Genomic DNA, 61,505 nt, shown 5'->3' with positions numbered 1-61,505 from the left:
ACTCGTGTAACTCGTGTTTGGGAGGGAAAGAGGTCTTTATCAATTAACTCAGGTAACTCGTGAAGGGGAGTGGTTAAAGTTGTTATTTATGGTGATGATAACGGTGGTGGTGGAGGCAGGTTTGGGTGCCATCTGCCTGGCAGCTTGGAGAGAGCTGGCTGTGTGTTGATCATGCTGCTATAAAACACATGAAGTGCAACAACACACATGTCCTGAGTCTGACCCAGCTGAGCACTAACCATTATGCAGGGTCATGTACTGTGTCCTGTTAATGAACACAACCAGAGCCAGCTTAATTACTTTGAAGTTAGAAGTGAAATGATCTGCAGTAGTGGCCGGGTATTTGTGTGTGTGTGTGTGTGTGTGTGTGTGTGTGTGTGTGTGTGTGTGTGTGTGTGTGTGTGTTGCTGCTAAGTACAGTGTTATGAAGGGGTTAAATACTCATTTAGGAATAAAAGAATCACACCTGTGTGAACTGATTGGTGCAACTCCCCTCTCTCTCCCCCCTCCTCTCTCTCTCTCTCTGTATCTCATTAGCAGGCAACAGAGCAGCACTGTCTCTCTCTCTCTCTGTTTCTGGCACAACAGCGCCCCTACTGGTGCTCATTATACTGGCGCTCATTAACGTCACATACATAGGTGAACCAACACATACTGTAGGTGAACACGGACATTGCTGTTCCTTGGAGTGGTTGCACCACTCAATAATTTGATTACTGTATCATGTTTGGAACCAACATAAAAAATTACTGAGCTGCCTACATGTCTGTCCTTGAAAGAAGGGGGGGGGGGGGGGTGTATCATAGTACAACACTCTTCCATGTAACCTATAGAAACAGTTGGGGAAAGTCCAACCGCTGTTCCACGCTTCCTGGCTCTTGAGTGTTTATGTTTATGTTTATTTATTTGATATGGACATAACAATCACATTGCTCATTGCACAATTGTACAACTTGTAGATGCATCGTTTACAGTGTGTTAGCACGAGTGCTAGTTTTCACCACTTGTCCATAGGAGACTTTTCTGAAAATACAAAGTTAAAAGAACACCCAATCTAAAAATAAGAAGTACATTCAATAAAAAGTACATTCAAGTGAAATTTACAGCAAGGTTACAGTACATTACATAACCTCCAGTACAAAAGTGTCTGTCTATGGTGAATTGCTTCTCCTTTCCTGATCTACTAATTGAATTTAAAATATCACCCCTGTTCCTGTCTGTTGGATGTTAGCCAGTTGGACCAGGCCTCCCCTCACATAGTTGGATGGAACACATAACCAAATGGTGTATTTTACTTCTGGTTCTAGACCACAATGTTATTTTCATCTTAATATCATTTAACTTCATATTTCTTTCCCTATATAATGATAATGAATTTATTTATATAGCATTTCAAGACATGGTCACAAAGTGCTTTACAGAACAGGGTAAAAACAACAACATAATAATAACAACTTCCATTATATGCCTACTGCTTAACTGTTTTGAGTTTTTTAAGATGACAGTGGCTATCAATTAAACTACTGCTTTTAAGTAGGCCTATTGGCCGTTTAAAAAAAAATGAACGAGCTACATTTATACGTAATTTAGATGGTGGAAATGTAAGCTCTAGATAGATCCAGCTCATTTCCATTGTGGTGCTGTGTTTTCTATCCCAGTTAAACTGCCTGCGGGAACATTATAGACGTTAGTGGCTGATGGTGTGATTGTGTTCTGCTTTGCACCAGACTATTACGTACCACAATCATGGGAAATAATAAAGCCACAGCTACACAAGCAAGTAGATGGGATCCCGTACCATATATACAGTATAGCCAGCCTTTCCTGTCTATTATCACTGGTTATGATAACGCAAGCAACTTAAATACAATTTCTCTATGCGATAATACTACTAAATTGTGAATAATAATTTGCCCTTAGAATCAGAATGTAAAGGCTTTCCCTGTGAAGTCATTTCCTGGTCAATGTATAAGATGACAAGTTCATTGGCGGACAGACAGCCGGACACTAGAGTGGCATTCAGTGGACCTTCAGTTGGCAATCTATAAATAGCATCACTTTGGTCTGAATATAGCTTTGCCTGTCTGTTAGGTCATCCAGATCAGACAGCATCCATTGTGTTATCATCCCAAAGACTGGAGCTTGACTGTTTAATGAGATTATAAAAACCGGATAACATCAGTCAGTCATACATTGCAGAGGTACTTTGCTAAGCATAGTAGCTATTAGCTACAGACAGTACAGGAGTGGAAGGAGGCACTAATGCACTCACTTCTACCTTTGGTCAGACAGCAAGACATCAAGCTCTTTATGTGTCCCTATTTCATATAATTATTTCATCATAGGCATTTGCACAGATTTTCCCCACACGACGCAGTCGTATGGAAAATAAATAGAGATACCAAGAGAGAGAAAAAACAAAACAGGATAATTCTTTTCAAATTTATTTATGTATATGAAATGTGTTGCTAGGTCAAGGCCCAATGTACCCCCCCGCACGCACGCACACACACACACACACACACACACACACACACACTATACGCTACAGTATTTGATGCTAAAAATCTGTATAATTGATTACAAAAGCCCTCAAAACTGACACCATCAAGTAGTAAGCAAAAGTAAAAATAAAGTACAAATCAAAACAAATTCAGCATATCAATCCTTTATGCAAATTAAGTCAGTAGTCATGTATGTTTACATGACTACATAAAACAGTATGTTTCAGACACATTACCATACCAACATACACAACACATCATGACTTATTTAAAAGTTACACAGTCCTGATTCAATCAGATACAATCACATTTCAGCTCAGATAAGCATATCATTTGAGACACTGCAGACTCTCTGGACCGGGCTTTGCAGTTACAATGAGATCTTCAGTGGCACTCTCTCCTGATTAGTTTTGCTGGGTGGTTTGGGGTTCTGGTAGGACAGTCTCACAAAAACCACAGTAAGTATAGTTCCTGAAATGAAGAAGAGTCTCTCTCTCTATTAGTAAGAGTCTTACTAATACTTCAGTTTATGCTGCACAGTATTAGAGACTTTTTATTATGACTTTATCTTACCTATCACCGCAAAGGTGCCAAGTAGAATTCCCACAGTAGATTGGATAGTTGGCATGCCTTGTAACTGCTTTGCAGCCATCTTGCAGTTTCCTCTGATGTTGCAGGGGCATACTGTCACTAGTGAGAAGAGATGCATGTGTTATATCATGACCCATTACCCCGAATTCACCCCATTCAGAAATGCTGAATGGGGAGGAGGGTTGGCACCAGAGAGTATGTGTGCGTATCGTGTGTTTACGTGCATGTGAGTGTGTGTGTGTGTGTGTGTGTGTGTGTGTGTGTGTGTGTGTGTGTGTGCGCAATCTACCCGCAACATATGTTTGTCTGCAGCCCTAAAGTCACAACTGCTGCAACAACTGAACATTTGTTCAAAGATTGTTGGACAACAACTTCAGAAACTTTATACATCCACGTATGATAACAGCATCCTAAGGTTAGCAAGGAATATCACCTCTAATACTAAGCATGTGTTGTATGGAGAATATTATAGGTTGCTACCTTCAGGAAGGAGATATGGTGTACCAGCATACAATAAGGTCAGACTAAAGAGGTCCTTTGTCCACCAGTCGACTTTGAGGCTTAATCAGGAGTTGTAGTAGCCACAGGATAATCTAAGCGGTGGATATTGCTCTCGTCTTCATGTCTTTATGTATGTAAATTGTCTTGTTCTTTGTGTTATGTCAAATGTGTGTATGTGTTCTGCATACTTGGCTGCTGTGTCGCAAGACAAATTTCAGTGTGAACTATATCATATCATATAATATCATAATCTACAACAAGCACACTGTGTCCTTGTGCTGTAGATGTGATGTGGGTAGATTGCATTGCACATTCAAAATTGCATTGTACTGCACACTCAAAACACACACACACACACACACACACACACACACACACACACACACACACACACACACACACACACACACACACACACTCAAACGCACTACAACAAGCACACTGTGTGCTTGTGCTGTAGATGTGTTGAGGGTAGATTGCATTGCACTGCATGGCCCCAGATTTTCGTTATTTTAGGCCTGGAAATAGCTACATTAAAGGACCTATAACGTAAAATTCAACATTCTCAATTTTTGGGGGTGTTTTTTGAGCTCCACTGTGTATTTTCTATCCCCACAAATATGCAATTTTGGTCAGGATTTTCATCATATAGGAGCTTTTATGGAAATTGCTCTCAGGAACAGCTCAACTGATTTGGTCGTATTTGTGATGTCATAAATGTCACCCTACTTTGTATAATTCCTCCCTTCAGTCCTTCATTTGTATTTCCACGTTGTTTACAAATTTTACAATGTCCGCCATTGTTGATTTTCCAAGCTGGCATGGAATGGAAACTAGCCTGTGTTTATCTAGCATCAATATTATAATGACTCAAATATATATTAGTTGCATATCAGCACCCCCACCACCTCAGGACATTGTGTTACTGCAGCTAAAACAGCTTCAGAAGCAAAACAGAAATGCCATGGACTGGTTATATCAGAGTGGTGATTGAGGCTCAAACTATTAGATAGACAATATGATATTAAATATTAAAAACTGTTTTATTTAAATTAATGTTATAGCTGCTTTAATAAGATCCATGCAGCAGTGCTTGTGAACTTGCACACATTAGCATTACCATTATACCATAACTTCACATGTGCTTGCTTTAGTGCAGCGATTCCCAACCTATGCCGTTCGGGTATTGTTAAGGTGTCTGCACACTGCTGCGTTTATCAGTTTTTTAACGGTGGGCCACCGAATAATTGTCACAACACACACACAAGATTTTAATGATAATATAACATTAATATGAAAAACATATATGTAAAAATATGATGATGTCTTTCATTAAAACCTTAAAAAACGAGTTTTCATTGGGATACAGATGAATACTGTACATTACAGTAGTTACAATGGAACACAATCGATTGACTGTAAATAAATATGCTCTGAAAATGCACGCAGCTCAACCATCTGACTGCTCAGACACTCAGAAGATGGGAACACTTTCAACATTTTCAAGTGGGCGCCGATCCGGAGAAGGATGGGGAACCACGCGTGCACTTTGCTTTGTGTGTTACCTGGCAGGTTAATGAAGGTGCTCCTGGGAGGGGAGCTGCTGTCAGAGATGGTGAAGGGCACCGTGTAGACCTCAGGGGCCAGGTATGGGATGTTTAAGGACAGGTTGGTGTGCGTGTCTGGAGGACAAAACATTCAGTGGTTAACATGTTTGAAAAACACGTTTGTGTGTGGTGGAGGCAATGTAAATAAGAGGGGGAGCTCTGAGGGAGAAAAGGTTGTAATGTGAACCATGTTCTAAATGCACTGACCCTTTATCTAATCTGCACGAAAAGGTTACAAAATACACACTAGGCGGTGTGACATAAAAGTGGTACCCTCGTCCCGTAAATAGTAGGGGTTTATCAAGCAGGGTGAACTCTTATCTAAAGGGTCTAACCCACAGGCAAGCCCATTACCAGGCCTCCCCTTGATGTTCAGTGTTTTAAGAGGCTTACTGGACATCTCTCTACTTTCTTCTATCACCACTGTTAAGAGTCAGGCGTGATATGCTGCATGTGCACAAAGTCCACTGAAAAGGACCCCCCATGATTTTTCTTCATGGGAGGTGAAGGAAAATATATACATATAGTTTTCAAACGACATATTTTCTCCCATAAGGTGTTGTACAGATGGAGGCCATAAAATAAGCACCATATCTCTGTATGTCTGTTCTCCCCGTAACTCGAGAACCGTTCGCGCCGCCGACTTGGCGACTTCAAATTGACACACGCGTTCCACACCACCACAGGGAGTACAGTGCCCGGTGTCGAGTCGGTCGGACCCACGGTTGTCCAAAACCAGCACAAACACCTCTGCCCGGGCTCTGGACAGGGCCCCTGCCCAGGGCCCCTGTCCAGGCTCCATATATGGAGCTGGCCTGTTCTGACATCACACCACTAGATCTCCATGAATGTCTGTAGTCCAGGTTACTCACGTAACCGCTCGCCCTACCGACTTCAAATTCGACACACACGTTCCACACCACCACAGGGCCCGCACAAATGCCTCTGCCCAGGCTCTGGACAGGACCCCTGCCCAGGCTCCATATATGAAGCTGGCCTGGTCTGTCATCACAATGGTGTTCTGACATCTGCATAGACTCCATATTTGGCCATGCCTGACAAATAACTCCATAGATGGGCATAAAAGGGACACAGTCATAATAACTGGGTGGGGCATGCATTTCCAACTTGCATTGTTCCAAGTAGGCCAGTGCCCAACGGGCTCCGCTCTAGTATTGTAAATGACAATGTGAGCAAGTCACACTGAGAACTTTGGCTGGGTAGTTGTGATGACACACAAAAAAAGGGGGGGGGGGGGTAGCTAAACTATTGGCCGTGTCCTAATTCAGGGGCTATATGTGTCCTTCGATGGCTGCATTTGAAGACCGATTACATCACAGCCTCACAAACAAGGCTGTCCCATTTCCAAGGACGACAGCCTCTGAATTGGGACACTGCATTTTGCCTGCATGGTCTGTAAGAGATTATTTGTTATTATTGTTGGTACAACAATAACTTCCGCTTTTTGAACTCAATAATTGGCAGGAACCCAGCTGCGACATCATAGTAATGAATTAGATGGACAATGTTGTTGTTGTCGGGCAGAGACCTTCCATTTTAACTATTTATGGTTTTCATTTTGTAAATGAATCCCCTACTTTGTCACACAAAAGTAACAGAAATAGCCGATCTACAAGCTCACAATGTATCGCGATATGACGCCTTCTGAGCATGTTGATCTGAAATATTTGCTATTTTTGAAAAATATATAAATAAAATACACTTAAGTGTGTGTGTGTGTGTGTGGGGGGGGGGGTGGATGGAAAGAATTAACGCTTGGGACTAAATAATATGAACTACATTGGAGCCATTGGAATACAGGTCCTTTTATCCATTTCCTGAAAAGTAACCGTTTGGAACAGCGGCTTACATCATCGGTAGGCTACCAACTGGAACAAAGACGTGCGTGGCAGTGTGGATAGAGGGGGAAATTGCAAGTGACAAAATGACAAAATGTCACAGCAGTGACTAAGAATGGAGACTATTAACTTAGCAGCACCTCACTGACAATTTACAGCTGCAGAAGAGCGTCATTATATAACGGTACTTCCGTTCGAGACATCTCTGAAGGAATGATGTGGGACTGAGATAGATAATGGCAGTTTTCAAGTCTTCTACACCTGCTCACACTGTTCATCTGCACACGGAAGCAGATTTGGTCCATTTAAATTCACATTAGCCAACACAATGTCCAGTGGCAAACACTCAATGTGCAAATTATTTCCAAAGTAATTTCATTGTCCCTCTTTCAGAATCCAATTGTGTAACACAGGGGTGTCGCACGAAGGTGTCACTTATTCAACAATGATAGAGATTGCTGATAGTGTGGTACGAGGTGTACTTCCGTTGGATTCTTTTGCCAAAATAGATTTTTGTTGTGTACAGGGTTCCTGCACATTTGGAATTTCAAAATTCCATACTCTAAAATCGGGCCCGCAGTCCTCACTTTTGTCTTCAATGTTTGCGTTTACACAGACCCTCAAAGCTGGACATACAGTATAGGAGGGAGATGATTTGGGAGCGCATGCGGCATATCATCCAGGCTCGGCTCCAGGATGAAATGACTGAGGGGGCATTTGAAAATGGCGAGGGTGCACATCTAATTTTTATATAGTAAAACTATGCTGTATGTACATAAAAGTGAGGGTGCAGAACGGAGGGTGCTGGGCACCCTCTGGCACCACCGTGGCGCCGGGCCTGATGACATCAGATGCCTATACTGTATCACTGTACTGTCTGTGATTAGTGTGATATTTTTTTTTTTTAAAAAGGCATAAATGGACTGCACGTCTTTATTTCCAAGTGACAATGACAAGCATACAGACAGACAGACAGACAGACAGACAGACAGACAGACAGACAGACAGACAGACAGACAGACAGACAGACAGACAGACAGACAGACAGACAGACAGACAGACAGACAGACAGACAGACAGACAGACAGACAGACAGACAGACAGACAGACAGACTGAATGACTGAATGACTGAATGACAGGAAGCAGGAGGAGTGGATGAGCAGTTCTACTTGGTCTAATTTTGTATAATAAGCGTTGACTCAACCTATACTGTATAATATATATATATATATATAATATATGAACCACTGTGATTACAAAGGAACCCTGTTGCTATGGCAATTTATGAAAGGATATAACCATTGTGGGGAACTGACGTCATTGTTCAATCAATCAGTTCTTACAGTCTCAACCAGTGACACACACAGCCACACATGACACATAACACAACACACTCCCCTTTTTCACTCACTCACTCACTCACTCACTCAGTCAGTCAGTCACTCACTCACTCACTCACTCACTCTCACGCACACTTCATACAAACAAAATGGTAGACTACATGCCAGGTTGTTGACATGCAGACCGTGTTCAACCTCACCATTGATAGGAGTCAGCTTCCAGTTGCGTCGGACGGTGGCATCGCTGCGTAGAGAGAAGTTGAGTCGCCCTCCATGCTGTGGCCCGTCGCTGTCTCGTGACGCCAACACCAGCGCCTGGTCCTCCCAGCGAGGTGTGCACAGGTACTTCCAGGAGTAGTCCCCCACTAGCACCGGGCTGTTGTCATTCACGTCTAGGATTTGGACAGTCACCAGGGTGGAAGCAGACAACGAAGAGTTCCCTAGGGTGCATATCAAAATCAGTTTAACCAACGTATATACATCAGCAATTTGAAAATAGTTGTGAGCTTATAGATCTGATATTTTTTTATCTTGAAAATGCCATTCATTAATTTGAGGGTCCTGATTATTATTATCCTGATAATAAAGAAATTAATGTAGAAATAAAAGTGCAGGTTAATTTGCTTCTTATGGTGCTTCCCTGTCATCTATGATGCTTCCTAAGGACCCCCCTCAAAAATGAGTCGGGGTTGAATGAACGCGCGTGCTTTCAGCGCACTGCCAGCACTATTGCTGCTACTCCCATAGACTTATAAGGCTGCTCCCCGAGTCCCCAAAGCTGAATCTGCTATTTTTTTGTCTCCTCCTACCGAGTGGTTAAGAATCTGTACGGACGACCAAAACCACTGAAACGGTGTGAGAACCAACTGAGATTTTATATGGAACCAATAATACACATGAAACTGTCAAATAATTACAAATCTCTTGTGGAGAGCCAATTATGTTTAGAGGCGAGTCATTCAGCTGTGAACCCTGCAGTTGCTTTTAGATAGGTAGATAGTAGAATACTATGACTGTTGACACTGAGGAGACCAAGGACAGGGTTTCAGGCATGCATTGAGTCTGGTTTCATTCCAGATGAGAATATAATCGAATTTTCACCTAGTTCTATCCATCCATCCATCTTCAACCGCTTATCCGTAGTCGGGTCGCGGGGGCAACAGCTCCACCAGAGTGCTCCAGACTTCCCTCTCCAGAGCAACATTATAGTGACTTCCTCCTGGGGGATTCCGAGACGTTCCAAGGCCAGTGAGTCGATGTATTTCCTCCAACTGCGCCTTGGTCTGCCCCGGGGTCTCCTCCCAGTGGGACGTGCGTCAAGGACCTCACTAGGGAGGCTCCCGAGAGGCATCCTAACCAGATGCCCGAACCACCTCAGCTGACTCCTTTACATGCGAAGGAGTTCTACTCCGAGTCTCTCTTGTGTGACTGAACTTCTCACCCTATCTCTAAGGGAGATGCCAGCCACCCGTCGAAGAAAACCCAGTTCTACTTTGCAGCATAATGTAACATTCCTCATTTCAGTGCTCCTGCTGCCCGCTATAACAATCCAGTCTCTTATCACATTCTTCTCAATTGTTTGTCTCTCCATGTGTCACGCTTCTTGGAAGATTCATCTGTGCATGTGCAGTTTATTTGTGTTTGCTGAATTGTATTTGGTGTGTGTGTGTGTGTGTGTGTGTGTGTGTGTGTGTGTGTGTGTGTGTGCGTGCGTGCGTGCGTGCGTGCGTGCGTGCGTGCGTGCGTGCGTGCGTGCGTGCGTGACTCATAGCAGCTGTTGATAAGGATCTGGATTGGAATAGATTTCTTGTCCTGATGTCGTGACTGCACCCGCAGGCTGCAGGTACATGAGGTGACACATTGCATTCACGCCTTTACGATGCTCCTAGTACCATTTAATACCATACTAATACATCATACTGATTATGTATAATACTGTACTCATACTGACATGTATCATACTGATATGTATTAGGCCGCGGATAATTTTTCCTACACATTTCCATACAAGTTCTTTGAAAATAGCCGGTCTCCAAGCCCAGCGGCGCGTTGTGAGCTTGTTAGAAGGGCTAAAAGGGGTAAACTGTTGCGCCCTTCTTTGTCCTTTGTTATGGGTTGACTGCAAAAACATGTTTTAAGCAGATTAATAGAAATTAACTCATTGTATTAATTGCTGTATTACTTTTCTCTTCAGTGTGGGTCATGACTGAAATTATAAGATCAAAATGAGTTTTCTCTGGTGACTGCCTGGCATCTCCCTTAGGGATAGGGTGAGTGGTGACTGGCATCTCCCTTAGGGATAGGGTGAGAAGTTCAGTCACCTGGGAGAGACTCTGAGTATAGCCTCTGATCCTTCACTTGGAAAGGAGCCAGTTATGGTGGTTGGGGCATCTGGTGCGGATGCTTCCGGAGCGTCTCCCTATGGGAGATCCTCCCTGCACGTCCCACAGGGCAGACCAAGGACCAGATGGGGGATTATATCTCCACACTGGCCTTGGAACTCCTCAGGATCCCCAGGAGGAGGTGACATAACTGTCTGGGAAAGGGGGAAGTCTGAATCTCTCTGCTGGAGCTGTTGCCCCTATGACCCAACTCTGGATAAGCTGTTGAAGATGCATGGATGGATGTATAAGCATAATTCAACTATTGCGTGATGGAAATATCCTCAGTTTGTCCCAAGAGGGTCACTCACTACATCCTTTGGGGTGTACATGAGCTTGTATTCACAGGACTTAAGGTTTCTGTGAACCTAGGCATTAAAGTTATGATCCTTTAGTTTTTTTTTACATCGTGTCATTTTTTGTCCTTTTTATCTGTGGCATAAGACAATAGAGGGTATGCGCATGCATACAGTGAATGGCAGATCGAGTGGCAAAGTGAGTGACAAAGTGAATTTAATGTTGTTTAAAGTCATTTAATTCAATCAAATAGGACTTTTCTGTTTGGATGTATGAGCTGTCAAGGCCAGAAAGTAATTTTTTAGCACTCAGTAGGCATTCCCGCATAACTTCCGGATATGATGATGATTGATGTCACACGCATACCCTCAATAGCTTTATTTTCACGTTGCGAATCCTATGTCACAGGGGGGATATCATTGCATGTATATGTTGAATTTCTAGTAGATAGACACACTGCACCACTGCATTACCTTTACCATAGATGTCATTCTCTTTTTTTTTTTTGCGGCTTACGCCTTTTATTGATTTTTTAAGGGACAGATAGTAGGCTGACAGGAAACGGGAGAGAGATGGGGGGATGACATGCGGTAAAGGCCGTGTCGGGTTCGGGAGTCGAACCCGCGGCACACCGCGACTGGATCACCAGTCCGGTGCCCAGACCGTTACGCTACGGCCTGGGCCTCATAGATGTCATTCTCAAACCTTTTTTTTATTTCAATGACCCCCAGTTAGCTATGCATTAATATCACAGCGCCCTCCCCCCCAACTGAGAGTGTTCAAATGGAATCAAATGGACCTATAAGGGTCCATTTGGTTCAATGTGTATACTCTCAGAGTTACAGACCCGTAAGTGCCTTATTCCCTGAGTGATTAGGTGGGGTGGGAGCGGCCAGCTTGGGAGAGCTTTCTGTTTTGTTTTGTAATGTATGCATGCATGATGTATTTGTTGTAAAGTTTTTGTCTACTGTATTGCTCTGTATTTGCTGGATGTTGCTGGACCCCCTCGAAAAACGAGATGATACATCTCAAGCGGAGCATCTCCTTAGGGATCATTTGTTTAGGAAAGATCAAGTGTTTTTGTGTGGTCGCCTTACGTCCATCCAAAGCGACAACCTCCATAGTGTAGGTGCTGTTCTCCTCTCTGTCCAAAGCCTGCACAGTCTTCAGCTCACCAGAGTACTTCCCTATAGAGAAATACCTCTTGGTGTCTCCTCGTAGAGAATACCTGGATGGCCAAAACACATACAGGAAAGAGGAATAGTGAAGCTCTTCTTCTTTTTTTTTTAATCACACTTGTGTGAAGTGAGGGGCGCTCTTATCATCATACATCATCACATTCCGGCTATGGGGTGCACACAGACACACAAAGCTGGGCATAGGAGGCCCCTCAGATATCTAATTGAAATTAGGGACGCACAATTAATCAACAGGTTGAAGACTCAATCAGTGTTTTCCAGGGAAGCTTTCAAAAGGGTCAACTAGTTGAAAATGGTTTGAACTAATATGTGCATTACATCAGTAGGCCAGTAAGAAGAATGTACAGTTTTTCTTGTAGTCTTCATCTGCCCCAGACTGTATAGCAGGTATAAGGCAAACCCAACTGGAACTTGTGTTGCAATATCGGTATTGGTTGATTTAAGTTAATCAGTAATTGTATATCGGCCAAAGTTTCAATATTGTGCGTCCCTAATTGAAATATCATGTTTCTCAGTGCAGCTGTGAAATCTCTCATCTTAAATATTACTTGACATACCTGATTGGGTGAGAATCAGGGTCATAACCCCGAATAGTAGCTATAACCCGTCCCGGTTCCTCGCCCTCCCTGACTGTGACCTCATAGTGACTTTGAGAGAGGATTGGACCTTCATTCACGTCATCAACGTAGATGGAGACGGTCGCGGTGGATGCAGGACCGTAGCGACCACGCACAAGAGCTACTGGGTTATGAGCACCGAGGACAAGGATGTATTCACTTTCACGCTCAAAATCCAACACCTGCAAATGCACACACACACACACACACACACACACACACACACACACACCCTCACACACACACACACACACACACACACACACACCATGGCCATGTTTCAAAAAGGTTGCTCCAGAAATGATCTGTATTAAACACAAAAAAGTCATGATCATAACGGAAATCGGCCTTCCAAAGACAGCTGTGTTTAAATTCTCACTCATGGCCTGGAAAGTTGGAAGTGCATGGATGGATTCCTGGAGGAGAGCCAAAATTAAGACGTTTCTAAAGTATCAGAATCTGGAGACAACATTATGAGTCACAAAGGTTGATATCGTGGGCTGAGACAAATTTAACGGAAGTCATAGGTTAGCCAGGAATTGTGTTACACATACTGTAATGCACACATGCACGCACGCACGCACGCACACACACACACACACACACACACACACACACACACACACACACACACACACACACACACACACACACACACACACACACACACACACGTGTGCACATGTGCACATGGATACACCATCTTATCTGGCAGTGGTTTACCATCATTGCTATCACTCTCCACTTTCTAGTCAAATAAAAACCTGCAGGAGAGGAACTGGGTGTTACTGGCAGTGCTCAGCTGTATCTGAGCCAGACACTGGACTTACTGGTAAATGGTCTTTTGATTCACTGTGTCACCAACAAAACATTTTCCGTGATGAGAACATGCTGCTGTGCTATAAATCCTACTACTACACTATAGTCACTTAAATTGATCGCCTGCAATGGACACAATCATTATTTCTTGATATTAAAAATTCAGTAAATTTGCATTATTGTTGTTCAATGTTAAATTTTAACATATTTAATTAACTAAGCAATACAAATGAAAGTGAAAGTAGTCAGATTACATCACTATCCAGTTGTCCTGAGTAAACTCATCTGTAACCATTTTACTTTTTCTTTTTCAAAACCTCACCAAACCTATTAATTAGCTCCTATTTAGATTTTATTTTATTTAAACAAGCTTGTACACAGTTGTAGTTTGTTGGTTGGGTAATGTAATGTCTACAATATATCATTATACATTATATAACGTTGTATCTACTTTGTTGTCTGGCACGATGTTGCTACACACTAAAAACCTCAGCATTAATTGAACTCGTACAGATGGATACACTCTCTGAGTTCAGTTAACAGTGAGGATTTCATTGAGTGCATCTCTGTTGCTAGGGAGAGGAAAGTCAGACCTGGAGGAGTGGGTGAGTAATGCTGATGACTGGAAGTGATTGTGTCATTGTGCTACGCAATCTTATGTATAGATTTATCTGAGTCAGTAAATGACATCATTGATGTCATTACTAACCCGATACGTAGTTCTGTCAGGTTCTCCTCCAGACTGTGGAACCATTGGCGAACTTCGAAACTGAACATGGTGGAACTCTTTTTATTGTATATTTCTTTAGTTTCTATATATATATTTTTAATCTATTGTATTGTTGTTTTGTACTGTGATATGGATTCCCCTGAGTATGCAATAAACATTGAATTGAATTGATTGTGTGCCTGTGTGTGTACATGCATGTACTGTAATGTGTATGTACTGTATTATATTCTGTCATAAATTACTTATAAAACAATTCATAAAAAATGCGTAGGCATACACTAGAATATGGGCTACTAGATTAACAAACGTAATCATTGATTGACTTGAGTTATTTGAATGGTGGCAATATTGTCACTATTAACAAATATTATGTTTAATTAAGCCAATCATATATTATTTTCGTATAATTATGTCAGTAATTCTGTATTAGATCACACTTTACAAATAATCCCAAGACATTTAATCTGTCACTCCCAAATTACAATGAAATCTTAATACCTGTTGTTTTCCAATCAGACTTTTGTGTTTGTAAAAAAAAGACTTAATAATCTCCATAGTGTGACGGCAGCCATCACGATTTCTCCTGAATCTCTGAAATCATATCCTCCAGTCCCAGCTCTCCTCCCATGTGTCAATATAAGATATAAAGATAAGATAAGATAAGGCCTTTATTGATTGATTTGTCAGGAATACAGTCTTGAGTCTTGGGTCTGGGCTTGCCTGTGGGTGTGACTACTTCTAGTTGTTGCCATAATATGGCACATATTATGTGCTTCTGCCCTGACTAATTGTAATTTCTTGTCATTCCAGTGCCATCACTCCCACTCATCTGCTCACTCTCAATCAGCCAATCAGAGTGGAGCTTAACACCTGCACTCTGTTCGTTTGTCACACTCAGTCTACTTAAACCCTGCTTGTCTCTTTGTTCTCTGCCAGATTATATTCCTGTGTCCCTGTGCTCTCTGCTCCTCTGCCCCAGTCCCAGTCCCACCAGTTTGCTTGCATTTAGCCTTTGTTTTTTGACCACCTGCCTGAATTCTGACCACCTGCCTGAATTCTGACCTTCCTTTTGCCTGCCGGATATTGGATTTGATTGCCAGGGTTTTTTGTTGATTTATGTTCATGGACTTGCTGTTGGACTTCATTTCATGTGAACAGCATTGTTCATTCACTCTTCCTTCTCACAGTATATCTATATACACTGGTAAATATATATATATATATATATATATATATATATATTAGGGCTGTCAATCGATTAAAATATTTAATCTGATTAATCGCATGATTGTCCATAATTAACTGTGATTAATCGCAAATTAATCGCATATTTTTTATCCGTTCTAAATATACCTTAAATCAGTGGTTTTCAAGATTTCAAGGTCCATTATTTATTCTGCATTTGAGCCACGGACCACCATTTGATGACATTTAGCCTTCCAGACCCAAACTAAAGAACTGTATTGATGTTGGCCAATGGTACATTACGAGAGATAACAGGCCATGTTGATCAAAATAACATGTTTTCTAAGTTTTCTAATTGTGTAGAATAAACTTAAGTAATGCAGCTGTTTAACAATTATTCAACTCTTCAGTGTAAAATTACCATGCATCTCTCAACCATTCTGTCAAACTTCACAGTGCGTTAATCGCTCGTTAAAAAGAATAGTGCCGTTAAAAGGATTGTGAGTTAACTAGTTAATAGTGCGTTAACTTTGACAGCCCTCGTATCTCCTCCTATCGCACCGAACGCCAAAACTCGCCAAACACTGCCACTGGCACTGCCACCAAAAATGCCTCCCTTCCACACTCACGCCGCCAATGCATTTGTTTACTACAAACATTATCGCCCGAAGCACCCACACCCCCGGAACACTGTTGCCCTTTCACCACGCTAAATTCGCCAGGTCTATGCAAGTGAGCACAAATTACATGTGAGAAAATTCATTCACAAGCCCACAAATGCCATTCAAATGCCTTCAACACACACTACGACTCGCTTACAATTCGCCAACCTGGCAACTACTACCCCGTCTTTTAAGCCACTCCCCTGTGCTGCTCTGATAGTCTCCCTGACAGTCCTGTCCGCAGGAGAATAAAACAAGGAAGGAGAGGAATCTTCGCCTCACGATTTTGCATATTCCTTCTAAATCACTGTATATAAAATATCGCTTACTCAGCGAATCTCTTAGTTACGTCAACATTGTTCTTCCACAGAACTTGGTTTGTTCCAAACTATTACAATTACACCGTTCGAATTCGCCATTTCGCCTGCCGAGTACTTTTCATTGCGCACACGCACACGCACACACACACACACACACAGGAATAGCCGTGAAGCCTATACACCGCGCCAGCGAGACAGGACGTTATAATCTTGAGTTTCATTAAATAACCGCGAAGCGGCCGAGAAATTCTAGTGTAAATATATATATGTATGTATATATATATATATATATATATATGGAATGGAATCCAGAAGAGCGAAGTGGAGCTGAACAAAGCAGCAGCAGAAAGGAGAGCAGCTAGGCGCAAGGCACCTCAATGGGCGTCAGCAGGCGACGGCGGCGCATTCAGATGCCATCGCTGCCAAAGAGACTGCCTCTCACGTGTTGTGCTGCTCAGACACACAAAGCACTGTTACCTCAGCACCACCTGATCCAATCCAAGTGCGCTTGTGCCATGGTCTCTCGAGACTGAAGGCCGCTACTAAAATGGTTCACTAAACTGCCATGTCTGTTCAGTGTTCACACAACATAATGATTCACTTGGACTGTGAGCAGTGTCTAATATAGCTATAATGAAACAATCCATCTCTTCAGAAAATGATCTCATATGCTGAGACAATGAGCATTTACGCTGATGCCCTTTGATCATGCTAGGGCTATTCTTGAAAAGAATTTGAGGTGGAATGTTAACTAAATAAACTGCAACGATGCTAAACATGTTGGAGTGGGATTTGAACATGCCAGAGTCAATCTATATGTGTTTTGAAGCAGCTGTTAACCAATTGAACCCCAGAATCCATATTCTGGGGGGAACACTAACCAAAAATAGCCTATGTACGAGATTGTAGATTGGCTATTTTTGGCAAGGAAATATTGTGTAGACTGAAAAAAGCGGTCCAAGTACAGAGCCAACTCAGGCCCAGTTTACAAAGTCTAAATAGGGTTTAGTGGTTAAGTGGTTGAAATAGACACAAATTCAATCTTTGGGATTATCATTTCTCTATGTGAAAGTGCCACAATGTGTTCCATTCTTGGCTTTCAGACATCTCCTGTTTTAACTCAAAGCAGCATGTGTGCAACGCACGGTTGATCCACATTCATCAATTCCCACTGAGAGGTTGAAAATAATAGTGTCTCCTGCATTGGCCCACTTACAGAGAGCAGTGTCAAAACACAGATATACACAATACACAGCCACCAGTGGTGGACAGTAGCAAAATACATTTACTTGAGTACATTCTTTGAGCATCTGTACTTCACTTGAATATTAAGTACTGTATATGTTTGGAGTGTATGACTTTCACGTCTCTACACTATGAATTAACCAATTTCTTTATTTTTTGAAAATAGCCAATCTGAGCTTGAGATTTGTTATTTTTTAATTTCAATAGGCCTACAGCAATAGATTGATATTAATACAAACTAAGTGTACTTTGTAATTTGTACTTTTGAACACTTAAGTATTTAAGAGTAAGAGTAATGTTTGACAGCCACACAGCCCTGTCCATGTACCACACTGTTTCACACCACACTGGACTATGAAAGGCAGGTGTGCACAGGGTGAGGTGCCCCAAGTATAGGAGAGATTATTGAGCTCAAATATTCTATTGTTATCGGGAATCTTGTTTTTAGGCATGACTGATTGAAATATCAACTGCAGGCTTTTTCCAATCTCTGCACTATAACTCTACGATAAGAGTTCTGTCTCATTTTGAAATATTAGTTAAATGTAGATTGATGAAGATATTTGGTGTAGACGGGGGAAAAACGATCCAAATACAGACTCAAGAGTGTTTACCTTGGAGAGGACCAGTGAGACCTCGTTGGTCTGTCTGTCTGTCACCAAGGTGAAGACCTCCTCCTCGTTGCCAGACTCCAGGCGGTAGTTCACCTGCCAGCTGTCACCTCCTCGCACGTCGGCATCCCCCGCCGACACGGCCGACACCGTGGTGCCCACCGTAGCATCCTCTGCAATGTGGAAGGGCCCATACTGACAGGGGAGACACCACATGAAATAGACCCATACTGACAGGGGAGACGCCACATGAAATACCTCAGACATGAACACATGTGTTTTGATAAATCTCGTTGCTGTCGGCTGGACAAAAAACCTTGTATGGCCAAAACTGTATACTTTTCAGGAAATGGAAAAAGATTAATCTGTGTTCTAATGGATCCAATGGAGTTATTATTTAGTAACCATGCAGCTCTTGTTTCTACAGTATATGCGCTATTTTAGCTACTTTGACACACCACTCTTGTACAATGAAGTAGTGGGGCATTAATTTATGAAAAACTTAACACGTTGAAATATGGAGATACAATGTCTCTACCCGACAGCAATGATATCATTTCATATGAATTAAATTCGGAGTTTATATTTTCATAAACAACAGCCACACACAACTACTAACCAGAAGCCATTGATTCATATAATCCTCCAGTTCACTGTTCACACGTTGATTGATAGCACAATACACTGTCCCGACTCCCTACCATTATGAGCAATTACAGTTAAGTGTATGTTCACAAATCTATATGTGTGGGTGGATGTCCACTGTGGCTCTGCCTGTTGTTAGCTGACCTTCATTCACACACCTCCAATATCTTTTTGCTTAGACGCCGGCCCTTTAATCTGCCACTCAGGACTCCCATCTGGTGCAGCGGTGATCCCTTTGATCTGACCACAGGGTCGCTGCAGCACGCCCTGTCACCACTCCCCTCCCACATGCACTCCCTATAGCTCTGCGTTCACATGGCCATGGAAATAAGCTGGGACCACTCAGGCGTGACCTGCTCAAGAGCTTTTTCCACCTCTGTGTGTGTGTGTATGTGTGTGTGCGTGTGTGTGTGTGTGTGCGTGCGTGAGTGTGTGTACGTTTATTACTAGTTTGTGAGGGTCAAATGTCCCCACAACTATAGCATAATTTGACAAATATACATCGTGAGGACCATTTTCATGCTCCTCACAAGAAATACATTATTGTTGAAAATAACAGAGTAGCCTACCACCGTCCACCGCGCCTCCGGTCAAGTCAAGGCAGGTTCGGTGCATCACAGGAGAGGGAGAAGAAGGAGACACTGGAGCAATTTAGCCAATTTAGCCTTATTTATTAGTCCTAATAAAAAAGGATCGGGTTAGAGGTTTCTCTAATAATAATAATATAATAATATACTTAGTTATACTTAATTGTGCGCTGATATCATGGACCAAAGAATAGCCAATCTATGTTCTATTTTCAGCTATTTTCAGTGATATCCTAATGTCCTCACAAGTATAATAATCTGTATCTGTGATATCCATGTGTTTTCTGAAACACTTGAGTATCTACTATTGTTTGTGCTCAAGAATTTCTTAAATAAAATGTGAGCACAAATAAAGATGTTAAATGGGGTGGGAACTGGGATGGGATGCAGGGGAGGGTTGCATGTTATGTCAAGTGTGCACATTTGTTTGTGAGCCAGAAGGTGGGAGCTTGTAGCCAGACTAGCCACTGTCACAAGTGTCTGTCACATCAGCTGTGAAATGACTACACAGTAAAAAGCCAATATTTCTTTTCAGTTTACTGCATCGCAGAATTCTATATGCGAACAACATTTTCTCTACCCTGCAATTCCAGCCGGCAGATTTGTCACATTGGGTGGCAAACTGCAGCTGAAACACTGGTGGATATACATTGGAGTCAGTGGAGCAGAGTGGGCAAGCATATGAACAAACAAGCAAACAAACACATTTCTGAATGATTGAGACCATTGTAAAATAATCACTTCTGGAAAATAAAAGAAGACATATACAGTATAAGTTATAACACATTATTATCTGCTGTGTTGCTTTTCAATGTGTACACACTGTGTTACACTGTGTAATTGTATAGAGGTATCTAAAGAGCACAAAGTACATTTCTGAACGTGCCAAGTATCGCAAGACTATCAACCGTTTCCTGTCGGCAACCAAATCTTGTGATACCTCCGAGACAGAAACGATACCTGCCGCTGTTTAAATGCCTCAATAAAATTATGTAGGCTTACTGTGCACAAAGCAAGTGATTAGAAAACAACCTGTGATATGTCTTCTTTTATATTCCTGAAGCGATTATATGACAGAGGTCGCAATCGTTCATGAATATTGTTTGTTCATGAGCTAATCGTTCATGTCGGCTCCATCCACTGCCATGTACTGCCATGCACTTCCGGTGCAAGGTTTAATTTAATGTATACCTTTACCAATTTATTGACCTCGTTGTGTCACAGTTGTATACTACTACAGTTGTATACTATGAACAAAGATAAATGATGCTTAACCACAACTTGCTTCGGCAAAAACAGTTCCTGGTGTTATTGAATTCTTTCAGTGCCCATTCTGTCTGCCAGTGAGAAGTATAACTACAGATTTGTTCGCCACTATTACAACACGATGGATCTCCCACATAATGGCCCTCTGGGCATTCTCTCTTCCAGTATTCACAGGGTGTAGGTGGTACCCAGGGGTTTTTCCATAACTATGTTTAGACTGCCTTTCTTCACAGTAGTGAGTCTGAAGTAGGCCACAATATGAGAACTACTGTACCACGGCGAGCTGGGCCTGTATGTGTCTGTCTGGGATGGATGGTGATGTTATTTATTATTAGAAATAGGCCGAACTTGCATTCAATGACACCTTGCACACTATAGAAGAAGAAAATGAAACACTGACGTAATAGACAAATTATGATAATGGGTACATCATTAAATACTCTGACAGCGAGTACAATATTGGTACAACAGGTATTGCATACCTGGAGGGGCATAGGTTCCCAATGCCGGGAATCGTTCCCAACGGGCATCAGCCTAGTTAGTAACTATAATTAGCTTTATAAGCAGATTGTACCGTAAGTATGTTTAAAATGCATTATATACATTAGCTTCATAGAAAGTGTAACCCCACACATCTAAAGGTGCCATACCTAAAGGTGCGTTCCTTAATGAATGAATAGAACAGTGATGCAAGAAGATGCCATTTAGGATATCTTATGCTAACACAATCAATACAGCATTTCTGGCAGTTGATGAACTAAATCACAATCAAAATGCTAAAACTTCAGTTAAAGTCTGCATGTTGTACATGGCAAAGATATCAAAGCAGTTCTCTGAAAGCAATATTTGAGGATGGAGGGAGAAGATAAAAAAATGACTACATGAGCCAAGGATCAGCCGAGGTTAGAAGGTTTGGGGATTAAACAAGAGAGGCAAGGTTGAGATGATTTGAACCTGTGCAAAGAAGGAATAAGGGGTATATTGGGAGAAGGATGCTAAAGATAGAGCTGCCAGGGAAGAGGAGAAGAGGAAGGCCAAAGAGGAGGTTTATGGATGAGGTGAGAGAGGACATTCAGATGGCTGACGTGACGGAGTAAGACGCCGGAAACAGTAGCAGATGGAAACAAATGATCCGCTGTGGTGACCCTGATGGGAATTTGCCTAAAGAAGAGGATACACTGTCTCACAAATAAATTAATAAAACATAAAACCATAGGACCTATCTATACTTCCCTGCCAGGAATATGAGATCAGCAATGAACTGCACTGTGGGGGGTTCAGTCTGGCCCAATAATCACTGATTATGTAGCTGTGTGATGTTTTGTGGCGTGATGTGCGTGTGTGTGTGTGTGTGTGTGTGTGTGTGTGTGTGTGTGTGTGTGTGTGTGTGTGTGTGTGTGTGTGTGTGTGTGTGTGTGTGTGTGTGTTCTGCACTGCATACCTCATGTTGAGGAAACACCGGGGGGTGGTTGTTCTCATCTTGCACTGTCACAACGAGGGTACAGGAGCTGTTCAAACCTGACAGTGACATCACCACAGCATCCATGAGTCATGTGGGTCGAACAGTACGTTACACAAGAAGTTCAAGAACGCATACAACGTGCGCCAGCTAGTACCTCATACTGGATCTATCATCCCTATCATCCCTGAATCACAGAGTACAAGCATCATCTGTTCAGTTAGAAGACACCCCATGCACCCTATAGAGCGTCGCAGTCCCGCCCCTTGTATTTCTTCTTTGTAAATATTTGTTTGGTCCTAAATATTGTGTTTGTTGTCATGATTTGTCACGACAAGAGTTGGATTTGTACGACGCTTATAAGGTCTTTAAATAAATACGTTTTGAAATGTCTATGGGAAAAAATGCATTGGAAACTATTTCCTGGGGCTGGCGTCGTCATGAAAAGGGGCGGGACTGCGACGCTCTATAGCCTCATTTACAACTATCGTGACTTGGCTGTAAAACGAAGGCATATCATTGTTGATATTCTCTCTGATCTACAGTCAGGTGGTACAGTATATATTTTTATGAATATCGAATCATGAATAAACATGGGATGGTTGGTTAAAGTAGAAATGAAGGTGAAACGGTACACAGTAAAATCCTTAGTAATTTGACTCTGAAGAGTGTACAAATGCAACCATTTACTGTGTGCACAATGACTGAGGCCATATTATCTCCGTAGATGAGGAGGCCCTGCACCTGTTACCTTTAGCATCCTCAGCGGTGATGGTGAGGGTGTACTGTGGCGCGGTGCCCTCCATGCTGTCTGCTTGGACAGAGATCACGCCTGAGTCACGGTCCACCCTGAAGAGAGCACGGGGACTTTCAGGGATCTGACCCACTAAACGGTAGAAGATGCGCACGTTATCTGTCTTGGGGTCGTCATTGTCTGCTGCCTGCACTGTAAGGATCTCTGTCCCTGTGGGAAACATTATGCCAGTGAGTCAAAGCAAAGACCGCCAACAGGCAGAATATCTAAAGGCAGGAAGCAAAAGCAGCTTGTGACGCAGCTGTCTGTGACAAATGGTCACTGACGGGTGGACACCTTAGGTCCAAAACCGTTACTTTTCAGGAAATTATTATTATTATTTAGTCAAAAGCTCTTGTTAACACTTTTCATTGGTGAAATATTTATAAACCCCACAGACACACTTAACCACATTCATTTTTACTTACTCAAAATCCAGAAATAGCACAAATAGCAGATACACACGTAGTGAGTTTGTAGACCTGCTACATCTGCTGTAACCCCTGTGTTCACAGGGGCAGATTATTTTTGCTACTTTTGTGTGACACACTACCATGACAAGTAGGGCATTAACCATTTAGACCTGATACTGATTCTAAAAACGCCTTCTAAATCTTGACCTACATTTCCGGATTCATGTTTTTTTTATTATGTCAAAAACATGAGAACCAGATTCATGGTTCAGCATTTCCGATATAACCGTATATAGGTAAATAAATAACGAATGGTTTGAAAATATATATATTTTTAGTTGAAATATGGAGATACAAGGTGTCTGCCAGACAGCAACAAAACCAGGACCAGGGAACATTACACTACTGACTACTGTTCACTTGTAAAGCTCACGCTCTTATTTTCATTGTGATTCACAGATTGTTATTGTGCAATTATTTCCTAACAATCAAATAAAAAGCATAAACAAAAGGCTTTCACACACTGACCTGAACATATCAAAATATAGCCTGTGCTTTTTAAGAGTACAATGTCCTGGCTAAACCCCAATCATCTTTCATGGGTGACCCATCTATCTGGTGCACAAAGCCCTCCCTATCTGCTCACTCTGAACATTCATCATGCTGCCTGCTATGCTATCATTACTTCTATGAAAGAATAATCCTATTACACTGTGAATACGACCGACCGACAGACAGACAGACAAACAGACAGACAGACAGACAGACAGACAGACAGACAGACAGACAGACAGACAGACAGACAGACAGACAGACAGACAGACAGACAGACAGACAGACAGACAGACAGACAGACAGACAGACAGACAGACAGACAGACAGACAGACAGACAGACAGACAGACAGACAGACAGACAGACAGACAGACAGACAGACAGACAGACAGACAGACAGACAGACAGACCGACAGACAGACAGACAGACAGATTTGGTCAGTTACCCCTGGCGGCTAGTTCTTTGACCACAGTGTGGTATTGGGCCTGTGGGAAGGTAGGTCTATTGTCGTTGGCGTCGCCGACCATTACTCTCAGCTCCACTGGCTTGGCGATCTCTCTACCATCAGGCCGCTCCACCACAATGCTGATCTGGAACTGCCAGCAGACACACACACACACAGACGCACGCACGCACGCACGCACACACACACACACACACACACACACACACACACACACACACACACACACACACACACACACACACACACACACACACACACACACACACACACACAAACACAGTTAGTTAAAGGGAATGTGACATTTAAAAAAAGGTTTTTGAATTGTTCTTGTTTTTTTTTGGTTTTCTATTATCAATTGCACCCAAAAAACATGAACTTTTAACATTCAGTAGATTTTCTGTGATCTGGGGTTTTCTGGCTCAAACAGGTGCTCTGATTCGCCGGCAGTAAGTGACATCACTTACTGCAAATCCCATATATGTCAATGGGATTTGCCAGCAGATGTCACTGTTTCACTGTGTTGCCTGTTTTCATTGTAGCTCAAAAGGCCCAAAAAACCCCAAAGAAAACTTCAGACCACAGAAAATCCACTGAATGTTCAAAGTTCAGGTTTTTTGGGTGTAATTGAGGTCATAAAACCTAAAAGAAAAAAGAAAAAGAAAAATAAATGAAAATGAATGTCATAAAACCTTTAATACTATTAGTACAGACATGACAAGCATGATATGACCGGGTCCCTCTGAGACACTGTGGATGCTTCGATATGTGAAGCGAAAGCTGTGTACTGGGTGTACTGGGCAGTACGTTGGATTTGTTTCCTGTGGGGGTTGGCCTCTGCCAGGGCTGTGCATTGTCACCTATCCTGTTTGTGATATTAATGGACAGGATCTTGAGAGGCAATCGTGAGGGAGAGGGTATACGGTTTGAGGAGTTAAGGATTGCTTCACTGCAGATGATGTGGTCCTGATGGCACCATCGTTCTGAGACCTTCAACTCTCACTGGATTGGTTTGTGGTCAAGTGTGCAGTGGGATGAGGATTAGCATCTCCAGCTTTGACCAGTAGTTTTGATGGCTTAAACATTGGCCAGCCGCTTTATACAGTATACACAGCTTGTCATGCCGTGTATGCATTTCTGTTATATTTGTAAAAGTGTTAATACGTACTGTATACCCAGTAAGAAAAAATACTCAGTGGCCTTGTGGTTAGAGTGTCCGCCCTGTGACTGGGAGGTCAGGGTCCGATTCCCAGCCGGGTCATACCAAAGAATGGGACCCAGTGCCTCCCTGCTTGGCACTCAGCATCAAGGGTAGGATTGGGGCTGAGTCCCTGCGACATACAGTGTCATGTCCAGGGGGTGTACTTGTACATCAAGCTGCCTCATGCTATATAAACAGGAGATAGGCTCCTGCCCTATGGGCCTCATGGCTCTGCAAGGTTTACTTACTAATCTTTACTTACTAATCTTATTACTTGAATGCACCTGAATGCATCTCCGCTCCATCCGCCAAATACCCAACTACACTTTAAATTGTCCTATTCTATTCGTCTGGTCTCTAAATATTCTACCTGTGGTTGCCAAAGTGTCAATGGATCTCTCCTTCTATGCTGACCCTCTCGCTCTGATATCTTATTTGATGAAGAATTACGATTTTACAATCAACACAAAAGTGAAACCCTAGGTGGAACTTCATTTTGGTAGGCTTGCAAACACGTGCTGTTGTTGTAATTCTGTCAATTCAGACAGTGTATTTCAGAATAACTTTTAGTTATATCATGAAGGAAATATGAACCTCGTGAGGGCTCAAATCGTAAACAAGGTCATAAAAGAAAAACTACAAGCAATGTTTAAACTTTGATGTATAGTCTTTATCCTAATAAGGATTTCCCTCTCTGCCCAAAGCAAACAAGACTTTATGCACGTTGATTTATGTACCTATACACCCATGACCCATGATTCTTTTCTTCACCATAGTTGAAGGAAAATTGCAGAGACTTTCATTTTTGGCTCATTGCCTTCATCACAACTATTTCCTTTTACAAATGTGAAATTTCCCATGGTTCTCATGGTCCTCTTGCTATGATTTAAGACAAGTCAACGTCCCTTTGAGTGAAAGGTCATTTACTGGTGACATCATAAGTCATCAGTAATCACTTCAAACTAAAATGATATTGCCTACCAGCCTAACCATCATCACTCAAGAGCTTCATCACAATTAATACAAATAGATAAACAAAAGGGGCTGTAGGTGTTATGGACTATAACAACCGATTGATGTAAAAATACATCAATGGGTAAATGCTGCGATGGGTTTCAACTGAATGGTTAATGCTAACATTTTAAATAATATATCTCACACAGCTTGCCTTTAACAATTCATTGTTTTAAAAGTATTCCAATGCCTGTTCATTTCAGTGTACTACTGCCATGTGGGCAATAATAAACCACAGCCTCAATATTGGGTAGCGCTTGAGCAGCAGAGAAACTAAGATGTGCAAGAAATTAACACCAATGTTTTATGGTAAATGGCGGAACTGAAGAGACACATTTTTGGCTTACACTGCAGTAATTGAGTAAAGACTAGCTGAAATGTTTGCAAAATGATATTGCTATTGACTTGCTGTCAGATGTGCAAACAACACAAAAATCATAATTCACAGAATAAAAATAGAATTGAGTTAAGAGGCATAATTACGAAGGTATAGTAGTTAAATTACCAGAAAATATTTTACTGTGTGGGGCAGTTTAATATTTTACAACATTCATTCTCAGATTAAACAGCTTCAGTTATTATTATAAAATAGGGGTCCAGGGATCCTCAGGGTTCCTTGAGGTGGTTCCAAATGGACCCTTACAGGTCTGTGTACAAATGGAACCAAATGGACTCGTTGTATGGGTGTCCTTGAATTATTATTATTTTTTAAGTTTGAGAGCCAAAGTTATAAACCATTAGACTTTTATACGTCTGTGCTGAAGTGTAAAACACACATTAGGTTGCAAAAGGTACTGACCTGGTCCTGTGTCTCCCTATCCAGAGGGGCGTTCAGATAGATGACTCCTTCCCTGCTGATAGTGAAAAGCATTTCTGGAAACTCCCCCTCTAGACTGTACTCTGCCTGACTACCGCTCCATTTCACCTAGACAAACAACAAAAGGGCATCCACACACGCACACGCACGCACGCACGCACGCACGCACGCACGCACGCAAGCACGCACGCACGCACACACACACACACACACACACACACACACACACACACACACACACACACACACGCACACACACACACACACACACACACACACGAGCACACATGCACAGACACACATGCGCGCACACACACCACAGGGACATACAGTACATCCATGTATAACTGCAAATGTGTATGCCTTCATCTTATAAACAACCCTTGAAGTGGTACGCATCTGGCTTGCAAATATACAATATTTGATCTAAATCTAATAAATAGTACATAGCAAAGGGTCTGCAAAAGGGGACAGCATGATATATAAGTACAAAGTAAAAACCCAGAGTCACTGTGTGTTTACATGATAAAGTCACGGCGAAATGCACTGAGGATGACGAGGAACAGAGAGGACAGCCAAGACTAACTTGTGTGACTGGAGGGATTTTCCACTGGGCTTTTACAACACAGACAGAGAGGCTGTGTGATGGGTGCTGAGAGGGCCCTAGCAGCCACAACCAACAGCACCCAACAAGGAGAGGAGAGGAGTGCGGCCACAGCAGCATGCACACACACAGTGGTGGCTTTTATTGTTTTTAATTTTACTTAAGTAAAAGTAGCAGTAGCACAATGTAGAAATACTAAAGTAGCCTACCAAATGTAAAACCACTCAATATTTCTGAATATCCGATGTAGGCCTATGTATTATTTTCACCCAGTGTCAATTGTCTACAGTAATCCTGGGCGCTACACTCCCTCTGCTAACCTGGGAAGAGCAACAGACTGATCTCATGTTTCCGTGATATTCCGTCAATGCATGAAGAGTCCAAGCTGCTTCTTTTCACCTGATGGGGGGGGGTTCCCCGGTTAGACGTAGCGCGTGGAAGGAACACGTTATTCCAACCAGTTCCTTTCCCCTCCATCAGGTGACCCGGTTGTCCAGGGGGAGGCGTTTAGAAACCATGATTACTGTGAGTGGATTACCCCTAGCGTATACCTACCCTATAGGGGACACAGGGAGAACATGCAAAAAGGCCATTTTGCTAACCCCACCTAAGGTATGGGCACTGATGACCCACAACGTCCCCAGTGGGAATCGAATCCAGACCTTCTAGCTGTGAGGTGACAGCCTACCAATCTAAATCTGCAATAATTGTTGATGATTAAAAAGTACATTTGCCTCTGAGGTGTAGTGGAGTAGAAGAAATTAAAATAAAGGATCATACTCAAGTAACATTTGAACGTACCTCACGATTGTACAGTACTTGAGTGCTTGTCACTTAATATTAAAAAGTGATACTTTTCAAAGATCCTACAGTGATGGTATGACGACTGCACACCCGGGCATGTGTATCGCCTCAACTCCCCTGTCTGTCACACGCTCTTTAGAGAGGACTGCTTAGACTCTGTGAATCTGTGTATATACACCGAGCCACTTCACTACAGCTGGCTGCCTCTCAATGTTATGGTGTGTTTTCTAGACCTCAGAAACGTAATGACACGTGTGTGTGTGTGTGTGTGTGTGTGTGTGTGTGTGTGTGTGTGTGTTTGTGTGGGGGGGGGTGATGATCAATGACTATTTCTATAAATAGATACTGTATACGATTCAATTGCGATGAGGTCATGTGTTTTGGTTCTGTCTGTTGTATCTAATGTCTTGCAGAGAGGACGTTCTGTGTGCAGGATGGCTTCATGGTGAAGGACAGCTTGAGTCTGTGCTGAATGTACACGGTGCTCAGTGCATTTGATGAGCAAAGTTGAAGGAATATACGCAGCGGGGGACAAAGTACTCAACCCCAGTACTTGAGTCAAAGATGCAAGTGAAAGCTGCTCAGTTAATGTACAGGAGTAGGTTACTTGCTTTGCCTTTTAAAGATACTATGCACATATATACAAAAGTACATATGTGTCTTTGGAATGTAGTGGAGTGAAAGTATCAAAAGATACAAATACTCAAGTAAAGTATAGATCGCTCAAACAATTTTTCAACAGTACTCAAGTAAATGTACCTCTTAACTGTCCACCACTGAATATACTGTAATGCAAATGGCAGAACCTTCTGAATAAATGATCCATGCTACTTACTACAGGGTATACCGTATGTAGACATGACTGATCCACTTATCTGACACAGTACTGTAGGAGGGATAATGTGTGTTTCTGAGTCGGTCCCCCCTCCCACATAAAGCGCTTGTGCGGTTATACAGCATTGGCGAAACCAGACTTCCACCATGTCATTTTCCCTAATTCCTACTGTGTGTGATTCACATTCCTGGATGAGCAATGCTGGAGCTGTGCATAATGCAACAATTTTAATGATTGATATTGAACAAAAAGCATGGTTGGGCAATCCGTTCAGTCAAAGCTCTTCACACGCACACGCATTGCAATAAAGGCAGAATAATTAAAAAAATGTCTTTGCTCATCATGTTAATGCCCATGTTGAAATGATCATTTGACATAAGGCTGATGAATTAATCAGGACCTAGAATACAGAAGAGTGCGTGCTTCTGAGCGCAGATCGCCGGGGTGCGTACACAGAGAAGCGTTGCAACCTGTTATAATGCAACCATGGACAAGATCTTGAGGAGTATAAAAAATGTCTCATGGTGGCACTATAATGCTGATGTGAAAGATTTGGGTTGGCGGCTCTTCCTCGGCCTCCCTGGAGTGTGCCTGCAAAGACAGACGGACTCACAGGAATCCTTCCATTTAGGCCGTTCTGACCTGCCCCGGATAATAAAGAATTGCACCTGTGCGAACTGAGCGGTGCAGTGTGTGTGTGTGTGTGTGTGTGTGTGTGTGTGTGTGTGTGTTTAGGCTTCTCAACACTGCCACTTTAGGTCAAACAGCGGTATTGCTGTTCACTCCAAACATACATAGGGACACACGTGGCCAGTCATTGGAACCGCTCAAAAATGGTATATTCCTACAGATGAATGAATGTGTGTTCTTGCGTGGGTTGCTTCTAAAAGAGATGGAGGCGGAGGGTGAGTGGACTGTAGAGGAGGAAAGAGATGGAGGCGGAGGGTGAGTGTACTGTAGAGGAGGAGAGAGAAGAGGAGGTGGTGAGGGAGGCATATTGGCCACAGAGATTCTCAGATATTCTTACTGCTCTTTATTTGGAGCCAGAATCGTCTCTAAAAGCCAAATGTCCTCTGTCCACAGTTTTCTGTCTCGAACAAATGAAGCTAATAATGTTGCCAAGCTTAGCTTGATTTAATTTACTCAGAAACAGTACATCTATTATTGCTGCTGAGATGGATCTGTTTCTGCTACTACAAAACCTCTTAGAGCATTAGTGGTTATTTATACTTCTGCAGGGACTTGATGCTGCTATGACGTAGAAAGATTGTAGAAAGAAAGCAAACAGCAGTCAAGGCCAGAAACAGATAAAAATACAGCAATACGTCATATGGTTAAATACTGCAAAAAGTCAGTAGAATCTTATATACAGCAAGGCTGGCAACTATACAATGTCCCTTTTATTCTCCTACAGCTGGCCTCCAGAAACCAATATTGAAAGTAGACGAGAACTGAAAAGGTAATGCATAACACCTTGAAGATAGCACAATGAGTGATGATGGCGCCTAAAATGACTCAGTCCTGCAGAGAGCAGTGATGAACAGCATCAATAATGCAACATTTGGTCAGCAGGATGACCCAACTGACACTAAAAATAGTAACTGGCAATATGATGCTACTTTGCTAAACTGTGGTTATTGGCAACGTGCTTGGTTTATGGTAACATGATATGTTTCAAGCAGCAATTCCAATATAGTCGACACTCAAAGGCCTATATGCTTTATCTCGGGCCGAATACAAAGACAAGAAGGCCTAAACAACGTAACGTAAATGGACGTTAGGATTTGACGCTTCGCTGTTTCAGAGAAGAGGCTTTCTCACCTGTGAGATGGGGATGGGGTAAGGGCCTGGTAGGTTCTCCTGTAGTCGCACAGGGTCAGGTGATGCCCAGGTGTTTCCAGTGACTTCGACAGTAACAATGCCTGTAGAAAAGAAGGCATTAGCCTTCCCAGCCATGTCCTTCACCATCACTGACAGCTTGTAGCGACCACACATCTCTGGGTCCAGAGCAGAGGCTCCTAATGGAAACAAGAAATAATGAAAGGAGTAAAGGACACATCAATTGTTGGATCTCTGTTAATAAGAGGCAGTCAAAAAGTCAACATAGCCTAAGCGATGCTATATAATTTCAAGTTCCGAAATATTATCATAGTCTTATACTATGTGTGACGGCCCTGCCCCCTCTACCTCACTGTAGGCTAGCCGGCAGCCTCTGTGATGGCAGAGTGGAGCAGGCCGTCGGCCCAATTGTGCTCACCTGAGGTGGGCGGAGCTTAGGGCAGTACATAGGGAGCACCTCCTGGCTCCAGCTCACTCTCTTGCTGTCCTCCCTGCAAGCAGGACTTACTACGGGTTGCCACCTGGCTCAAGGGCCTAACCACCTTAAAGGACAACTTTAGTTTTTTTCAACCAAGGTTCATGTTTTAGGTTGTCATTAGAGAAACTAAAAGATGATGAATTTTTTTTCATTTGCTGCTATCTTTTGTTTTAGGGATTTTAGCTGTTTTTGACAGGGGGGCGGGGGCATTTGAGCATGGGGCTAAATATGTATTTCTTTACAAAATGTTATAGCGATTTATTATTTTATTATTTACTATAGTCCTACTAGACCCAAGAAATTACATCTGGCCACAAAAGATCACGGAATCTACTGAATGTGTCAAACTGACATATTGAGCCTATTACAGTGTGGCTTCCCCCCAGTATAGGCTACCTTCATATTCAGTAGATCCTGTGAACTTTTGTGGCCAGATGTAATTTCTTGGGGTCTAGTAGGACTATAGTAAATAATAAAATAATAAATCGCTATAAAATTATGTAAAATAATACATATTTAGCCCCATGCTCGAATGCCCCCGCCCCCCTGTCAAAAACAGCTAAAATCACTAAAACGAAAGAAAGCAGCAAATGAAAAAATGTAACATGCATCTTTTACTTTCTCTAATGACAACCTAAAACATGAACTAAAGTTGTCCTTTAAGTTATGCACCAACTAATACAACATGCACCCACCACTCTCCACACATCCATACACTGCAGACATTACTGATAACTGATATCCTCACATCCCACACTTCATTATTTGCTATTCTTTATTTACCTTACTATAATAAATATCATTACAAAATGTTTATGCTCTTGTGTGGACTCCCTGTTTTGCCATGCATCCCCTAGTGCATGACATCATTAAACTTTTTCTTATTGGGGTGCTAAATTCATCTCTCAACCTTTTAATTGCAGGGGCATTGTAGTTCACAACAAAGCACCTAAAAACCCTAACCAACTAAAAGATAAAGACAGCTACAGTACCAGTTGCCTGCAGCAGAACGTCAATAAAAGGATCTTCACTGTAACTGAGGTTCGAAAAGAGAGAGCAAGTGGGTTGAATCAGAAAAGTGAGTGTGAAAGTCATGTAGCTCTTGCCAAGTTGTAACTAAGGGCAGTACTAGAAATACTCCAGAAATAGCTCAGCATGCAAGACGTAGGCCAAGGTTGTGTGTGTGTGTGTGTGTGTGTGTGTGTGTGTGTGTGTGTGTGCGTGCATGCGTGCACAAATGAATCAAACCAGTTCAAATGAAGCTTCAGGCTTTTTGGAAGCATGCTAAAGAAAAACAGTACCAAACAAGTTATTCACCCAGCATTCTCATTCTGAGGTGAACATTTACTAAAAATAGCAGATCTTCAAGCTCAAAATGCACTGCAAATGAGAGGAGAGGTCGCACAGCTCGTAGTCACGATGCAAAAAGACTATTTTATTGAAAGACCAACATTTCAGCAAACAATATGCCTTCTTCTATATGTACGGCATATACTGCAGTGCTACTGCTATATTTAAATAAAACCACCTGTACGTGTCAAAAGACAATCGCAGTCAATCTCTAAATGCAAAATACTTAGCCTCTATAGGCTACTTACTTAAAGTCCTGGACACACAAATATGAGAAACATTTCTTAGATATCTTGTTCATCTAGTATGGTTTTATTACTTGCAGAACCATCACCTCTCTGAGAACAAACAGTATACACTAAAGTTCTACTTGACCACATGACTGTGTAAATCCCGGCCTTACTGTATACTTCTGAAATCCTACATCATAGTGTCGCCAAGACCTACTGCTAACAGCTCACCTGCCACCCTAAGCCCCAGTAGCATGCCACTTGGACAAAAGCCAGGGTCTGGTCAGATATGATGTGTCCAAGTTTGTCCATCAGTAGATGTATTGTTAACCTAGGCTTTTAAAATGCTCTGCTTTGTCAATGAGTGTCTACATGGATTGGCTCCTCCTCCAGTTTTATTTTATAAACAGGAAGAGAGACACTGGACATGGCACTATAGTGCAGAGTTCACACAACAGAGGGGACTGTGAGGTCCATCATAGGCAGACAACTTTGAATAGCTTCCCAGTCACTCTAAGGGAAATCCCAACCCTGGCCTGTATACCACAACCTTTAAACCACAACTAAGTAAGTAAGCCTTGCCGAGCCATGAGGCCCCTTGTTTCTGTAGCGTGAGGCAGCTTGATGTACAAGTACACCCCATGGACATGATGCTAGTATGCTGCAGGGACTTAACCCTAATCGAACCCTAAGGGAGGCACTGGGTCCCATTTTTCACAGTCTTTGGTATGGCCCGGCCAGGGATCGAACCTCGACCTCCCAGTCTCAGGGCAGACACTCTAACCACAAAGCCACTGAGCTGGTAAAACTAAAGCAATGGTTAAAAATGTCTCTAACATGTGATCATCGATAGAATTTAAAATCTTATATAATATGTCAAAATATATGGGGACTAGGTTGGTGGAGGGTGTGTTGAGCCCAGGATCACATTAGATGATTGACACAGGGGTGAAAAATGGGTTACAAAATCGTGGGATAAAAAATATAAAAATTAAATAAAAATAGGCTTTGGATTTCCAATGGTTAGATATTAGACTATATAGTCTTAAAGGCTTAAATTGGGTATGGTATTTTGGAAATGTATTAGGCAGCTGTATACTATGCTGTATTTTCAACATGAGATCATGTTCAATTGATTGAATTCTTGTACTGAATGTTCATTAACGTGTCCCGAAAATAAACAAATAAAGTAAAGTAAAGCAATGAGAATCACACCAGAGGTCATAGGCGCACCGATGCTCAAATCCGCATGAAACTTGGCATTTGCGCTGCGCTGCATGCTAACACTGCTCAGGGGTCTGGGATCAGAATGGTCACACCAGGGACCATGTGTCTCTCAAAATCGAGTTTCCTCAAAACATCTCTGATGTGATGCATAATAATGAAGTCCAGAAAAAACTTCCATCACAAATGTGACGAGGACAGCACATTTGGGCACATTCGGCCATATTATGGCCGACTTTAGCCTAAGAATTGTTTTCTTGTGCAAAACAAATGCTTGGAATGGATTCAGAATCATGAAAACCCCGTAGTTTGTCTCATAGCATAATGACATTTAGAAGATTTTGCCTTTATAGATTGTTAATGGTGGCCATATCGATTTGGAAGAGGTAGGGCCCTCACACCATTCTGGTAAAGAATTACTTTATTGAATCGACGTTTCGATCTTCACAGATCTTCGTCAGGTCCATATCGATTTGGCCACTGTGCCGGCTCGAGCGCCCTAGCTAAATCATTCGGGCATGCCCTGGGCTACATCTGTGCAAAAGTTGGCGCTTTTAGACAAATTAGCGGAAAATCACCCTTATCTTTCCCTAAGCTCCTCCACTATTAGAGGAGGCTTTACTGTATAGGCCTATGCTTGTAAACAATAGAGTTGGGGACTCACCGTCCTCAGTGAGGGACACCTCTCCAGTGACAGAGTTGATGAAGAACATGTGACTGGAGGGAATGCGGGGTGTCTGCTCCATCAGGCTGAAACGCAGCTCGGCATGGGCTGTGTTACGATCATCGCGGTCCAATGCCTCCACCTGCATGAATGGGATCCCTAACGAGCACATCATGTTCAGTTGAAAATGTAACCGCCAGTGAATTGTGTACAATGAGTGAGACTTAATTTACCTTGGTTGTATGCTCCTGGAGTTACAAATGGATACATTAAAGGTATATTCAGTGATTTCACTTAATTCAAATATCACTTATTTTTTTGTTTTGTTATGATAATCCTCCCTACTATAGAGTGTTCTGGCCATATAAGGAGTTCCTCCCTGTCCCCAGTTAACCCCTGGGGGTCAAAAAACCGTAGGTTTCGTTTTTGACTCTCTATCCTGATTGGACGAAAGGCTGGGTCCCACAGCCAAAAACGAAACCTAAGGTTTTTTTTGTGAAATCACTGAATATACCTTTAAAGGTAGGGCAACTGATAAGGGACAACTTCTAGTTCATATCTAACAAACAAAAATCTGTTAATTTTTTTCTTATATGGAAATAAAATGAGTTTTTGAAAAGGTGATGCAACCGGTAGCAGAAAGGAACTGTACTGTAAGTGGATGAAGCTCCTAAATGTACACTGTATTATTGTCAGTACAAAGAAATTCATCTGCCTATAAATTAACATTGTATTTGTCTAGCATTCAAAACCAGTTATATATTTTCAAACTGTGATGGGGACATTGTGCATTTTGTTTAACTGTATGTTATTTGCTTTGTATTTATGGATATTGTCACGTGCCCTATACACAGACAATGATTGGGGACATGGCATAAACTTCACTACACCTGCTTCCAATTAATTATCATCAATTAGCCGGCTTGGAAGTGGCGGTTCAAGTTGTAAAGTGTATGTTCTATTTATTGATACTGTAACTGAAATGCATTGCTGAAGGATACTAATTGTTTTAAATGTAGTTATTGATTTGAAGTTGAATTGATTGTGAGTCACCTCTCCCTCTGCAGTGGCATTCCTGTTGACTGGGAAGGTGCCAAGTGCTGCAGAGGAGGAGGGGTGTTTGATTCGAGAGCAATCTTATTTAAAACCAAACTATAGTTTGTGTATGAATGGACGTCCGGAATTTCATGTTTAAGTTCGGGTTAAAACCTTCAGTAATGGTGGGTTAACTCATTGGCCTTTGTATGCTTATGGTGAGTTAATTTAATTGCCAATTTGCGGTGATACAGTTTGGTATGTCTCTCTCCTATAAAGGGGAGACCCCAGCTGATGTGTGTTGTGTGTTAGTATAGACCTTGGTTGACACACAGGTCTTCAAGTGTGTTTATGTTTGTACATCTGTTATTTTGGCCAAATCTTGTTTTTCGTCATTGTCTTTGCCGAGGCCGCACTGTACCATAATCTGCACGGGACTGGAAAGGTGAATAAAAAACCCTAAAAGGGCATTCTTGGACTCTTCTGTCTTTTTGGAGCCTTGGCCGGTCGGCCAACTTCACAGACATATACTGATGTTTCTTTGAAGATTCTGTTTAGTGTTTGTGCTGCCATGTGGGTGTGGGGGGAAAAATATATATGTGAATAATTGCTTTGAAAATACTATAAAAATATGATATGAAAAACTAAAAAACTGTTATATTTTCCTCTATGTAAAAGGTTCAATTGTAGGCTATATCGTTTATATTTGTTTATTTTTTATGCAGAGTTTAGGTGAGTTTACCAGGGTGGACTTTTTCCACTCCACTGGACTTAAATAAATGCAGTTTTTTCCACATGAATTGAATATTCAGCATTTAAAATGATCTGTTTTTGGCAGCAAATTTTAGTTTTAGTCATAGTCATAAGATTTTAGTGGACTAAATCTACAGTTGATTTAGTCGACTTAAATGTATTTTGGCGGGCTTTGATGCCGTCGTCATGACGATCTACAAGCTCACAACGCGTCGTAGTGCGATCATAGACTGTAAAAAAATATGGACAAAGCGTTCCCCGGGTCTAACATGAACGTAAAATGAAGCCTGTAATGCTAATTCCTAATGTAAGTCGCCATCTTTTGGTACCAGCTGGCCATTGGCTGGCTCCGTTTTGTACCAGCTGGTCATTGGCTGCCCAGACAACGAGGCGGGACTTCCCCCCTTCTTCTCCGTTGGTTTTTATTTTGACTCGAGTGGGAGGAGAAGACTCTTGAGTGGGAGGGGAATCCCGATCACTGTAACGGTAGCCACGCCCCTCAGAACATACGCGACTTTATGGTCATTTTTTTAATTAATGGGACCATAATTTTCCAAAAAGAATATTATGACATTAGAAATGAGACTTTAAACTAGTGACTGGAAGAAGAAAGTATTCATGACCATGTTTATTAAGGTAATACAGTCTAGGTGAAGTTGGGCCAAAATACATGGGCCTCTATGGAGCTATGGGGCTTTTTGGGTCCAGTCCAGCGCCACAACAGGCCATTATATGAACTACCGATTTCAAATGAGGCTTCACGAAATATCTGGCTGACTGCCCCCCTGAGTGCGATGCGTTGTGAGCTTGTATATCGTCTATTTTCAGCATGTAACTAATTGTAAAATGACTTACTGGATCTCTTGTCCACTAGTCCCTTCCTAACATTTTAGTCTAGTTTTTATTTGTTGACGAAATTGTCAATATATTTAGTCATAGTTTTAGTCATCATAGCTCAGTTTTCATTTAGTTTCCATTTAGTTTTCGTCAGTGGAAAAAGTCGACGAACATCTTCCGTCGTTTTAGTCGACGAAATCAACACTGATTCAGAGTGTAAGAATCAGAGCTTTACCTTTGAGCAACCCCAGCTGTACACTTCCTCTCATGCTCTCCTCTGTGAAGGTGGGCACGTTGTCGTTCTTGTCAATCACACACACTTCTACGTTGAAGCTCTGACGCTGCATTGATGCTCTAAATGACACCTGCAGAATGTGCACGCACGTAAAACACAATTAACATTTCACAGTTTAGGAATAAGCAGTAGCCTACTTCCATATCGCTGCTGTCAGGCAGAAACCTTGTAGCTCCACATTTCAACTTTTAATGGGTTTTTTTAATTAATGCCCTACTTCGTTGTACAAGAGTCATGCAAAGGTGGGAAAAAAGAGCAATCGGCACATAGGGAGCAATTATTGGTTCAGCGCCTTGCTCAAGGACACTAACTCTGGGGGAGCCCGGGATCAAACCGGGAACCTCACGGGTTCCATCCAGCTGCTCTACCGGCCACTCTACCCCTGAGCCACTGCGACTGAGAACATAATGCGATGAATAGCCTATACAAACTTACAAAGCAATGTCTGTCGGACTTATGTTACTTGATTGTTTTTGTCTGACTTACCTGTAGAGAGTAAGATGGTTGCTTCTCTCTGTCCAGTGGTGTCAGAGCGTACAGGAATCCTGCATCCACACCAAATATCCCCTCGTCATCACCGGCAACCACCAGGTCACTGTAATTGGCTGGGAGGCTCTGGAGCTGTGTGGAGCAGATTACAATATGTCCAATCAAAAGGAGACAACCAGTGCACTTCTCATAATTCAGCAGGTCGATCAGCCTAAATATATATATAATTATGCACATATAAATATGTACAAAAGGCCTTTGGTCAAAATGCTTATTTTGTTTTAGCTCATGACGATGATAAGGATTAGAAGAACTGAGTTTTTACAATAGATAAGAGAGAAAAGGCAGGTTAATATGTCATTTAGGCCAAATCATAAGTTATAATAGGTATGTTACAGTACGATTGAAGAACGGAGTGCTCATTTTCTGCTTTCTTTGAGTTCACCTTTTTAGGAATATATAACCGTCCATTGCCTGTCTGCAACTGTTTTCACAGATTTGTTTGTTGATTTGCTGCATTTCAAGTTTTCAATAATATTTCTTGATCTCCCATGTTGATCTTTAACTGATTTTATTTGTTGATCTACTGTATGTTTATATTGTTATCTCATTTTAAATCATTGAGTCAATATCATTGAAAATGTCAACCCTCAAAGAGTTTAGACTAGTGGCTCTCAAATTTGAATGGATAAGATCGTAGCAAACCATCAGACCACTTTACACAGAAACCAACAGTGGTCAGGTGGGTTTGCTGTGTTCATTGTCATAGCATGTATTTTAATGGTCAATCAATCAATTTGATTCTGGCTTGTACTTTAAGTTGTTATCAGTTGCATTTTAGTCCACTCATCATCACAAATGTGATGAGGTCAGCACATTTGGGCAAATGGCTATGGCCGTTTTTAGCCCAAACAAGTGTTTTTTGTGCAAAACGAATGCTTGGAATGGATTCAGAATCATGAAAACCCCCTAGTTTGACACGTCACATGCCATGCATGATGACATTTTGAATGTTTTGCCATTTCTAGCATAAAACTATTAACGTAGATCTAGGTCAAATGGTCCTTTATAGTGGTTTATGATAGCTCGCGGTCGTAATGCTATATACATTTTATTAATAGCTGGCAGTGAATACAAATATTATAATATCATTAAAATCCTAGTTTGTGAATTATTTGGGGGCCCGCTTCTAGATTTTTTCCCTATAGGTTAGATTTATTGGTTTATTTCCTTTGTCTAAAAAATACTGTTATAGACGTGATGCTTTGCAGTGAGGCCAGTCTTGCCTGACATCAAGTACCGTATACAAATGTTTGAATTGCTTAAAAACACACACACACACACACACACACACACACACACACACACACACACACACACACACACACACACTAAAAGGCACACTGCTGGCCTGAATGTCTGACGCATGTATTGTGCAGCCTCCAATTATGTAGGCTACAGTGACATGCGCACACACTCCAATCATGTACTAGTGACGGCAATAGCATCAGGTTCACAAGTCTTGATGTCAGAGAGCAGAAAATAAAATGCAGGGTTTCTAGCACCTTTCTTTTGCATTCCATGCGTCTTTCGTTTCAATTGCCTTATCACCAAGGTTCAATTAATTAATAGTGGAAATCTAATTCAATACCAAAGATCTATAGGCTCACAAATTATGTTAAAAGAATGATCAGTTTCTGCAGAAGAAGCAGAATTCAGTTAGGTCTGATTAGATTAGATTTTGAGTATACTGATTAGATATTCATTTTAGATTATACTGATTAGATATTTATGATACTGTAGATTACATCATCTATTGGAGTCATAATTTCTTTCAATCCTATCACTACTCATACCACATACCCTACCAATACAATTATAAGCAAGCAAAATACAGTGAACATTATAATGAAAACTGCGACTAAAGTCTTTTATCTCCTTTGGTTTTACTTGAAATGTATTGATATCAGAGACTTGACTGTCTTTTTTAAATGGCGTTTTAAGGGGAAAATGATTCCAAGCAATGCAGGCCTTGTTAATTGTTGATTCATTAAATTATATTAAAATCCAACAACTTACCTTGGATAGGTACCATGGGAAAATACCATCATAGTTTTCAGGGACACCGATTTTAACATTAGCCCCTGAACACGGAACACATGCATGAAGTATCACCAACTGTGAAATAAGACATGTATTGTCTGTATTTTAGTTACACTTTTTATGCATGTATTTGCATGAAATCATTGATAGAGTTAATAGGTGACTGAATACAATATATCTTACTGTAACAGTTATGATGAACATGGGTATAGCTCCTCCAGCCATGTGCCCCTGTAAACGTACCATTCTCATATCATTTGGAGCCACTTTCAGCCTGACATTAGACATCTGCTTTGTTACTGATTTACCATGGCTTGCTTACATGCATTTTGATTGCTGCATTTGGTGTTTTGTAGACATTTAAATGGCTAATGATATGCAAAGCTTAATGCAACACTTCACATTCATTCCTGCCATGACAAAAAGGAGTTTTAACCCTTCTTCTATTGTTACAGCCAATCAAGTTCAATACACTACGGTAATGTAACAGTTAGACTGATTTAGTTGGTCACATTTTCTTGAACTATTTTGCTTTTGTTGAATATCAGATGTGAATGGTATCCTTGCACACTCCTTGGTAAATGAATTGCTTTAAATATTGTTCATAAGGTAAATTAATTTCAGAAACAACTTGCTTTGGAAGAATAGTTCAACCCTAACAATGCATTAGCTATGATCAAGTCTGTAAATAATATATAACAATCAATCATTCCTGTAATGCTGTGGCTGTCCAATGAAAACAACAAACCTGCATTGTGTTCCAACAAAGGCAGAGATATCAGACCCGTTTTAAGTGCACCCAAACTGAAGCTGATGTTGTTGATAATGATGATGTTGATGGCAAACCAAAAGTGTCAGCAGCTCAACAGCAACACCTATAAAATACTATAAAAGTTTTCAAACACAATGCATCCTCTTGTATCTTACCGTGTCTGAATGGTGTGTGCTCCCTCTAAGAGGTGTGAGAAGAGTTTAAAATATGTGGAAAAACTCTGTACTTGTACACCCCCGTGGATTAATGGTTAACCCTTTCAAATTGTCATGCTTAACTACCTTGTTTCCTCCCTGTATACTGATGATGAGGTTCCATTCGACCGATACAATCTTGACAAATACATATTCATGAGGATATATATATATAATTGCGTGAATTTAAGTAGATATAGTAGTTTTCTGGTAAATAACAATAAGATAACAGGTAGTTGGATTTGATGCTTTATTGCAAAAGAAAATGTAAACAACAGTTTCAAAACAATGTACCATTCACAAGAACAAAATGTATTGCTTTTACTCGTTCATTCACCCCACTGGATCTAATGTTATGGAACAACACAGAATGGCACAATCTCTCTCATTTGTGCAATAATAATTACCACTACTGTAGCTAGTCCTCAGTAACTTGGATTAAGTACGAACCTGCGTACCCCTTTTCAAGTAAATATGAACCCAATGACACAAACCATGTTTAGTCAAAATGCTTTGGAGAAGCATTGCTTTTCAGGACAGTGAGATGTACAGTATATCATCATCATTATCATCATCATCGTCATCACAGTACATCGTAAAATAGGTTACAATATATATACAGAAATTCCATCAGACAAAGTGGCAGAATTAAAACCTCAGTTGCAAGGCAACCTTTACAGTACTCAACTCAGAAGTAGCAAGCCGTTGTGGGGTTCTCATACATACTTAACATAATGACAGGCTTGACAGAACACTTTTAAGGCAAATAACAAAGGGGGGAAAAAAGAGATTCAACTTTTTTTGTTTGTTTTTTGTTTGTTTGTTTGAAAACCTTCACGCAGATTATCACCATTGCTGTGGTTTGACTCAAATGATATCTGTCATGTTTATCAGGTGAATTCTCTCTTTTTGCTCATGTTTTTGAGTCTTAGAAAAAAATATATATTGCATTTCTGTACAGCTCTATTAGTCCTTTTGGGTTAGTGTTAAAACACACACAGCTTCTGGTCTTCTTCAGTGGCCAAAGAACACACAACAGTCCCTTGTGCGTGTTCTTCAAAGAACAGAAAGGTCATGGCAGGATTTTGACTTCTGCCTGAAAGCCATCTTCTTGTTCTTGCGTGCCACCATGCGACCCAGAAACCTCTTGGCCTTCTTGCTGATGCTCTCTCGACGCTTGCAGTTGGCCATGCGTCGTGCATTCTCTTCCTTGCTGTCCTTCCTCAAGCGGATTTGTCGGACGATACCGTCAAACAGGTCCTGTGCATTGTGGTGAAGGGAGGCGGATGTCTCGATGAACTTACAGTCAAACACCACTGCACAAGCACTGCCCTCTGCAAGACAGGTGGAATAGGAAAACATAGTTATTATTATTAATTTCTTCTAACAGCACAGTAAAATCATTAGTGCTAAGTTCTAACTTGAGAGTGTAATTGACATTGTAATTGATTGTGCTGTGAGGGCGCTTGAGTTATTACATTTTACACTTTTTTTGTGGCTTTTGCCTTTATTAAATTTTTTATAGAGGGACAGACAGTAGGCTGTGACATGCAGTAAAGGTCGTCGGGATCAGGAGTCGAACCCGCCGCACACTGGCAGACTCGGGCTACCGGCCAAGGTGCCTGGTCCACTGAGCCACAGCCCAGACATTTTACACTTATTTTGGATGGAGACAGGAGCGTACTTATGACTGATGAACTCAAACTTTACCAAATAAAACGAGTCAAACCAAACTTTCAATTTTCAAATGAGCATTTGAAATGGTTTGTTTTACTGAGGATGTTAGAAATACGTTTGGATTGAGCATAGTTTTACTGAGATTAAGTTTAGGAATTGATTGATTGATTACTTTATTAACAGTTTCCAAAAAGCACAGAGGTACAGTTCCAGTTTGGGTGATAAGCATAGACATTTTACAGGGGCCAGTTAAGAATAAGGTTAGGTTTTGGCACTGTTTTACAGAGGTTGTTACGTTTAGGAATACCGGATTTGACCCGGGGTGGGCATGAGTTTCTTTACGGTTCCAAATGGACCTTTACACACTCTCAGAGTCCTTGAAATTCCAAGGTTTTGTCACCCAGTTTGTGGAGCTGAAGCCCCACAGTAACTAAAAACAGACTTGGGTGGCACAGTACAGTATGAGTTCACAGCAGCCAGCCTCATCAGAATGTGTGCGACTCACCATCAACAGACACCTCTCTGGAGCGCACCAGGTCACTCTTGTTGCCCACAAGGATGATGGGGATGTTCTCCGACTGCCTGGCCCGGCGTAGCTGTATGCGCAACTCTGATGCCTTCTCAAAGCTGGCTTTGTCTGTCACTGAGTATACAATGATGTAGGCATCTCCCATCTTCATGCACTGATCCTTTAGCCACTGGCTGTTATCCTGAAAGTCAAACATGCACTTTTTAGTTCGATTCAGCTCCTGTGTGTGTGTGTGTGTGTGTGTGTGTGCAAGTGTGTGCGTGTGTGTGTGTGTGTGTGTGAATGCATGCATGCGTGCGTGCGTGCGTGCGTGCGTGCGTGCGTGCGTATGTGCGTGTCAGTGTGTGTGTGTGTGTGTGTGGGTGTGTGTGTGGGTGGGGGGATTCTTTAGTTTAGGTGATATAGCATAATCTTCATTTCAATCTTACCTGTTCCCAGATGTCGTACAACAAAATGGATGCCTCCTCTTCATCCACTACAATAGATCTGTCATATGTGTTTCCTGAGAAAAAGGAAGAATGGGCTATAAGGATAAAGAAGAATCTTGCATGCGTAAATTGTCCATGTGGCTTTTACATTAGGCCTAGGCTACTGCTAAACTAAATCTCAATGTCTTTTCATACATTGTTGGATTTGTGAAGGGAGAGGTAATAGCTTTAGTGATGACTTGAGAGTAAAATAAAGAAATAAAGAAATCAAATCAATTTAAAAAAAAAAGCAATATATCATAATAATATCAGTAATATACGTTTTCAATATTCAGTGCCTAATATTATTAATCTTAGCTTTTAGCATTAAGCATAATCATCATGATAATCGCTGCCATTTCTATTATCTTTGCCACCACACACACATGATACTACAATCACCGATATAACGACCAGTGGATTCATTCATGACTAGGCCTACTCAGCAGTAGCCACCCATTTACCTGCTTCTTCGCAGTCGTGACAATCTTCAACGCCCCCGAAGATGCGCGCTAAACTGGACTTCCCAACGCCGTGCTCGCCCAGAAGAACAACCTTGTACACCTGGTTCTCGGGGTCGCTGCCCGAAGAAATAACGGAATCCGAGGAGTCTGACACACAGTCCCTGTGCGGCTCGCTGGGGGAGTAGGACGTGCAGCGCATTAGGTTGGATAGCTCTCCCGTTTGGCCAGGTGGCATCGTTGCGCGCAGGTCCCGATCATCCACGGGCATGCTTCTGCGGTGTAGGTTCGGCAGATGCATGGGGAACGGTACGCTCCCTCTTCTTTTGTCCATGTTCCGCAATTTGTCGCCAGTGTTCAAAGTCATGATTGCCAAAAGTCTGTGAATTGATAGGTATGTCATGCGTTAATACGGTAGGCTAAGCTACTAACTGAATGTGATCAGTTCAAACACGAAAATGTAAAAAAGGGGGGGAAAGATCCTTCAGTAGTCAGTCATACAATACAATATCAGAACTATAGACTATTATGCGCGATGGAGAAGCTACAACTTACATGCGTTTGCTGCAGACCAATTAAAATCCAAGCCCAGGGATTTCCAGCAGAATTAATGTTTTGCGCTATATGCCTGTGCTCCTCCACCAAAGTGAACTTTAGTTTAAGATCTGTTGAAAGGTGTTGATCAGCCTATTTATATTCTAGGAGTGACGTTAGCAGGGATTCGCCCCGGAGAATCACGCATTCGCTTATAATAGTAGTGCGTAACGGTAACATCATAAAGGGGGAGGGCGGTGACTGGAAGGCTGTAGCGGAGGCAGAGAAGGAATCTCCCCTTCCGTAGCCTAATGCCAAATCAAGTGCACTTTGAAATGTTGCGTGGTGTAGATTAGAACAGTAAGTGCCAGTGGTTCTCAAACATTTTCATGTAAAGCATAACATTTATAAGGGCGGTAGGCTACTTGCTTGCCCTATTCTAGTCTATGTAGGCCTATTAATAGCAATATTTGTGTTGTTAAAATGTTTCATTGCCTAAATATTCTAAAATGTAATAATAATAATAATAATAAATAAATAATAAATAATAAATAAATACAACTGTAGGGAAAGTGGTTACACTGATTTTGATGCGCCATTATGGCCTAACTAAGGGACCCCCTAGAACCCTGTCAAGGACCCCTGGGGTCCCCGGGCCCTCTTTGAACCACTGGTCAACAAAAGTGCACAAGTAGCCTATAAGCAACTGAAATGGAAGAAGAGGCTGAGCGGGCATGTCACTATATCGCGCACCTGGCTTGATGTCAAGTGGTTCCCTCAAACCCATAAACTCTAGGATGATAGGATCATGTGTAAAGACATGACAGTTGAACTCCGTGACTGTGGTTTTGTATAGAAACAAGAGAGAGAGAGAGAGAGAGAGAGAGAGAGAGAGAGAGAGAGAGATCTGCTGTCGGGGTGTCCCTATACGCGTGCCATAGGTGTGGGTGTCACTGTGTGTGTGTGTGTGTGTGTGTGTGTGTGTGTGTGTGTGTGTGTGTGTGTGTGTGTGTGTGTGTGTGTGTGTGTGTGTGTGTGTGTGTGTGTGTGTGTGTGTGTGACTGAGACACAGTGAGAGAGCCATGGGTAGGCTAACGTCTTCAAGGCGTTCTACCGAATGATGCTTCTGCCCTCATGTGGCTTTATGAGTGCACTACATCTATGCATGTTTGCATGTGCATGTGTTATGTTATAGGCCAGGTCTCTCTTGCAAGACAGATTTCATACAATACATACATACCCTGGTTAAATATACTATCCACTAGCCTACTATGATAAGTTTTCCAGGGAGCCACAGGGAAGCAGCAGCGATCTCAGAGGGCCGGTATAGTGAACCATTTCGTATAGTCGAGGAGTGTCATGAACTCCATGAGATACTTGGCCAGCGTGTCTCTCCACAGCACAGTAGACTATAGAACCAACACACTATTGAAAAGCTTACTTGCATACAATGCCAATACTCTGCAACATCCTTTTTTAAGATTAGTTTTTGGGCTTTTATGTCTCTATTGATAGGACAGTAGACTGACAGGAAATGGAGAGAGCTGGGAGTGACACGCAGCAAAGGTCGTCGGGAATCAGGATTGGGATTCGAACCCGCAACACGCTGTCAAGCTAGCATTGCAGTCTAGGCTAGGGTGCCTGGACCACCACGCCCTGGCCTGCAACATCCTTATTCGACCAGTCAAATGATGACTATGGCTATGGTGACACCATATTATAGCGTGTAGCATTATGATTTTGGCTGTGTTGGTTAACCATGTGAACAGTCTGACCATGTTAGTGAATAGAGACTCACACTTGCAGCCTTAGAAGCTCTCCCGAGGACGTGCAACGGTTGCCCCAGCTCAAAGTTGAGGCACCTCAGCACCACCTGCTCCATCTCTCTAATCTGAGCGGTTGTGAAGGCGTTGTCTGTGATGTATGCCAGCCAAGGCACTTGCCCTACATGTAAAAGAGAAGACAATGCACTTAAACAAACTGATTATCTTTCTGCCTGCCAACTATGATGCTCCTTTCTGTGTAACACGTAAGGTTTTTGAGGCTGCTTTGGAAGCAGGACTGCCTCATTAGCTTTAGTGAGAAAGCTTTAGTGAGAAAGCAAGCCAGGTTCTTCAATCCTCACCAAAATACAGCAGCGAAAATGGCATGCTTGATGACCCCTTGTGGTGTGTTAAGCAATTGCTAAAGATCCTTCTTTTTGATGACTTGGTTCTCCTGAACCAAGTCATGTATTCTCATTTATATGAGATAATGGAAAAACAAGATCATATTGAGAGTGACCGAAGGGACATGATTCATGAATTGCAATCCAAAGAGGGAGCAAGATATAAGACATACCAAGCCATCAACCCAGATTTAAATGTCCACTAAACTAGCTAATCAGAATCAGAATCAGAAGCCTTTATTTGCCATGCATGTAAACATGTTAGGAATTTGTTTCGGTAGTACAGTTACAGAGTGCCACAGCTGCCATGGACGGTGCTATATTGGATACATTACTAACTAACTAACTAGGCAAAGAGCTGGACCTCTGTTGCGTTCATCATCTCATCATACTTTAAGTGTATTGCCCGTTACTTGCAGAAAATGAACTAAGATGGCAACTGTGAGATACACCGTCTCCTACAGCAGTTGGAATCTAGAATGAACCTGGATCAGCCAGTCGATTAGGAGAGCTTGCATGTGTGCCATTATGTCTGAGCCCTTCAAACAAAATATTTCATTACACTGCTGCAAATGATAGGCCTAATGGGTTAACAATAGCCACTTTGTGTTTCTGGTCCAAAGCTGTCTTGGTTTGGCCACTCCAGTACTCTGAAAAGTAGAAAAACAAAATTAAAATGCATTCTTCTTCAGGCTTAAATATGGGGTCTTTGAAGGGGTTAATATAGCATCAAAATCATGTCAACGTTACCCTCACGTTTGTGAGTAGGTGAGTAGGTGGGTAGGTACCCTCAAAAAAAACATGCAGTAATCCTGGTCACTAAACTGCCTCCCCCTGGCCAGCCGGGGCGCCTGATGGAGGGGAAAGGAACTGGTTGGAATAATGTGCTCCTTTCCACACGCTACGTCCAACCAGGGAAACTCCCCCCTGTCAGGTGTAAAGGAGCAACTTGGACACTCAGGCATGAAGGAAGCATGAGTTCAAGTCCATTGCTCTCCCCTTGTCCCCCACATATGGGGACTAGGTTGGTGGAGGGTGTGTAGAACCCAGGATCACATTAGATAATTGACACAGGGGTGAAAAATGGGTTACAAAATCGTGGGATAAAAAAGTAAGAAAGAAAAAAAAATCACGTCAACGTTAATGATATACATTTGCTATATAATATTTAGGACCAAGTGGTCCCTTATGGGTCTCTAACTTAGAGACAGAGTACATGCAATGCTCCACTCCCTATCCAGCATCGATTCATGTCTGCAGTTTTGTTTTGTTTTGACAGTTACAGTAGAGACAGCAAAGGGGGAGAGAGTCTGGCTCGGCAGCCTAGGTGCCCGCAGATGGTTGAGCTAACCTGCAGTTTCTTAGCTCTGTTCGAAGTTATTCAAAGTTTTCTCACAAAAACACTCAAGGTACTTTATGAAATTGTATAAAATAGTGATTCAACTGATTTCGATGCTATATCAACTTAACCTTGCATAGCCAGCCTTCATCTGCCTTTTATCTATCCGTGAGGCTAATATCAACTAGCCTAATTTAGCTAGGGACCCCCTGGAACTCCCCCAAGAACCCCTGACTTGGGGACCACACTTTGAGAACCTCTGGCTTACACAGATGGGAATATTTTGAACCGTTTTATTATAACAACACAAATCTTGTACAGGGGCCTGTGGCAACAACAGCTTTTCAGGGTCGGCAGCCAAGTACATCATTTATTATTGGTGTAAAGTAAAGTAACTAAGTACATGTACTCAAGTACTGCAGGCCTACCTAAGAGTAAGTACATATATTTTAAAAAAATTCAATACTTTTAGTTCTACCCTCCGCAAATATTGTACTCCACTACAATTATTTTAAAACATAAGTTATTAGTTACTTTGTAGATCGGGTCCATCCATCCATCCATCTTCAACCATGCATCCATCTTCAACCGCTTATCCGTAGTCGGGTCGCGGGGGCAACAGCTCCACCATTGTGTTCCAGACTTCCTTCTCCAGAGCAACATTAGTGACTTCCTCCTGGGGGATCCCGAGACATTCCTAGGCTAGTAAGTCGGTGTTTCCTCCAACTGCGCCTTGGTCTGCCCCGGGGTCTCCTCCCAGTGGGACGTGCCTCGAGGACCTCCCTAGGGAGACGCCCGAGAGGCATCCTAACCAGATGCCCGAACCACCTAAGCTGGCTCCTTTCCAGGCGATGAAGCAGCAACTCTACTCCGAGTCTCTCTCGTGTGACTGAACTTCTCACTCTATCTCTAAGGCACCAGCCACCCGTCGAAGAAAACTAATTTCGTCCGCAACCTTATTCTTTCGGTCATGACTCATGACCAACACTTCATGACCATAGATGAGAGTAGGAAAGAAGATTGCTCGGTAGACAGAGAGCTTTGCCTTCTGGCTCAGCTCTCTTTTCGACACAGGTACAACGGGTAGGCTATTGCATAGCCAGCCAGGTGGGGCAATGGGGCATGGATCTCCAACTTCCATTGTTACCGACTCTGTGCTCTACAGCCGGGCACCAGTCTAGTTAATACTAAACAAACAACCACCTCAGCCCTGTACATTGGCTATTTGAAAATATTGTGAGATTATAGATCTGCAATTTTCTAAAGATATATATATTTTTTAATATTATACATTTGATAACTTGTGAAATGGGACTTTTGAAAATAATGAGTAGGCTACTTTAATTTACTTTTGTTAAGCATATTTATACCAACACTTTTGTACGTTTACTCAAGTCAATTTCGAATACAAGACTTAATTATAACAGAGTATTTCTAATTGTTGTATTGAGTTGTGCTTGAAATGTACTGTAATTCTGAAACTTTTAATAAATACTTCAATCAATCAATCAATCTTGTGGTATTGCTACGTAAGTAAAGAATGTGAGTACTTCTTTCAGTACCTTATTATTCATTTGATTTGAGGGTCTTTGTCCACAAGTGACACTGTGACAGACTGACAGTCACAATCATCATGGACAAGTTTGAGAACAACTCCTTTAGACTTTGTACTGTACCTTTAAATGCAGCGTCGTGGGTCACGTTCAACTGAGACGTGACGTACTTCCCTCATGTGTTCTTCGACCTCTACAAAGCCCAGCCGGTTGGCAGCATACAGCTCAGCTCACACTAGCTAACTACAGCCAGTCAGCCACAAACCTCTCCGAATCTCTTCAACATCTTCGAGGTAAGCATGTATATGTCTGCTATCATGATGCACGCCATCTAACTTTAATTACGGCCTCTCATCAGTGCATGCAATGCAAGTATGTGCTAATGACCAATTTCCTGGTTTTGCGGCTCTACAGCACAATTATGTCAATCGGATCTTGACCTTACACACACGCCCATCTCTGAATGTTAACTACCCTTTAGATTAGAACATGGTAGAAACGGCTACAGCAATGGTCATTTAAATAACTTTGTTAAAAAGTATTATGTATCTTACTCTCTGCAGATCAAGAGGACACATCTAGTATCTTTGGGCAACAACCTACCACAGCAATGTATGCCTGCGCTAAGTTCGTCGCTACGCCATCACTGGTGAGTATGAATGAAAGTCAACATTACACTATCCTATCGTGTACAATATTTACTTAACGTTAAATGTCTGCGTTTCCAAAACCACGGCAAATCTACTGGTAACATAGTATCCAACAAGCTAACGTTAGCTAGCTAGCGTAATCCATGGTGCTAGCCAGAATGCTGTCCTCTGCAAGGGCGTTTGGTTTTCTGCCCTCCATAGTTGTAAGTCCAGACAGTAGTACTTATTATTAGTTGGGTTGGTTTATAGTTTGGCAGTTGAATAGGTGACTTTGTTGTTTTATACAGAACAGTGGAGGAAGACTAAACATTAATAGCATGTTAAATTGGCATCCCCCCCTAAATGTAAAAATAATACAATTGGAAAGTAATTATTTTTAGTTATTTAGACCATTTCCCCATATATTTTATTTATTTTGGAAACTTGAGGTGCCACTCTTCCATTTACTAGTTATCATACATGCATATTTTAATTTTATCATTAGATGGAACAAATTGTAGGTTAAAGCCCTCACCTCTGAACTCTGTAGCATCTGCACCTTGCTGATAACAAATTAACATTACACTGAGAAAAACTGACTCTATAATCTTTGGGTCAAATGGTAATCTCAGCAAGGCTGACTGCTTCACAATTAAAGTGGGTGGCAATGTTCTCACAAGAAAAGATGAAATTACCTACCTGGGTTCCATCTGAGGCAAATCTTTCCTGTGACAATAATGGTAACTAATGTCCCCTCTGGTCACTAAGAACACAATACTCCATATTCAGAACGCAGCCATCTTGCCAGCAAGGTGATGCCTAGGACCTAGGCATCACCTTGCCTAGGCCCTCACCTAGGCCCTAGGTGACACTTCCCATAGAGGGCCCATTCATCCAAACAGAAAAGTCCTCTCTAATTATATTAAACTACGTCAAAATCACCAACATTGCAGCTGTAGGGAAATCTTGAATTAGTTTGGAAGTGCTTGTTGAATATCACACAACGGCACCTGTTTTGAATGGGCACATAATGGAGGTTGCTTTACTCATAACGAGTGCTTCCATACTCTGATACTTAGAAAATAATCATCTGCAAGGAATTTCTTGACAGGAAGTAGCTCATAAAATGTCTACGGTGGATTTTTATTAAAAAAAACTTTACAGATTGAAAGAATCATTCAAGCTTTCCCTACAGCTGCAATGTTGGTGATTTTGACGGTGTTTAATATAATTGGAGAGGACCTTTCTGTTTGGATGAATGGGCTCTATGGGAAGTGTCACCTAGGTATCACCTTGCTGGCAAGATGGCTGCGGTCTGAATATGGAGAATAGTAGAATACTGAGGACTCTTAACGGGAGCACTCATTCAAGGTTTCTTTGACTATGCATGCACCTCATGGTACCATAGCACCACAAAGGCCCTAAAAACAAGGCTCCAGACATGTTTGCCTTTATTTTTTGTTTGTCACTCTGTTTATCCTAAAATTAACATGTGCGCAGGCACACTTGAGTGTCAAGAAAACGCTTAAAGCAGGTGTCTCTTCTGGGTTTTTAAACGGGTGGATGGAAAGGAAATTACGCTGGTGCGTGGCTTCAACTTGTAGCGTCGGCAAAGCAGTTTGTTTTATTTTTTTGCTGGCACTACAAGTTGAAACTAACACTAGTGTAATTTCCATCCACCAGCTGTTTAAAAACCTATAAGACACCTGGTCTAGGCATCTCTTGATGCAAAAGTGTGCCCATTACCTGTCGAACTACTTCCTGAACGTTGACGCCGTCCACAATCACAACACCATTGAGTTCCACAAATCGTGTTCAACCCAGATTCAGCTCAAACAAGTGGTTAAATTAATTTAGCTTCTATGCCACAAATGTGTAACACCCTGTCAACAGTCGTAAAGGAATGCAAATCCCTACTCCAAAACTGCTCTCAAAGAGCACTTGCGGGTGGCTGTGATTTGAAACTGGCCCCAGTAAAAGAAAGTCAAAAGTTCCCCCCTACTGTACATTTATGTTTTTTGGTGTTTCTAACCTTTTCCCCTATTGCATAGTAGCCTACTGTGTATTTGTATGCCACTAAATGTTCTGATGAATTGAAAATGGAGGACCCCAATGTAAACAAGCCATAGTGCTTTTGGGGTCTTTTAATCCTCTTAGAAGACCTTGTTTTGAACTGCACTTTCCTGTACTTATTCTACAAACTGTTATGAAGTTTTCAATCGATTCAAAACTATCCAGAGATCATAATGTACACGTTCTGTATGTCTTGGTACAGATCCGTGCAGGATCCCGGATCCTATGCAGACCGCTCTCGGCCTCAGTGATGTCAGGAGGACCAAATGTAAGGACAGCAGAGGTGAGTTACTAGGGGTTAAAAAAAGATTGATATAAACTTGAATGACATATAGATGTCTAGCTCGATTAAACTCCTGCGAACTACTGTGTTTTATAGGGCCATTGTCTTTCTTCCCTTTTTTTATTTCATAAACCTGTACCCGTCAACTGACCTCTAAAAGTAGAGAAGATATCACTGTAAAGAAAACTATAAATGTAATCATAGTTGGCTGTAAATCCAATGGGTATTAGAGGCCAGAGAGAACGCTGTGGAAATGCGTGAGCATAGGTCTGGGTATGACTTTGAAATTGGTGTCACAAACTCAATTATGAAATAGTTTCACAACTACTGCCTTAATGTGTCCGATCAGCACCACTGTTGTGTGTATATATATATATATATATATATATATATATTAGTAGGAGCAACCATTACCTGCATGTGTATGCTTTTACAAATTTAAAATTATGAATCTGCTTGGATGCAACAGTGACTATTAGTTGTTATAGCAGAGTGCCATTTTCTGCAAGTGCAGTTCATGGAGTACATGTTTTCAAACACACTTTAATAGCTGAGAACATTTTTCTTATGTTCTCCCGTCTTGCTAATTAAACCCAGCTATTAATGGTGTGCAACAAAGTATAACTGGGGCTTTATTTTGTGCTTGTTTCAGAGTACCTCAGTTCTAGGACCACAAAGCTTGATGGGCTCCCAACAGCAGATGGCACTGCGGGGCTTCCAGACCAGTGCTGTTAGCTGTGACATTGACACTGCTGCCAAATTCATCGGTGCTGGTGCTGCTACCGTAGGTGTGGCTGGATCAGGAGCTGGTATTGGAACAGTGTTCGGGAGCCTTATCATCGGATATGCCAGGTAACATTGCTCATCGGTCATTACAGTAGCCCACAGGCGGGTCTGATATTATGGTAGAACGTTAATACCTGGGCAGCCTACCAAAATAAAGTCTGTGTGGGAAACTGCATTATAAATTTGGGCAGATTGGTTAAGACAAACTGGGATACTTACTCGCAAAAAGGGTGGTTCTATATAAATACTTAGGTCAGTTTTTAGAATCTGCCTCAGTCCAAAATAGTTTAAATACCAACATGATACAATCTACCGTCTTCCATGACGCCTTGTTTTTGTTTTTCTAGGAACCCCTCCCTGAAGCAGCAGCTGTTTTCATATGCCATCTTGGGCTTTGCACTCTCTGAAGCCATGGGTCTGTTCTGTCTGATGGTCGCGTTCCTCATCCTGTTTGCCATGTAACCAGTTTGGCAATTGCTATCAAGGGGTGCAGGGTACCCTGCCATTTTAACTAGAACCAGCAGTTTGGTATCTTTAATAATGGTTCAATGTCACTGCCACTCCTTTGGGGGTACCTCTTGCATGACAGCAGTCATTATGAACTGTTGGTTCACTGTTGGTAATGGTTGTCACATTGTATATTTCGTCCTATTTGTTTTGTTAATAGACGTTGATTAACAACCAATAATAAAACATTTAATTCAATATTAAAGTGTTTGTGGTGTGTATAGTTACTTGTTTAGTGTAAAATATCCCCAAAAGTATAGTATGTGGGGAACTGCCAGAAACATTTTTCCTGGTGACAAGAGAAATTGTGGTTATATGGTTTAATGTTTACAGTTGGGGAAAGATTTAGGATTGGGCATTTTGATGTTTGTTTGTTTTTGTGGGGGGGGGGGGACACGACGACTTGAGTTACAATGCCTTACACTTATAGCATGTGCTGTGAGCTCAAGCTGTGTTGTCCTCAGAAGTATACAAAATGTTTAATTTCTAAAAATACACATTTGCTATGTATGTATTCCTCTTAAAACCTGCTGTCTGATTCTTGACTTGGCTAGTGCAGAAGTGGAATTTCCATGGCTGTTCTGTATACAGGTTAAGTGTTTCAAGCTGTACATGTTCCAGTGGCTCTAGCATGTTTAGTCAGTGACTGTGAAAAGGTGATCTTTATTTGTCCTCAGATGTCCAGATCTTAACCATCACACCAGCATCATCACTGCATCCTTATTGCACCATACTTGTGTATAGCAAAACACTGTTTTCGGTTGTGCAGCTCACATATACTGTATAACATTAGGTAATTTGATTATCAGTAGCAGAAGCATTCAAGTGGAGCTGTTTAAATTAAAGGCAAGAATATTGAATAAAATGCACCCTTCACAAGACAACACAACAGGGCATACTCCATTATAATATACATTTTCTATAAAAATATGACATTCAGTGGTCTTCAACTCAAACATGGCTATTTACATACAATACAGTCAGACTGCATGTCCAGTGATTTCTTTTAATAAACCATCCTATGTAGCATCGTCCAGTCCTTGATACTGCTGAGTTTTAAGTTCACACACTCTGGGCAATCCTTTTGAATTCCCACAATGATCTGTATTTCTTTGCATCTCTAATACACTGAGGACTGTGGCCATACCAATCATACCATACTATAAAGACATTTTAACATCTCTAGTCTTGAGGTATATGATCCACTTCAAAGTCAATAGAAATCATCAGATTGTCACTAGGAAAGTTAAGAGGTATTGGTGGCCACAACATGTAAGAGAAATCTAGTCTTTCAAATGACTGCTTGTGTTGGCTGAGATAAAGAGACAACTTCTTGTCAAGTCCATAATCATTTGAGTGTGACCTGTCCACAGTATGGTCCTGTATCTGCCGTATCTCAGAGTCTGATCTTCGACAGTTAGTTGAAATTCAGTGCTAACAACTGGACCATCCTGGTCCATGATAAACTGAGTTTGAATGTGGTGTCCGCTACGCCTACACAGTAAAATCCCCAAATTAACACTCAGGATTTTTCAGTGTAAATGAGATACTGACATCACACACTCAAGATCACACTTGCTGCTTATACTTAACGTGTCCTCCTGCAACTGTGTCAGACCGGGAAGCCACTGTGCTGGATGTGTTGGAACTGCAGTCGCAGAGACTGTATGCTGCTGATGATTCTCCTCTGGTGACCGATAAGACACACTCCAATACGCCTAACATCACTTTAAGGCAGAGGAAAGAAAGGGATTGCTTTAAATTCATTATAGCAGTATCCACGTCAAGACAAACATGATATGAATTTTGTATCATCTGCTTCACTCAAAAGTTCAACAAATTATTGTCATGTAAGACTTTGGTTCCCTCTTGAAGTTGAGGGCCAAAACATATATTTGGTGTCTCCCTGCTTGACAGTGACATCATTAGGCAGATTTAAAAAATATATATATTTAGATTTGTATTATCGTGAGAACGATGGCTTCCAACTTTTCAGGAATAAAAAGCTGCAGTTTTGATTAGCATCAATGATGTCACTGGTGGGTTTCTGAACTGCCCACAGCACTCCTATGAGACACAGAGCGAGTAGAAAAAGACTGGCATTTTATCATGAACATTAGTGAGGACCAATTATATGAAGGTTGGTTGAAAAGTGGTGAAGTGTTCCTTTAACATTTCTGAAATTGTGCTAGGTATATTAATATTATACTCTACCAGATTTATTAAAATAAGGTTTTATTCTTTAAATTCACGGATTGTAGCATTTAAACAATCTTAGAGAAAAACTAATATAAATTCACATACAGTATAAGTGCTTGCATTATCATTTTGTAACCCCACACTTTGCCATGCATGTAATTTCTAAAAGATCAGGTGTGATCTTTTACTCACTCACTCTATGCTCATGGTAGAAATAGAATCCAGTGTTGTGTAGCCTGCTGCCAGGAAGTTGTTCTTATATTGGCTCATTTTGATAGAGTCAAGCCAGTCACCGATGGAGATGAAAAGAGGATAGTCTGACATGTCTCCTGGGGATTCTGGGAAACTATATTGACAAACAAAAGGGACAGGAATATGAAGGTTTGAATAGCATGTGAACATATATAGTGATAATTGGACCATGTACAGTAAGACAATCTTAGAACTACAGTATGAAACATTTCAAAGATTCCTTTTCAGGCAAACATGTCCACCGTAAGATGAACCTAAGTAGGCTAGAATGGGGTTGGTAGGTTTAAGTATGTAGGACTAGTAGCATGCCAAAGTTTGTGCTATTGCCTATTGCCATAGATAATGCATTGGGCGTTTAAGTTAAATAACTCATAAACTACAAAACATTTCAAAATAAAAAAGTTCCAGCATGTGTCTCCACAGTAAGCTGAATAATAAAAAGTGTGAATGGAGTTTCTAGGTGAAAGTGACTTTTGACTTGCCTATAGAGCTGCCATTGAGCCCCATGTTAAATGTCTCAAATTTGAAAGCACTATATTTCTAAAACTATGAAACATTTCAAAGATTCCTTTTCAGGCAAACATGTCCACCGTAAGATGAACCTAAGTAGGCTAGAATGGGGTTGCTAGGTGTAAGTATGTAGGACTAGTAGCATGCCAAAGTTTGTGCTATTGCCATAGAGAATGCATTGGGCGTTTAAGTTAAATAACTCATAAACTACAAAACATTTCAAAATAAAAAAGTTACAGCATGTGTCTCCACAGTAAGCTGAATAATAAAAAGTGTTAATGGAGTTTCTAGGTGAAAGTGACTTTTGACGTGCCTATAGAGCTGCCATTGAGCCCCATGTTAAATGTCTCAAATTTGAAAGCACTATATTTCTAAAACTATGAAACATTTCAAAGATTCCTTTTCAGGCAAACATGTCCACCATAAGATGAACCTAAGTAGGCTAGAATGGGGTTGCTAGGTGTAAGTATGTAGGACTAGTAGCATGCCAAAGTTTGTGCTATTGCCATAGAGAATGCATTGGGCATTTCAATTAAATAACTCATAAACTACAAAACATTTCAAAATAAAAAAGTTACAGCATGTGTCTCCACAGTAAGCTGAATAATAAAAAGTGTGAATGGAGTTTCTAGGTGAAAGTGACTTTTGACTTGCCTATAGAGCTGCCATTGAGCCCCATGTTAAATGTCTCAAATTTGAAAGCACTATATTTCTAAAACTATGAAACATTTCAAAGATTCCTTTTCAGGCAAACATGTCCACCGTAAGATGAACCTAAGTAGGCTAGAATGGGGTTGCTAGGTGTAAGTATGTAGGACTAGTAGCATGCCAAAGTTTGTGCTATTGCCATAGAGAATGCATTGGGCGTTTAAGTTAAATAACTCATAAACTACAAAACATTTCAAAATAAAAAAGTTACAGCATGTGTCTCCACAGTAAGCTGAATAATAAAAAGTGTTAATGGAGTTTCTAGGTGAAAGTGACTTTTGACGTGCCTATAGAGCTGCCATTGAGCCCCATGTTAAATGTCTCAAATTTGAAAGCACTATATTTCTAAAACTATGAAACATTTCAAAGATTCCTTTTCAGGCAAACATGTCCACCATAAGATGAACCTAAGTAGGCTAGAATGGGGTTGCTAGGTGTAAGTATGTAGGACTAGTAGCATGCCAAAGTTTGTGCTATTGCCATAGAGAAAGCATTGGGCATTTCAATTAAATAACTCATAAACTACAAAACATTTCAAAATAAAAAAGTTACAGCATGTGTCTCCACAGTAAGCGGAATAATAAAAAGTGTGAATGGAGTTTCTAGGTGAAAGTGACTTTTGACTTGCCTATAGAGCTGCCATTGAGCCCCATGTTAAATGTCTCAAATTTGAAAGCACTATATTTCTAAAACTATGAAACATTTCAAAGATTCCTTTTCAGGCAAACATGTCCACCGTAAGATGAACCTAAGTAGGCTAGAATGGGGTTGCTAGGTGTAAGTATGTAGGACTAGTAGCATGCCAAAGTTTGTGCTATTGCCATAGAGAATGCATTGGGCATTTCAATTAAATAACTCATAAACTACAAAACATTTCAAAATAAAAAAGTTCCAGCATGTGTCTCCACAGTAAGCTGAATAATAAAAAGTGTGAATGGAGTTTCTAGGTGAAAGTGACTTTTGACTTGCCTATAGAGCTGCCATTGAGCCCCATGTTAAATGTCTCAAATTTGAAAGCACTATATTTCTAAAACTATGAAACATTTCAAAGATTCCTTTTCAGGCAAACATGTCCACCGTAAGATGAACCTAAGTAGGCTAGAATGGGGTTGCTAGGTGTAAGTATGTAGGACTAGTAGCATGCCAAAGTTTGTGCTATTGCCATAGAGAATGCATTGGGCGTTTAAGTTAAATAACTCATAAACTACAAAACATTTCAAAATAAAAAAGTTACAGCATGTGTCTCCACAGTAAGCTGAATAATAAAAAGTGTTAATGGAGTTTCTAGGTGAAAGTGACTTTTGACGTGCCTATAGAGCTGCCATTGAGCCCCATGTTAAATGTCTCAAATTTGAAAGCACTATATTTCTAAAACTATGAAACATTTCAAAGATTCCTTTTCAGGCAAACATGTCCACCATAAGATGAACCTAAGTAGGCTAGAATGGGGTTGCTAGGTGTAAGTATGTAGGACTAGTAGCATGCCAAAGTTTGTGCTATTGCCATAGAGAATGCATTGGGCATTTCAATTAAATAACTCATAAACTACAAAACATTTCAAAATAAAAAAGTTCCAGCATGTGTCTCCACAGTAAGCTGAATAATAAAAAGTGTGAATGGAGTTTCTAGGTGAAAGTGACTTTTGACTTGCCTATAGAGCTGCCATTGAGCCCCATGTTAAATGTCTCAAATTTGAAAGCACTATATTTCTAAAACTATGAAACATTTCAAAGATTCCTTTTCAGGCAAACATGTCCACCGTAAGATGAACCTAAGTAGGCTAGAATGGGGTTGCTAGGTGTAAGTATGTAGGACTAGTAGCATGCCAAAGTTTGTGCTATTGCCATAGAGAATGCATTGGGCATTTCAATTAAATAACTCATAAACTACAAAACATTTCAAAATAAAAAAGTTCCAGCATGTGTCTCCACAGTAAGCTGAATAATAAAAAGTGTGAATGGAGTTTCTAGGTGAAAGTGACTTTTGACTTGCCTATAGAGCTGCCATTGAGCCCCATGTTAAATGTCTCAAATTTGAAAGCACTATATTTCTAAAACTATGAAACATTTCAAAGATTCCTTTTCAGGCAAACATGTCCACCGTAAGATGAACCTAAGTAGGCTAGAATGGGGTTGCTAGGTGTAAGTATGTAGGACTAGTAGCATGCCAAAGTTTGTGCTATTGCCATAGAGAATGCATTGGGCGTTTAAGTTAAATAACTCATAAACTACAAAACATTTCAAAATAAAAAAGTTCCAGCATGTGTCTCCACAGTAAGCTGAATAATAAAAAGTGTGAATGGAGTTTCTAGGTGAAAGTGATTTTTGACGTGCCAATGTCTGCCATTGAGCCCCATTGTAAAATTGAAAGCACTATATTTCTAAAACTATGAAACATTTCAAAGATTCCTTTTCAGGAAAATATGTCCACCTTAAGATGGACCTAAGTAGGCTAGAATGGGGTTGCTAGGTGTAAGTATGTAGGACTAGTAGCATGCCAAAGTTTGTGCTATTGCCATAGAGAATGCATTCGGCGTTTAAGTTAAATAACTCATAAACTACAAAACATTTCAAAATAAAAAAGTTACAGCATGTGTCTCCACAGTAAGCTGAATAATAAAAAGTGTTAATGGAGTTTCTAGGT

At 41.3% G+C, this 61,505-nt stretch overlaps 4 protein-coding genes across 7 annotated transcripts in view; 1 reads left to right on the top strand and 3 right to left on the bottom strand.

Moving 5' to 3' along the window:
- Positions 1-2,672: 2,672 nt before the first annotated feature.
- On the bottom strand, positions 2,673-38,682 carry cdh16 (cadherin 16, KSP-cadherin; the record flags this gene model as incomplete). Its single annotated transcript, XM_083759457.1, has 14 exons — positions 2,673-2,975; positions 3,078-3,194; positions 5,162-5,278; positions 8,604-8,843; positions 12,179-12,309; positions 12,838-13,079; positions 18,473-18,664; positions 22,409-22,485; positions 23,178-23,390; positions 24,633-24,783; positions 27,665-27,790; positions 31,747-31,943; positions 35,711-35,869; positions 38,571-38,682. 14 exons carry the CDS (start codon positions 38,680-38,682, stop codon positions 2,875-2,877), a joined length of 2,175 nt encoding a protein of 724 aa, XP_083615583.1. The 3' UTR covers positions 2,673-2,874.
- Positions 38,683-42,489: 3,807 nt separating this feature from the next.
- On the bottom strand, positions 42,490-46,004 carry rrad (Ras-related associated with diabetes). Of its 2 annotated transcripts, XM_083759914.1 has the most exons (5): positions 45,878-46,004; positions 45,326-45,702; positions 44,823-44,896; positions 44,371-44,575; positions 42,490-43,522 (listed from the first exon to the last, which is right to left on the bottom strand). In XM_083759914.1, the coding sequence occupies exons 2-5, from the start codon at positions 45,687-45,689 to the stop codon at positions 43,245-43,247; spliced, it is 921 nt and encodes a 306-aa protein (XP_083616040.1). In that variant the 5' UTR covers positions 45,690-45,702; positions 45,878-46,004; the 3' UTR covers positions 42,490-43,244. The 2 variants fall into 2 exon arrangements, with proteins under 2 accessions (XP_083616040.1, XP_083616039.1); XM_083759913.1 differs by having other exon boundaries at positions 45,326-45,949.
- Positions 45,603-55,398, top strand: LOC310855059 (ATP synthase F(0) complex subunit C3, mitochondrial-like). 2 transcript variants are annotated; one of them, XM_083759916.1, is made up of 6 exons: positions 45,603-45,631; positions 51,051-51,208; positions 51,479-51,564; positions 53,820-53,885; positions 54,553-54,752; positions 55,034-55,398. In XM_083759916.1, exons 1-6 carry the CDS (start codon positions 45,618-45,620, stop codon positions 55,146-55,148), a joined length of 639 nt encoding a protein of 212 aa, XP_083616042.1. In that variant the 5' UTR covers positions 45,603-45,617; the 3' UTR covers positions 55,149-55,398. The 2 variants fall into 2 exon arrangements, with proteins under 2 accessions (XP_083616042.1, XP_083616041.1); XM_083759915.1 differs by having other exon boundaries at positions 53,820-53,900.
- Positions 55,399-55,865: 467 nt separating this feature from the next.
- Positions 55,866-61,505, bottom strand: part of epha6 (eph receptor A6) — a 69,508-nt gene continuing 63,868 nt past the window's right edge. Inside the window, exons 19-20 of one of the 2 annotated variants that reach the window (XM_083759704.1) lie at positions 57,589-57,738; positions 55,866-56,920 (exon numbers count right to left, since the gene is read on the bottom strand). In XM_083759704.1, the coding sequence (XP_083615830.1) occupies positions 56,806-56,920; positions 57,589-57,738 (265 nt within the window). In that variant the 3' untranslated portion in view covers positions 55,866-56,805. Of the gene's footprint in view, positions 56,921-57,584; positions 57,739-61,505 lie in introns of both variants that reach the window. The other variant, XM_083759705.1, reaches the window with a different exon arrangement.

The sequence above is a fragment of the Protomyctophum parallelum genome (genome assembly GCF_964188405.1).
Source record: "Protomyctophum parallelum genome assembly, chromosome: 2".
NCBI lineage: Eukaryota > Metazoa > Chordata > Actinopteri > Myctophiformes > Myctophidae > Protomyctophum > Protomyctophum parallelum.
The sequence above is the reverse complement of the archived record's forward strand: the minus strand, read 5'-3'. Positions and strand labels throughout refer to the sequence as shown.

Coding starts and splice junctions, on each gene's coding strand:
- LOC310855059 (XM_083759915.1), top strand. Junction 53,901..54,552: donor CAAATGTAAGGACAGCAGAG/GTGAGTTACTAG, acceptor TGCTTGTTTCAG/AGTACCTCAGTTCTAGGACC. Junction 54,753..55,033: donor CTTATCATCGGATATGCCAG/GTAACATTGCTC, acceptor TTGTTTTTCTAG/GAACCCCTCCCTGAAGCAGC.
- rrad (XM_083759913.1), bottom strand. CDS start 45,725: ATGACATACCTATCAATTCACAGACTTTTGGCAATCATGACTTTGAAC. Junction 44,897..45,325: donor TCACGACTGCGAAGAAGCAG/GTAAATGGGTGG, acceptor CCTTTTTCTCAG/GAAACACATATGACAGATCT. Junction 43,523..44,370: donor CAGAGAGGTGTCTGTTGATG/GTGAGTCGCACA, acceptor CCTGTCTTGCAG/AGGGCAGTGCTTGTGCAGTG.